This window comes from Vicia villosa, linkage group LG1 (genome assembly GCF_029867415.1).
Source record: "Vicia villosa cultivar HV-30 ecotype Madison, WI linkage group LG1, Vvil1.0, whole genome shotgun sequence".
NCBI classification, from domain to species: Eukaryota; Viridiplantae; Streptophyta; class Magnoliopsida; order Fabales; family Fabaceae; genus Vicia; species Vicia villosa.
In genome coordinates, this window is record NC_081180.1 from 142,553,315 (window position 1) to 142,625,403 (window position 72,089).

At 34.8% G+C, this 72,089-nt stretch overlaps 2 protein-coding genes across 2 annotated transcripts; one reads left to right on the forward strand and one right to left on the reverse strand.

Annotated features, from left to right (window-relative positions):
- The first annotated feature begins 27,566 nt into the window (after positions 1-27,566).
- Positions 27,567-41,169, forward strand: LOC131644352 (TNF receptor-associated factor homolog 1a-like). The gene is made up of 13 exons (XM_058914834.1): positions 27,567-27,710; positions 28,294-28,468; positions 30,037-30,148; positions 30,330-30,418; positions 30,537-30,605; positions 30,691-30,823; positions 30,953-31,111; positions 32,777-33,122; positions 33,842-33,954; positions 35,023-35,173; positions 37,773-38,248; positions 38,349-38,550; positions 39,394-41,169. Exons 2-13 carry the CDS (start codon positions 28,297-28,299, stop codon positions 40,789-40,791), a joined length of 3,420 nt encoding a protein of 1,139 aa, XP_058770817.1. The 5' UTR covers positions 27,567-27,710; positions 28,294-28,296; the 3' UTR covers positions 40,792-41,169.
- A 795-nt stretch (positions 41,170-41,964) lies between these two features.
- Positions 41,965-42,492, reverse strand: LOC131656046 (uncharacterized). Its single transcript, XM_058925832.1, has one exon. It carries the CDS (start codon positions 42,490-42,492, stop codon positions 41,965-41,967), a length of 528 nt encoding a protein of 175 aa, XP_058781815.1.
- Positions 42,493-72,089: the final 29,597 nt, after the last annotated feature.

Here is a 72,089-nt window from a genome sequence, read left to right on the forward strand (position 1 = left end):
TTTCCTCCATTAAACCCCACAAAAATTTTCCTAACGTTTATTACATCTCTTGGAAGACTTCATCGAGTACTTTGTAGCAGCTCATGATGTAATTCAGAATTGCCTAGGCCACCGCTTTGATAAGGACCTCCTTGCCCACTCTAGACAAGAAATTCTCTTTCCAACCTCTTATCTTCTCCCACACTCGGTCAATGACAAGCGAAAAAACCACCTTCTCGGATCTTGCAACACCATCAGTAAACCTAGGTATTTGGAGTGGGTGTCCACAGTCTTTGCCTCCATCCTGTTACAGATTATTTCTTTTTATTCTTCACGCTTATTTCGACTGAAAGATACCTCTAATTTGTCCATATTGACCAATTGGCCCGAAGCTCTCTAGTAAAAAGAGAGAACGTTAAGAATAGAGTCAACTTCTTCCAAATTTGCTCTAGCAAAGAGCAGACTATCGTCCGGAAAAACAAATGGGAAATTTGGGAGCCTTTCTAGCTACTTTGATGCCATGGGAGCCTTTCACCTTGACGAATCCCTCTTTCAGGAGCAAAGGGCATGTTAGGTTATCCATTGATGAGAATCTGATAAAACACAGAAGAGATACATCTGAGAATAGGGTCCATAAGGTTTTGAGGAAATCCCATAGACTAGAGAGTTGCTCTAATGAATAGCCACTCCAATCTGTCGCAGGCCTTAGACATGTCAAGCTCTAGAGCTATCACACAGTTTTACCTTTCTTTTTGGTTTTAAGCCAATGGAATAATTCCATAGCTATAAGTGCATTATTGGTAATGAGTCTACATTTGACAAAAGTAGGTTGCTCTTCATCCATAATATCATGCATACTCATTTTGATCTTGTTTGGTATTATATTGGTAGTTATCTTCATGATCATATTGTAGAGAGTGGCGGGCCTGAAATCTTTTGGGGATGACGAGTTTTTTACCTCAGGGAAGAGAAGAATGAATTTTATTGATTTGCTTTATGGGGGACTTCATGGTTCAGAATGTCAGAGACAAATCTTTGCACATTTTCACCAACCACATGCCAATACTTTTTAAAGAACAGAGCCGGTAAGCCGTCTGGCCCAGGGGACTTAAGAGGATTGATAAGTGCCAAATTGTAGTTATTTTGTGTATGTAAAGAGTGGCACTTATCAATACTTTTTGTAATAGCGTTTGAATAATTCCCCGTTTTTGTGTATATTTGTATCGTTTGTGTTTTGATACGTTTTCGTGTAAATATATACCGTTTGATAGTTTTGTTGTCTTTTTGAAGGTATTTATGCATGTTCGAAGCTTTGAGGAATAAAGTGTCGAAGACACGGCAGCGAACGCGTTTTTGAAGAAATAAAAGTTATTGTTTTGTTGAGCCCGCTTAGCACGCTTTTTGGCGCTAAGCGCGATCGGAGAAAATTTGAGACCAAGTATGGCAGAGATCAGGGCGCTTAGCGCGGGTTTTTGGTGCTAAGCATGCTCAGGCAGTTTAAGAAAAATAAAGGACAGCGCGGTAGACGTGCTTAGCGCGGTCTGCGATTTTTCAGTTTTGCATATATGTTGTAAAATCAGATTTTTTAGCTTTTTTATCACCTCTTTCCCCCATGGAAGAGCTCTTATCCATTTTTGATAGTTTAGAGGCTTAGGAAACACCGATGGGTGCTACATCATGTGGATTGGCTATGGATTTGTCTCGATTGCCTTGTGTTGCACCCCAAAATTTGCCCATCCTAATTTACTTCTATCTGGCTTAGGCTTCGCATTTCATCTGCATATCTCTCCCCTAAGTCATCTAACACATCATGCATTCATTCATCAAGAATAATATTGGTTCATCAAGTCAGTGGTGATGGATTGAGGGCTTCAATTTGATCAAGGTTTGTTTCCATATTCATTTAACCAAGAAAAATTTTCTTATGAAGTTTGGATACAATTATGTGATGCATTGCTTGAATTATGTTATGATGCAATACTTGGTGAATTCATTTGGTTATTGACGCATATTAGTGAGAGAAAGCCTTGAGAAGCTATTTGCAAAGACTTTGACTTTTGGTCAAAGTCAACAGTGAGGTTGAGTTTTGAATCATTCCAATTGGGTTCCTTATTATTAAATCACCATAAAAAAGAATTGAAAATGTTCGTATCAGTCGACTTTTGGTCAAGGAATCAACTTTGGGAGGTTAACTTTTAGTCGACCAACTATCATTACGTTTGTCATTTTTCGATGATTGACTTATCATACAATTCTCATTCAAAAGGAAAAGAAAGGGATACTTTGAAGCTCAAATTTCATCAAAAGTCAACATTTCATTATTCAAAGGTCACATTACATTTCCAAGAGTCCATTGCAAAATTCAATTACACCGAGGAAGATATAAAAAGGCTACATCTTTTACTTTATGGTCAAATATTGATCTTTGACACCATATTTGACTTCAACTCTAATTTGGCCCGAAGACCCATCCTACATACTAGTCTTCATCTTTTCTAATCTTCATGTTGTCTTCAAGTTGTAGCACCATGTCGTGATTACTGTCTCCATCCATGTACCCTAACCTATGTGCAACCCCAAAGTTCATGGACAAGCCCGCTCCACAACATGTTACCTGCATATGGAACCCATCATCCATTACATATTTTTCATAACAGATCCAAGTGAAATAAGAGAAAAAACTCCATATTCCATACTTACTGTTCTTGACATCGCAAAATGCTTAGAAAATTACACAACAAAATTGCCCTTTTTCCTAAACTACAATACTTGAAAAGGCCAACACAGAATTCAAGTCCTTACCTTGGTCTAAACTTCCTGCATAATTTATGAGCCAGGAAGAGCAAAGAATTGCTTTCATTTAAACCGCCCTGCATCATTTCGATCATACCGAGCCCGTTTTCCAGAATCCTACAGCAATGATAAATAGTTCCAGTCATAAAACCCATACAAAACCATTTACAAAAACCAGCATACAAACATACATCTCAGTTATAAACAATTTCACTAACCTATAACAGGATTCAAACCACCATAACTACCATAACAGAACCAACCAGCATATTCTAACCAACCTAACTAACTGTCATAACAGTTTGTAACTAACTTCCAGCTCATCAAAAACAGAAATAACAGAATTTCCCAACTGATTCTAACTTCCACAACTGTCCAATCCTCATCCTTAATCTCATAACTAACTCCCTCTAATCCAATGGCTCAGAATCTCAAAATCCTACCTAACTAACTATTTCTCCCTCTCAATCTCTATATATTCAAACCTCATCACCTTCATTCAAGGTTCACCACTTTCTTCATGCTCTATTCACAAATCTCACCTCATCTTCATCTTTCACCTCCATACAGAACCTCACCTTCATCTTTCACCTCCATACAGAACCTCACCTTCATCTCCATTCTCACTCTCACTCAGAATCCATCAACCCTCACTAAAGCTCATCGCCATTATTGATGGAGTTTCAACCTCTGAAACTCCTCCAATAGAGCTAGACTCCAACACTGCGCTTCATCTAAACCTCTCTCAATTCATATTCTAATCTCCATTTCCTCGTCTCTCACGATCTCAGAATCAACCAACAAAACGCAACAAAAAATTTGCAAAAAGAAAAAAAGAAGAAGAAGAAGGAACAGTCAATACGATAAATGAACAGATAAGTTCAAGACTCACTTGAAGAAGTTCATCGCTCTTCTGCGCATTCAGAAGCTCGGAAGCTCTCCTCTGGATTTCCCTTCGCTTCGCTTTAGGTCTTCATTTCAGGTAAGTTTCTGATTCTCTTCCATCTTGTGTGTCCTCCATGCTTCATTAGCGTATGATTTCCCTTCGTATCTACTTCAATCCCTTAGAACAATGGCTGGATTCGCGATTTTCCGTCTTAGGTTTAATTTAGGGCTTCACAATTCGAGTCCCTTACACTGGTTTTTGGTTGTTTCGAATCCAAGATTTGAGCATAAGAGGTAGAGAGGACCAGGATGATGTATTTATTTTAGGTTTCGGTCAAGCTCCGCCGTCTCCGGCACGGCGGAGCGATTTTTGGCGTTGGTTTGTGAAACGAGAGACGAAGAGTTGAGTCTGAGAGGAGAAGTTGAAGAGTCATAAAATGAACCCTAATGCCCCTTTCTATTTTGTTTTAATTAAAATATTATTAATTGAGATTAACGGTGTTAATTAAGATCATTAAGCAACAATCAGATAGATTAGCAAAATCTAATTAACTAAAATCTGATTAAACAAAACATAATTTCTGCTGGATAATCAATTGGGCCACACAAATTGCTTACGCACACCCCCATAGGCCCACGACATTCTTTTTAGCAATAATGTAACAAAAAAAATCCCTGGGCCTCAATCTGAATGGGCCTACGCCCTAATTGCTCCTCACCATCATAAAATCAACATACACCCCCTGACTCTATTTAAAATTGCTAGAATTTTAGGTCTTTTTACTTAGATTTTTCCCACTTTCTTTTAGGCAATAAAATGACTATTTTTCCCTTATTTTTTAGATTTTTGTACAATTTTTGACATAGAAAAAATAGAATAAAAAATATTAGTTTTAGGCTAACTGTTCTAGTCTTTTTACTTGATTTGTAATCCAATTCCTCTCATAAAAATCAATATAAAAATAGTAGTATTTTTAATTCATTCTTGTACTATATTTTTTGACTTGTTACTTCATGCTTGTGTGTAATGTTATACCATTGTGTCATTCTCAAATCTTTGCTTATAGTTGTGACTTTATTTTCCATGTTTCTTTAATTCCTAATCTTAGGTAGAAACCATGATAACATTAGGATCTAGAAATTCCCATGATAACATTAGGCTAATTTTCATTTAAGCTAGTTTCTTTTCCTTTTCAACTTTAAAACACCTAACAAATGCTTGACTTTAATTCCCTTAAACAAGAGGGAATGGAAACTCCCGTCCCTCTTGTTTAAGGGGATCACTTGAGTGGAAGTTCCCAATCTTAAAAAATACCAACAAGAGTAGATCAAACCTCACTTGTTTAAGGGAGGTATTTGAAACGCTCGACAAATTTCTCTCTTCTCTCCTGCCTTCAGGGCATTCTTTCTCCTAATCGGACACATTATTTCCGCTTCATTCCCAGCTTAAGACTTCAGAGGTCGAGCAGCGGAGTGCGAATGTAACTGTTCAACTAAAAAACACAAAAACAAACTAAAACATGTGAGCCAAACTACGGCGCTCTGATTCCTGAAAAGGATACGTAGGCATTAGGTCGCAGGGCCTAAGCGAGCACAACTATTTATAAACCTTTTTCCCTCGTATTTTCTTTCCTTTCCTTTGCATGCATTCCCCTTAGCATTAAGCTTTAGATTTATAGCACACACCCTTTAGATAGCAACAAACATAGGTGGATACCATCGAGTACGATGGGCGTGAGGGGTGCTAGCACCTTCCCCCTGCGTAACCGACTCCCGTACCCTATCTCTGGTCGAAAGACCTCGTTCTTATTCGTTTTAGGTTTGCTGGCGTTCCTTTACTTTTAGGATATATATGTTAGTGGTGACTATGTTGTTCATATTTTCGCGAGCGTGCGACAGCTGGCGACTCTGCTGGGGACGTCAGACCTATTGCGGGTCCGTACTTAGCGAGTCGATCCTAGCCTTTGTTTGTTTATTTGTTTATTGGGTGTGCTTATATATTGCTTATGCTTCGCTTCATTTATTTTATGCTTGCATATCATGTCTATTTACTGCTTGCATATCATGTTTATTTTCTCGCATTCTAGACTATATTATGGGCCCCCGTGGGGGCCACATATTTTTCTGCTTTGTTTTGCAGGTGGGGGGTTTTTGTGAGGTAAAAGGTCCGCTACCCAGGCCAGTGACACATAGGATTAGTGTGGATACCCATGTCAACTCCCGTAGCGTTTGATACGATCGAGCTTGACATGGGGTACCACAACCAGACGAGGTTCTTTCATGGAACATTGTATCTGGCACGTTTGTTGCCTCAAACACATTGTACCCCATGGGAATCGTTAACCCTGGTGACCATTAGGAACCACTTGTCCGTGTCTAGACTACATACCCTGTGAGATTGGGATGGGACAGGAAACCTGACCTTCATCATACCCGGATTTCTGCTATTTAATAAATGGCGTTGAACCTTTGATCCTAGGACATTTGACTTATACAGAAGTTCTACATCAGTTATCTATCAGAATCAACATGGAACCTATGAATCTGGAGGATTCAACCTTATTTGACTTATGCACAGATTATCTATCAGAATCAACGTCGAACCTCTGAATCTGGAGGATTCGACCTCATTTGACTTATACAGAAGTTCTACATCAGTTATATATCAGAACCAACATCGAACCTCTGAATCTAGAGGATTCGACCTTATTTGACTTATGCGCAAGCTATTTATCAAGAGAGCAACGTCGAACCTCTGAATCTGGAGGATTCGACCATATCTTATTGACCATGAGAAGTTGTTATCCAAGAGGCCTTGATCCTTGATCCTGATTTATGATATATTTGCATCTTCATTAACATTTTTGCATTCATGCATGTGCATCCATGGTTACCAAGACTCTTATATTCTTCCTCTCCATCAGATCAGTCAAGACGATTCCTCCATACCGATATCTGACAAGAGCTCACAGAAGAAGAATCATGGGGAATTACAAACAAGATCAAGCTACTATTTAAGAACCTCATGCCTCCTCATAATGGAGCTTCCACCAGTGGACCATGAAGAATTTGTGTTTGTCAGAGAACATTTCATTTGCATTAGAATAAGGCCAAGCTTGCCATTGTATAGATTTCTCTAGTATTTTCAATTGTACTATTTTCGTTGTTATCAAGTACTTTTCATTGTAAGAAACTCATTATGTTTGAATAAATAAAAATAATGCAATATACATGTTTTTCTCAAATCATTTCATTTTTGTCATTATGTTCATTGATATTCAACTCATCTGTCTTAAGCAACTAAAAAGGAGAATGATGAAAATTAAAACACATGAACTATTAACTGTATGCTTTTAGAACAAAGATCCTGCTGACGATGTACAGGCATTGTTTCGAATTCCCAAACACTGGAGTTATAAGGGAGTGAAACCCTCGTCAACCCCTTTGAGCCTAAGGAGTAGGAGTTTCTTTTTCAAAAATACAAAACCCTCAATCTTAACCAGGGGCAGGGTAGTATTCAGTTAGTGCGATCGAGCGCTCAACTTTCAGGTGTTCCATCAGATGATCAATCATATTCCATCTCTCACAACAAAAGAAGAAGAGTACAATCCACAATGGATGTCTCTCGCTTACTTAGAATAAGGCAGTCACAACCTTTTCATCAAGTCAATCACAAAAGTCATACAACTTATTCCCGAACGAGACAAAAAAAATGATGAGAAAGTTATGAATCATGATAAAAAAAAGAGAAAGAAACAATAGCCCGCTAAGTCAAAAAGAAAGGAAAAGCTTTGAAGCAAATGACTTAGGCAAAAGTTAGGGCATACCCCGCTGGACAACGAAAACCAAAATCAAAAGAAACTTTTTGTCCAGGCAAAAATTAGGAAAGAAAAAAGCAAAGCAAAAGAAAAAACCTCCAAGGGACAAGTTGTGGTGACCATCAACGAAAGCACCAAAGGGTGGCTGCCACCTCCATCAAAGCCATAATGGATCCTCATCCATCACAATCCTTCCTGAAAGGTGAACACTCGTGTCAAACTAACTGAACGTAGGACTGGAGAACATTACGAAGAAGGGGTGGGTTAAGTAGAACTTGAGCCTTTATCCTTTGTTTCTCAAACCGTGAACCCGACCACATTACAACCCTCAAAAGTCCTAATTGAAGCAGGGTTCGTTCTAAAAGCATACAAACTATGAAATCAAGTCAAAACTGACTCCTAAAATTGCTTGTCATTTGTGTTAGTATCGGTACAACATTATAGACAAATAAAAACTTTTCCTTTGAGATTAATATGTGCATTGCATTCTCATCATCTCTTTCAAAACAGAATTGTCTCTAATCTGAAAGTAAGTACTTGATACCAAGGAAAGTTCAACATTGAAATTCCATCGAGTAGTCTTACAAAGGCAAAGTTTGGCCATCCATTGTGCAAATATCTGAAAAATCCATTAGGTGGAAAAGTTCCTTTCAATCTGAGGCATTCATTCCATGATCAGCACTGGGGCAGACCATTGTAATCTCCATGATTCAAGCATATCAGAATTCTATCTCAAAAGATCCTACAAGCTGGGGCAGGCTAGTAATAATTCATTTATTCATCTTCAATCAAGTGTCAGACGTCAAGACAGGTGTTGAGGAATCAAGCCAAACACTTTCACAAATACCTTCACAAGCAATAACCCTTCCATAAGGACATCCTCCATCTGTTCCTTGTATCTTGGAAACAATCATTTCATCCATATTCGTACACGCATCATGCATACCATCGCATTCTCATAAAACTAAAACCCAATCCATTATTGGTAATCTCTATGCTCTAGAGCCTAATCCATTATCATTGCTCCCACAATAACTCAATCATCAATAAAGCAGGGGCATTCACCTTACCTTGATTCACAAACAGAGTTTCAGAACTCCATCCTATTTATTCCCCACATAAAGCAGAAACCCTGACCATCCAATCAGTACACTGCATATAGAATTCATTGCATTGCATCTCCTAAAGTGCATAAAATAAATTGAACATTGCATGTGAAGCATAAGCCAAGTTATTCATCAAATGAGTTCCCTACAAGCATTCAATTGATATTCCACTGGATCACTCAGAGTTACCTTTGTGGTGTCATTTTCCAAAGTCAATCATGTTCATCTTTCTCCAAACCCATGTTAGACTGGTATCCCATGTTTTCCCACCTAGCTCAGACTAGCATCTCTCTTTCAACCCAGAGTTGATGTCTTTGTGTTCAACCCAGAGTTGATTTTCCTTTCATTTTTTAACCCCGAGTTAATTATCTTTTCCCTCTCACCCAGAGTTGACGGACACCTTTTATTCAATCTAGTTTATTTCTATTTCCCTCTCAACCCAAAGTTGACGGTTATCTCTTATCTTTTCCCACTCAACCCAGAGTTGACGGTCATCCTTTCTCTTTCCCACTCAACCCAGAGTTGACGGTCATCCTTTCTCTTTCCAACTCAACCCAAAGTTGACGATTATCTTTTCTCTTTCCCACTCAACCTAGAGTTGACGATCATCTTTTCTCTTTCTCACTCAACCCAGAGTTGACGGTTATCTTTTCTCTTTCCCACTCAACCCAGAGTTGGCGGTCATCTTTTCTCTTTCCCACTCAACCCAGAGTTGACGGTTATCTTTTCTCTTTCCCACTCAACCCAAAGTTGACGGTTATCTTTTGTCCTTTCTCCTTCGCAGCCCAGAGTTAATGAATACCTTTTGTTCGATCCATAATTGATTTCTCTTCCCCTTTCAACCCTGAGTTGATTTTCCTTTTCTCCTAATCCAGAGTTGATGTTTACCTCTTATTCAACCCCAAGTTGACTTCCCTTTATTCTTCAACCCAGAGTTGACCTACTTTATTCTTCGACCCAGAGTTGATGATCATTTCATTTCTAACCCAGAGTTAATTTGTTCAATCCAGAGTTGATACAATCTTCCTCAGTGGAGTTGACATCATTTTGTTCCCCCAGTGGATCCTACCTCTCATCAGGCAAATTTTTAGGTTCTTTTGGTATTTAATCTTCTTCTACCTCGAATGTTCGAAAGGCTAGCGCCAATCTCACTTTCGGGTTTAAGATGATTAAATAGGGGCAGCTGTTGCACCCCAAAATTTGCCCATCCTAATTTACTTTTATCTGGCTTAGGCTTCGCATTTCATCTGCATATCTCTCCCTTAAGTCATCTAACACATCATGCATTCATTCATCAAGAATAATATTGGTTCATCAAATCAGTGGTGATGGATTGAGGGCATCAATTTGATCAGGGTTTGTTTCCATATTCATTTAACCAAGAAAAATTTTCTTATGAAGTTTGGATACAATTATGTGATGCACTGCTTGAATTATGTTATAATGCAATACTTGGTGAATTCATTTGGTTATTGACGCATATTAGTGAGAGAAAGCCTTGGGAAGCTATTTGCAAAGACTTTGACTTTTGGTCAAAGTCAACAGTGAGGTTGAGTTTTGAATCATTCAAATTGGGTTCCTTATTCTTAAATCACCATAAAAAAGAATTGAAAATGTTCGTATCAGTCGACTTTTGGTCAAGGAATCAACTTTGGAGGTTAACTTTTAGTCGACCAATTATCATTGCGTTTGTCATTTTTCGGTGATTGACTTATCATACAGTTCTCATTCAAAAGGAAAAGAAAGGGATACTTTGAAGCTCAAATTTCATCAAAAGTCAACATTTCATTATTCAAAGGTCACATTACATTTCCAAGAGTCCATTGCAAAATTCAATTACACCGAGGAAGATATAAAAAGGCTACATCTTTGACTTTATGGTCAACTATTGATCTTTGACACCATATTTGACTTCAACTCTAATCTGGCCCGAAGACCCATCCTACATACTAGTCTTCATCTTTTCTAATCTTCATGTTGTCTTCAAGTTGTAGCACCATGTCGTGATTACTGTCTCCATCCATGTACCCTAACCTATGTGCAACCCCAAAGTTCATGGACAAGCCCGCTCCACAACATGTTACCTGCATATGTAACCCATCATTCATTACTTATTTTTCATAACAGATCCAAGTGAAATAAGAGAAAAAACTCCATATTCCATACTTACTGTTCTTGACATTGCAAAATGCTTAGAAAATTACACAAAAAATTGCCCTTTTTCCTAAACTACAATACTTTAAAAGGCCAGCACAGAATTCAAGTCCTTACCTTGGTCTAAACTTCCTGCATAATTTGTGAGCCAGTAAGAGCAAAGAATTGCTTTCATTTAAACCGCCCTGCATCATTTCGATCATACCGAGCCCGTTTTCCAGAATCCTACAGCAATGATAAATAGTTCCAGTCATAAAACCCATACAAAACCATTTACAAAAACCAGCATACATACATACATTTCAGTTATAAACAATTTCACTAACCTATAACAGGATTCAAACCACCATAACTACCATAATAGAACCAACCAGCATATTCTAACCAACCTAACTAACTGTCATAACAGTTTGTAACTAACTTCCAGCTCATCCAAAACAGAAATAACAGAATTTTCCAACTGATTCTAACTTCCACAACTGTCCAATCCCCACCCTTAATCTCATAACTAACTCCCTCTAATCCAATGGCTCAGAATCTCAAACTCCTCCCTAACTAACTCTTTCTCCCTCTCAATTTCTATATATTCAAACCTCATCACCTTCATTCAAAGCTCACCACTTTCTTCATGCTCTATTCATCAATCTCACCTCATCTTCATCTTTCACCTCCATACAGAACCTCACCTTCATCTTTCACCTCCATACAGAACCTCACCTTCATCTCCATTCTCACTCTCACTCAGAATCCATCAACCCTCACTAAAGCTCATCGCCATTATTGATGGAGTTTCAACCTCTAAAACTCCTCCAATAGAGCTAGACTCCAACACTGCGCTTCATCTGAACCTCTCTCATTTCATATTCTAATCTCCATCTCCTCGTCTCTCACGATCTCAGAATCAACCAACAAAACGCAAAAAAAAAATTTGCAAAAAGAAAAAAAAGAAGAAGAAGAAGGAACAGTCAATACGAAAATGAACAGAGAAGTTCAAGACTCACCTGAAGAAGTTCATCGCTCTTCTGCGCATTCAGAAGCTCGGAAGCTCTCCTCTGGATTTCCCTTCGCTTTGCTTTAGGTCTTCATTTCAGGTAAGTTTCTGATTCTCTTCCATCTTGTGTGTCCTCCATGCTTCATTAGCGTATGATTTCCCTTCGTATCTACTTCAATCCCTTAGAACAATGGCTGGATTCGCGATTTTCCGTCTTAGGTTTAATTTAGGGCTTCACAATTCGAGTCCCTTACACTGGTTTTTGGTTGTTTTGAATCCAAGATTTGAGCATAAGAGGTAGAGAGGACCAGGATGATGTATTTATTTTAGGTTTCGGTCAAGCTCCGCCGCCTCCGGCGCGTCAGAGCGATTTCCGGCGTTGGTTTGTGAAACGAGAGACGAAGAGTTGAGTCTGAGAGGAGAAGTTGAAGAGTCATAAAATGAACCCTAATGCCCTTTTCTATTTTGTTTTAATTAAAATATTATTAATTGAGATTAACGGTATTAATTAAGATCATTAAGCAACAATCAGATAGATTAGCAAAATCTAATTAACTAAAATCTGATTAAACCAAACATAATTTCTGTTGGATAATCAATTGAGCCATACAAATTGCTTACGCACACCCCCATAGGCCCACGACATTCTTTTTAGCAATAATGTAACAAAAACAATCCCTGGGTCTCAATCTGAATGGGCCTGCGCCCTAATTGCTCCTCACCATCATAAAATCAACTTACACCCCCTGACTCTATTTAAAATTGCTAGAATTTTAGGTCTTTTTACTTAGATTTTTCCCACTTTCTTTTAGGAAATAAAATGACTATTTTCCCTTATTTTTTAGACTTTTAGTATAATTTTTGACATAGAAAAAATAGAATAAAAAATATTAGTTTTAGGCTAATTGTTCTAGTCTTTTTACTTGATTTGTAATCCAATTCCTCTCATAAAAATCAATATAAAAATAGTGGTATTTTTAATTCATTCTTGTACTACATTTTTTGACTTGTTACTTCATGCTTGTGTGCAATGTTGTACCATTGTGTCATTCTCAAATCTTTGCTTATAATTGTGACTTTATTTTCCATGTTTCTTTAATTCCTAACCTTAGGTAGAAACCATGATAATATTAGGATCTAGAAATTCCCATGATAACATTAGGCTAGTTTTCATTTAGGCTAGTTTCTTTTCCTTTTCAACTTTAAAACACCTAACAAATGCTTGACTTTAATTCCCTTAAAAAATACCAAGAAAACACCTAAAAAATGCTTAATAAAGGTCAGACTAATAAAAAGGGAATGGAAACTCTCGTCCCTCTTTTTTAAGGGGATCACTTGAGTGGAAGTTCGCAATCTTAAAAAATACCAACAAGAGTAGATCAAACCTCACTTGTTTAAGGGAGGTATTTGAAACGCTCGACAAATTTCTCTCTTCTCTCCTGCCTTCAGGGCATTCTTTCTCTCTCCTAATCAGACACGCTATTTCCGCTCCATTCCCAGCTTAAGACTCCAGAGGTCGAGCAGCGGAGTGTGAATGTAACTGTTCAACTAAAAAACACAAAAACAAACTAAAACATGTGAGCCGAACTACGGCGCTCTGATTCCTAAAAAGGATACGTAGGCATTAGGTCGCGGGGCCTTAGCGAGCACAACTATTTATAAACCTTTTTTTCCCCGTATTTTCTTTCCTTTCCTTTTCATGCATTCCCCTTAGCATTAAGCTTTAGATTTATAGCACACACCCTTTAGATAGCAACAAACATAGGTGGATACCATCGAGTACGATGGGCGTGAGGGGTGCTAGCACCATCCCCTCGCGTAACCGACTCCCGTACCCTATCTCTTGTCGAAAGACCTCGTTCTTATTCGTTTTAGGTTTGCTGGCATTCCTTTCCTTTTAGGATAGATATGTTAGTGGCGACTCTATTGTTCATATTTTTGCGAGCGTGCGACACCTTGACACGGTGAGAGTTTCCGGTTCATCTTTTTTCTTCCCTATGTTTCATTCTAATGGTGGGCTTTGTATTTATATTTCTACTCTTATTGTATGTACATTTTGTTGATCTTGGGATCGTTTATATATTCACTTTACAAATCATCATTGTTGTTGTTCTTGATCTTTTTGCTTAAATGCTCTAGATTTGTGTTGTTGTAGAAATAGACATCATAGATCTTGATTAGGAATGATAACTGTTAGTTTCTAGATTTCAGACATAGATTTAGGGCTAACAATCATAATGGGTATCGAGTTTAATGCCTCCGTGTTGTTTGCGTCGGTTGGGAAATCGCTGATGTGAATAGTACGGTTGAGCTTTCGTCGATGTTTCAGACATGGACATTGATGTGGCATCTTGAATGATGTCCGATGATTTTGATGCGTATTGTGAGTGTGTTGCGATAGGATCTTCAGATTTAATTATTCGACGGGTAGAACGAAATGCAATTCCATAACTATTTCTCTTAGACTATTAAGATTGTTTATTTGCTTTTATTTATTTTTCCCCCATTTGCTTTCTGCATCCAATCATGAAACTTAGAACACGAGATAGTTGAACGGCAGTTTTTCTCTACCAATCTCTATGGACTATGATACGATATAACCTATATCACCCGATAATAAATAATACCTATTACTTTTTGCTTGCTGCTTTACCGCTCCAACAAAATGGCGTCGTTGCCGGGGAATGGTTTTGAGAATAATGGTATTGCGATGGTTTCACGTTTTAAGTTTCGTAAATATGTGTATACCATATATTTTGTGCATAGACGCATACTTGTATAGTTATACTTGTTTCGTTTTGTTTGGTGAACTTACTAAACAAGTTGAACTCGGATTAGCTCTTAAATTACGTATCTTTACTTTTCAACTTGTTCAGTCAATTTCACCATTCCGTTGTAAATTTCTGTTTTAACACATACTTGTATATACTTTTGCTTTTGATTCGCTTATTAAGTGTTTCGGCAGGACGTTTTCTTTAGGTGGCGTTTGAGGCGAAAGTATTGGCGTACCGCAAGGAAGTTTATTACCATTCGCGAAACAATAAAGGCGTCGAGCTAACGACGTAAAACAAGCGCTTGTTGGCAGGCACCCCAACGGTTTTATTTTTCTATTTTTCTGTAAATGAGATGTATTGGTGTTAAGTGGAGGCACACTAGAATTTCTGTTTTGTTGCACTGGTTTTTGTCTTTCTGGTGTAGCGCGCTTAGCGCGGTCTGTAGCTTTTGGCCAATGAATTCTTTTAAATGATTCATTTGGATCACTTTTTCCCACTTACACCAAGGCCTTATAGTGTAGTAATTATTAGTAATATGTTTTAATTCTTTTGTTGTTGTTTAGACTCAAATTTTGTCCCGATCGCTTGGAGTCGCATTTGGTAATTCTCCAATTTTGATAGATTCAACATGCCAATTGTGTGGTAATGATTGTTCGAATTTGTACATAGTAAGGTACTCGTTTATCGCTTTCTATAGCAAAACATGTTTTTGGATACTTTTCATTTGTACAAATTTCATATTATTCATTCTTTTTGCATAACTTGCTCATGACTTGAATCACATTAGTTTTCCCTTTTTACCATAAATGTGAGGTGGCTTTCCATTGTATACATATGCGAGTGACCGACATTTCTTGTTCTAACTGGATTTTATTATGCTTAATCTTTTGTTTGTGTTGATTATATGATTCATGAAAGTGATCAAGGCATTTTTGTTCCATTTTGAGCACAACTACCTTGGCCAAATATTAATTCACCTTGTGAGTGTGTGAGCATTAGTAACCCCTTTGAGCCTTTTTGTCAATATCCATCTTGTTTTTGCTTAATGTTTGTCTATGAGCGTTTGGTTTTCAATTGTGTCTGGATGTTGATTCTTTGTTTTCTTGAACCCTCAACTATGATTTATAGTTTGAATTTTTACCTTGCCTTAGAAAGTAGGGAGTATTCAATGTATATTGTGGTTGGATTCAAGTTGGGGAGAGGATGTTTGCCTCTTTATGATGTGGTTGATATATGGTTATGAAAAGATAAGAAAAAGAAAGGAAAAAAAAGTTTGAAAAAGAAAATAACAAAAAGAGTTTGGAATAAGATTTGTCTTAATAAGTATTGTGTTTGGTGTGAAACATGTGATGAAGGAGAAAGTTTGATTGGAATTCCTTTGTTTGAAACTTTGTGGAAGTAATTACTCTCTTTGGTTTAGGCAGGTTTTTGTTTCGATTAGCTTTAGGACTTATCACTTATTTGTTAACCGAGCCGCATTACAACCTTGAAAGCCCTTGTGATTCGTGCCATTTCATTTTCAATACTATTTTTGGATGAATGCATAATTTTGTCTATTGTTTGCAAGATTGTTGGGTGTGTGTCAAAGTCCTCACCTTTCGGTGTTTTTCATCTACCGATGAATTTTCGCTAGGCGTGATTTAAGATTGAGCTTGTTTTGTTTTAGAATGTTTTGTGTGATTTTTGTACTTAGGGTCTGTTTCGTTTTCATATTGTCGTTGTAGTATAGTGGTAAGTATTTACTTTGTTCGTACGTTTTTGTTTGAACCGTACAACTGTTTCGTTTTTCCAAATCTTGTTGATTCTTGATTCTTTGATTTTTACTTTTGCGATTTGAGTGTTTGGCATTATTTGAGGACAAACAAATTCAAGTTGGGGAGAGTTTGATAAGTGCCAAATTGTAGTTATTTTGTGTATGTAAATAGTGACACTTATCGATACTTTTTGTAATACCGTTTGAATAATTCTCCGTTTTTGTGTATATTTATATCGTTTGTGTTTTGATACATTTTCGTGTAAATATATACCGTTTTATAGTTTTGTTGTCTTTTTGAAGGTATTTATGCGTGTTCGAAGCTCTGAGGAATAAAGTGTCGAAGACACGACGACGAACGCGTTTTTTAAGAAATAAAAGTTGTTGTTTTGTTGAGCCCGCTTAGTGCGCTTTTTTGGCGTTAAGCGCGGTCGGAGAAAATTTGAGACCAAGTCTGGCAGAGATCAAGGCGCTTAGCACGGGTTTTTGGCGCTAAGCACGCTCAGGAGGTTTAAGAAAAATAAAAGACAGCATGCTAAGCGCGGTAGGCGTGCTTAGCGCGGTCTGCGATTTTCAGTTTTGCATATATGTTGTAAAATCATATTTTTTAGCTTTTTTATCACCTTTTTCCCCCATGGGGGAAGAGCTCTGATCCATTTTTGATATTTTAGAGGCTTAGGAAACACCATTGGGTGCTACATCATGTGGATTGGCTATGGATTTGTCTCGATTGCCTTGACACGGTGAGAGTTTCCGGTTCATATTCTTTCTTCCCTATGTTTCATTCCAATGGTGGGCTTTGTATTTATATTTCTATTCTTATTGTATGTACATTTTGTTGATCTTGGGATCGTTTATATATTCACTTTACAAATCATCATTGTTGTTGTTCTTGATCTTTTTGCTTAAATGCTCTGGATTTGTGTTGTTGTAGAAATAGACATCATAGATCTTGATTAGGAATGATAACTGTTAATTTCTAGATTTCAGACATGGATTTAGGGCTAACAATCATAATGGGTATCGATTTTAATGCCTCCGTGTTGTTTGTGTCGGTTGGGAAATCGCTGATGTGAATAGTACGATTGAGCTTTCGTCGGTGTTTCAGACATGAACATTGATGTGGCATCTCGAATGATGCCCGATGATTTTGATGCGTATTGTGAGTGTGTTGCGATAAGATCTTCAGATTTAATTATTCGACGGGTAGAATGAAATAACTATTTCTCTTAGACTATTAAGATTTTTTATTTGCTTTTATTTATTTTTCCCGCATTTACTTTCTGCATCCAATCATGAAACTTAGAACGCGAGATAGTTGAACGGCAGTTTTTCTCTACCAATCTCTGTGGACTACGATACGATATAACCTATATCACCCGGTAATAAATAATACCTATTAATTTTTGCTTGCCGCTTTACCGCTCCAACAAGGATGCATTTGAAAAATATCATCATGGATTTACTCTTTGGAAAAAGGTTAGTTGCAAAAATGTATATGCTTCGGTGTCAACTTATCTTTAACCATATCACAAACCTTATTAACCTCTACCACCTCGCTAGCATAGAATAAATCAGAGAAATACTCAATCATGATTCTTTCGATGTTCTCCTCACCTCTCAATCTCTCCTTTCCATATCCCTTATTTTCTTGATCGCATTCACCTTCTTTCATTGGGATGCCTTCCCATGGAAGAACTTAGTGTTTTTTTCTCCATCCTTCAACCAAACGGCCTGATTTCTTTGTCGCCAAATAGTTTCTTCCAAGAGAAGTAGCTCTGCATGTCTCTTCTCAAGCTCTCTGCATCTATCAGTCTCATCCTTCTTAGAATTCAAGGTCTTACTCTCCTTAAGATTTTCTTCCACCCTCACAATCACATTCCTAATATTTTTTATTTGATGGTCTTAAAAGACACCATCAATAGCATGGATGGCTTTAACTCTCTCATACCAGGATCCTCTATTACCTCTCCAAGACCTAGCAACCAGCTCATCACACCGGGAATCCTTAATCCAATTTTCCTCAAGGGATTTTTCCTCTTCTTAGAAGCGTACTCTTGAGCCTCAAGTAGTATCATAATAGGCATATGGTTTGATCGGTATTTATGAAGGTGAACCACTTTTGTTGGGGAGAACTTATTTACGGACACATCGATCCCTAAGGCTCTATCTAGTATGCATTTAATGTTCTTGTCTCTTACACGACCATTGGACCAAGTAAAAGGGTAACCCTCAGATACCATATCTTATATTTTTCATTAGTTAAAGATTGTATGTAGTTTATTTGTCTTGTACGTATATGTATTGATCATGGCATTGTATCAAATCTCTTTTACAAATCTTTATTGGTGTTTATCCTAGTTTTTCTGTATTGCTGGGATATTAGTTGTTATAAACATATACTTCTATGATCTTGTTCTTGAATGGATATCTGTTAGGTATAAATTCTAATAGATTTAGGCTTAATATTCATCGTGAGTGTTGACTCTTAATGCTTTGTGTTGTTTAGTTGTGTGAGACATCCACAAGGAAACAATATATTTGATATCTCAACTCTGTGTTAGACATAACCTCTTTTGTGAGCGATACGTGATGATATTGATGAGTAACTTAGGATGAGTACAACTTATCAGTAGGTTTAAGTATTTGACAGGTAGATGAAATTCAATCCCGGAGTTCTTTTCTCTCCGAAGAATGTATTTATTTTCCTGTTAATACCTTTTACTTTTAGTTCATTTAAACCCAAGCTCAAACACGCAAAAAATGTTTAATGGAATTCTTTCCCACACATTATTCTCTGTGGACACGTTAAATCCCGAAATACTTCCAATATTTTGCTTTATGCTTTACCGCTTCAACAAAACCCTACCTTACGATCATCTGCGATGCATGTGATTTTTGGCATGTTAGTTTGAACTTTGTATGTAATTTGTATCAAGAACATATATAGGTGGTGAAAATATATTAGGTTTGAGTGAGATTGGAGATTTGAGAAATTTTGATATTATAAGACTATGTCAAGAATTTGGATGTATTATGGGCCTATTATGACTGTAATACATATTATTAAAAAATATGTTACACATTATTAAAAAATGAACACGCCATTCAAATGAGAAGAGGACTAAAGAAATATTTACGGACCTTAAAAGATCAAAAATATAATTTACACATCATTAAAAATAGATGTGTCATCCATTTTAATTGAAAAAATCTACGAGATAAACTAAATTCATTTTAATTTAAAATGATTTTGTGAATGAGGTAAAATAAGGGAGTCAACATTTGAATTAAGTCTAAATTTGATATCGATAAATATTTAAGATATTTAAAATTTATTAATTAAAATTTATTATTATTATTATTATTATTATTATTATTATTATTATTATTATTATTATTATTATTATTATTATTATTATTATTATTATTATTATTATTATTATTATTATATTAGACAAAAGTAAACATAACATAACTCCATTATATATTACTATATGTATATTGTTATATAAATTGAATATATGTATATACTAAAATTTATAAAATTTTGATTTTGTATGCCAACATTTAATACATTTTTATTTTATTTAAAATTACATAAAATTATAAACGTTAAACTTTTAGTTAAAATGATTAGAGTAAAAAAGAAAAAAACCTTAAGTTATAGTATAAACTCTATTTAAAATAGAGTTTAAAAAAATCGATAATCTAATATATAAAAATTTGATTTTTTATGCCAACATTTAAAACATTTTTATTTTATTTAAAATTATAAAAAATTATAAACGTTAAACTTTTAGTTAAAATGATAAGAGTAAAAAAAACCATAATCTAATAAAAAAGTTATAATCTTCTTTCGGTGAAAATAACTTTTATCTATTGACCTATAAAGTTTATAGGTGATAAGTTAATTGAGGGATATGGTAAGTTGAAAGCTTAGTTACTGTGAGATATTGGATCGAACTATAGTATGGTCGAATGGTAGCTTCTTGGTTCGACAGGATTAAGCATGAAGTCGAAGGTTGTTCACATGTTTGTGTCGAAAATGCTAGGGTTGTTAGCATGTTAAATTAGGTTTTAGTGTTTAAACCCTAATTTGTTAAGATAGCTTGTTTATTAAGTTGGCTTGTGTAATGGGCATTGTGGAAAAAGCCCATTAGTTAGTATGTTAGGTTTTATTATAAATAGCATACTAGTCTCTCATCATTGCTAAGCTGCAAATCCTAATTTAGGGTGAGAGAGGTTATTTGTTATTCTTGTAAACTTGTAATCTTGTTTTCTAAGAGAAAGTAAAAGAATAGCAGTTATAATCAATTCGTGTGTTCTTCTTCTTCCTTGTTCTATATTCTTCCCTTGCATTATACTTTGTTCTTGGCATCGAATTCACAACAGTTACCATGTAAATATAAAATAACATAAAAATCTTAATTAATACTATCTTTGATATGGATGACAAAAAAATCTATATACGGATAAAATTTGCCATTGGTACGGGATACGTAACTTAATAGATATTCACAAACAAAATAAATGAATATTAAAATACTCGTTTTTAGTGGATATGGATTTAACGATATCTGTATCCGTTAACTAATTATAAAAATTATTTAAATATCATTAGTTAATATACTTTGTTTGTTCATCTTTAAAAAAATTATTCTTTGCATTTATTTTTTTAATATTTTCTTTTAAGAAAACCTTTTACATTCCTTACCAATCTTATTGGTCATTTCATATTTAAACTTCTTATATACTCCAGACCTTACATTAACAATTTCATTGTTCAACCAACTTGTACCGTCATTCCTTCGTTCAACCAATAACTCCCTTTCCATTCCTCTATTCTTTGTTTTTCTACCATAAGATACAATCACAATATCTTTAATTTTTCTATTAAAAATAAAATATATGAATATTATATTTGAATGTTAGTGTGTTTTGGTGAAAAATAAGTAAATTAATATGAAATTTTGTTGTTAGAATAAGAGAAAAATATGAAAGTTTTGTGATAATAATAATAATATTTTTGAATAAACTAAAATATATTAATCACAAACAACCCTTCAAGCACAAGAAGTACTAAAAGAGTTGCTCCAATAAAAGATACATCAACACAAGTCACACAAAGACAAGCAAAACCCAGCCTCCAGTGCCTAGAATGCACTGAGACGGCTTACTCCTCCAAACCTGATACTCAACCCTAAAAAAGATGACTTGTAAGCCTTTATCCACCAAAAAGTTTAAAGTTTAACCCTTTCAAAAATTACTCATCAAAGGTAGAGTTTTATTCTGAAAAATCTGGTGGTTCCTCAATTTCCAAATTACCCAAACAATAGCTACCCAAATAATATGAAATACATGTATATGCTTCTTTACCCGACCATCCAACGACATAAATTGATTCTTACAAGTCCCCTGAAAAACCGATGCAATACCTAACCACCCAGACAATAACAACCAGAGTTTACTATAATATTCACAACGAAAAAACATGTGATCCCGAGTCTCATTTAAACTACATAACGATGGACAACTTTCTCCCCTGCACTAATGATATGTCTTGTAACCAAATTGTCTTTCGATGACAACCGATTACAAAATAACCGCTAAACAAATAGATTAACCTTCAATAATTTTATCTTTAAAAGAAATTGAAAGTAACTTTTTTTAAATAATTTTTAAAAAAATGTTATTTGGTTTTTATATAGTCCAAATATATTTGTTTACATCTCTAATCTCCAATCTTTTTTAGAAGAGACAAATTAATTTTTAGATTCATTAAATACTTAATGTATATGGTTTTATATAGTCCAAATATATTTGTTTTTTGATAAATCTAAAAAATATCAGACATAAAGTTTATGATCGGTTAAAAAAAGTTTATGATAATTAATATTCAAGATACTTAGAATTTATTAGTTTTTATGTATCTTTTATACATTATTATTAAATTATTTTTTATTTTATCAAAATTAAATATAATAATAAACAAATACATAGTATATAGAATACATAGTAAATTTAAACACCTTATTACTCTCACATCTTTTCTTTTATAAAATATAACCAACTATACGAGTTTGAAAGATATAAACAAATGAGAATACACCTTTTGAAACTCTTAGCTAATTTGGGAAATTCTATTTATACCTTCTGTTTTCGGAAACACACTTCAGAAATCATATTTTTTTGACAAAATTTGTTTTTTTCAGGGTGTATCTACGGAAGCATTTTAAACTAGTGAACATTGGGAAAACTTCAAATAAATTTAGTTCAATGATTCTTTCCTAGGTACATCTACGGAATGACTTAGCGCCAAAATTTTTCGTAGATGTACCTACGAAACTATCTGATAAAGTTTGAACCAACATGATCACTCCCCCATTGTTGGTTTTCTCCTTCAACACTCACCTCCATAACCTAAAAACCCTACATCATCAATATCATTTTTCACTCCAAAACTCCAACTTTTTTGGTGCAACATATCAAAGAGAGCAAAAAAAAGATAGAATTTCAAGTAAACATTCATCTTTATCCATTGCATTGATCATATTATGCATCAAATTTTTGTAAAAAAAATAACATTCCTTCCATAGGTACATCTACGGAATGTGTTAAAGACGAACAGGTTCCAGAGGTACGTCTACGGAACATGTCTGTGTTGTTTTTTCAGCAACCATGTGATTTTGTGTTATTTGCGTTATTGTTTACAAATAGGTATGGTGCACCCCGATAATATCTCAAAATAATTAGTTTCTTTAGTGGATGTTTCTCTGAATGTTGAAGGGGTTGTTGTAAAGGTGGTAGATGTTGGCGGTGACTTTGTTAACAAGCAAGAGTTTGATGATCGCGATAGCATGCTCACATGGATTCGTATGAGTACAACTAACCTTGATTTTGGTGTAGTAATAGGAAGATCAGATAATGGTTTGGAAAGAAGAAACGCTTTTGTAACAATGTTGTGCGAAAGAAGCGAGAAATACCATACTCCTCTAAGGAAGTTTAAAAGAAACGACACGAGTAGTAGAAAATGCGAGTGTCCATTTAAAATTCGTGGTTATATGTTGGCTAGCAAGAAGTGAAAATTTAGTGTTATTTGTGGTTTGCATAACTATGATTTGTGCTCAAAGTTACAAGGTCATCCTAGTGTATGTCAACTAAAATCGAAAGATAAGACATGTATTAATGACATGTCCTTGAATGTTGTCCAACCGAAAAATATACTTGTCACATTGAAACGAAAGGAACCCGACAACATATCAAATACAAGGCAAGTGTATAACATCCGGTACTGCAATAATAAGGCGATTAGGGGAGATAGAAGTGAGATGCAACAATTGTTGAAATTGTTGGATGATGACAAATACGTGTCACGATACAGAACTTACGACAACGGTGTTAAGATCCGAGATGTCAACATCCGTTGGTATGTCGCAAGTGTCTCATACTCCGATGGCAGAACACCCGAGCGGACGTTCAAACTCAACGATCACACATCACTTGACGACATCATTGACGAAATCCGCTATCGCCTACCTTACGGAGACAAACAAAATGTTTTGAAGCTCAAGTATCATTCACCTTCAGTTGACAACGAAGGGATCGTCGTTTACAATAACTTTGAGCTCAACTCAAGAACCGAGAGGATGTTTTCGAGATGTGGCAAACGTATTATGACTTCGAAGAGAAAATTTCACTCGAGTTCGCAACAACGGTGCAAAGAACGGTCGAACAAATCTTAGAGATGTGCAAGCGTCCTTGGGCTATTGAAACGTAATATTTAATTTACAGTTGAAATCATCAATGTAATGTCGGATTTAATTTATAAATGTCGTTTTTTATCGTTGTAAATGTTGTTTTCTGGTTTTCAGTATCTGGTTAATTCCGTAGATATACATACGGACATATTTCGTAGATGCACCTACAGAACGTTTTCACGCTAAGTAAAAAAAATACTTTCGGAAATACACCTCCCAAAATAGATGAACAATTTTGAAAGCACACATGATGCCTAAAATCTCCGAGAGATATAATAAGAAATTCTCTAAACTAATTTATTGTTCTTGTGAAAAAGACACGTAAGCCTATAGTGAAATAAGATTAGTAGACATGATTTTTTTTATTGATGCAAGTTTAAAAATTATATGATAGAAATTGTGGACTAGTTTATTGATGAATATTCTTTTTATGATATTTTATGTTGGCAAGAGTGTAAATATAACTTAAAATTAATTATTAATAATTTGTTATTAAAAAATAGTCATAAATGATCATTAATAAGTCGTCAATTACAAAGAATTTTCTTATAAAAAAGAACTCAACCAAGTTACAATTTGCCCACATGTATTTCATTATTCTCTTATTATAATATTTTATATTCTTTTAATTATGATAATATTATTTTATAAAATATAGTCAAATATATACACAAAAAATGTAAAAAAAAATCAGTCAAATGTTCTTTTGTGAATATAATAAATTATATATCTCATATAGAATAAAAAAAAATCAAGTATTTGTTTTTTATAATTCAAGAGGTTAATAATGCTTAAAATTTTGCTAATTTTCTTTATTAGCCTGCATTCTCATTAATCAAATATTAATAAATTTGTTTGAAAATTTTGTCTCAACTCACAAAAATTGATATTGGTAGGTATTATAATTGGGTGGATCAAAGACAGTTTTTTATTTTTTATATTTAAATTTGAATTTTTAAACAATTTCCATTCTCGACCTCGATTTCTGACGGGAATGAAGACTTAAATTTCAAAACTGTTCTAAATAGATTCAAGCGGGATTCGAGTATCCCCGTCCCACCACCATTCATGTATTATAGTCAATTTTTTAAATATAAATGCATCATACTACTATATTACAAATAGTAAAATAATCAATTTTTTTATATATACATTTTAAATATTTCAAATAAAAAGTACAAATCAAAACATTAATCATATATTTAATATTTTAAATTATCAAAACTAAATAATAAAGAACATGAATAAGACACATTTAGGATGAGTACCGGTGTCCCATTATTTCAACCGTCTTTATATTTTGGAATAAAAAAATGTTAAACTCAAATCAAACACAATTAAAACAGGTTTATCCCGTAGAACTTGAACGAGTTCAGATGAATCTTGTTAGATTGAACATATAAAAAATTTAAAACACAAACCTCACAATAACAACCTTTAGAAGACATTTGTTTTAGTTTTTTTTAATGATTTTCATAATATTATATACTTTTGTTGAATAATGTGATTTTTTTTTCTTTTTCGCACCCTAGGATAGTTCCTAGGAGAATGGAGCCATAGTAATTTAGAGTTCCTGCCAAGAGGTTATGACACTGGCCAATTATTATTCATACAGAAATCGAACTCGTAGGGAATTGGACCCTAGTAATTCAGAGCTCGTGCCAAGAGGTCGTGTCACTGGCCAATTATTGTTCCTACAGGAATCAAACTCGTAAGGTTGGTATTCCCCAAACCTTCGTTCCTTAATAGAAGCTCGTTTACCACTCGAGCCCAAATCTTTGGTTTAAATAATATGAAATTTGATTAAGATGAATACTATGAATGATATTTTTGTCCCAAATTATAAGTCATTTTATAATAAATTTTTGTCCCAAATTCATCTTACAATTTCAATGCGGTATTAATGATATTTTTTTAATATACTCACTATCATTTATTATTATTTCTTCTTTAAATTTTTTAAGTTTTTATTTCATGTGTGATAAATGAAGAACAATTTCATATAAACAATTAATGTCGTTTCATAATTCGTGTGAAAAGGCTAAGAGACGAAGTTAGTATATACAATGTTTTAAAAATCGGACTGAATTGGCTAGTCGAAGCGGAAATCAAAGAGATCATCAACATGATTTGATTGTTGAATCAGATAAACTATTGAACCAATGGAAATCGGAAAGAATCGACCAATCTAGTAAAAACTGACGAATTGACGATTTTAAAAAACTGGTGGGTGAAATATTTTCCTTTTTTTCCAAGACAAAACGACATCGATTTGATGATTTAAAAAAATAAAAGTAAATATAAATAGACTTTGTTCAAAACTTATTTGAAAAAAAATTCTCTCATTGAAACTAAATTTATTTGACACTTTATTTTTGTTGCAATTAGACTTTGTTCTAAATTCATTTAGATTTGTATTTTGTATTATTTTATCGTGTGATGAATATGTTTAGAATTTAGATTTAAAGAATAAGCTTGTAAAATTATGATATTTTTAAATTTTATAGATGTAATTTTTTATAGAGACATAGTCATCCGGTGATCCGATTTAATAACTATATAGTTTCTGTTATAAAATCGATTTATTCAACCTAGTTATCTGATTTAATTCGATTTAGTCATGGATTTAAGTAGTGATCCAGTGATTTGACCAACAAATAAGCAATTAAGCAGTGTTTTAAAAACTAGACCGGACCGGCCAGATAACCGGTCTGGTTCAATTGCTAAATCAGATATTTCGTTGAATTGGCGTGAACCTGTCAAAACCGCTAAAGCCGGCAGTTTAATTGTTTTTTTAAAATTTTTTTATTTAAAAAAATTAAAACAACATCGTTTTTTTGATTATTTTAATAAAAATTTAAAATTTAAAATAAAAGAAATGAAATAAAAAATAAAAATAAAAATGTTGCAGATGTGATTGATTTTGTTGCAGATGATTTTGATATTAAAGAAGGAGATCCCAATATTGAAACAAATTTTTCTTCTTTGAAATTAAATTTAATAGACAATGTAGTTATTTTGTTATAAATTATTATTCAATTAGATTATGTTGCGATTAAACTTTGTTTGCATTTATATTTTGTAATTTTGTACTATTTTATTATGTGTGACATTGAATTTAAATTATGAACTTATAAATTTATTTATGATATGATATTTTCAAAAATTTAAGTGTTAGATATATTTTGTAGAGATTGAATCATCCGATTCGACATGTTTCATATCTATATAATTTTGTTATAACGTCCGATCTATTTAACCCAATTATTCAATTTAATTCGATTTAATCATTCTGTTCGACCAATAATTAATAATTCGACCAATAAATCATTAATTGAGTGCCTCACCCACACTAATCAAGTGTGATTTACATTGAGTATAGGAGTATATATAGTTTTTATGATTAAATATATAAGTATAAGTATATCTATATATATTAACTGCATATCATCTACACGTTTTTGTTATTTTTCGGGGAATATAATTGATTGAAATAAAATAAAATAAAATCCAAAAAGGAAACTTTGTCTATTAATACAAAAAAAATCGTAAAATAATATTTTCGTTTCGGGTTATGCCTCTGCTCTGTGTTGCTGCTCAACCCTTCTCTCTTTCTCTCCCTCACTTCCTCTTTCTCTCTCTAAAATCTCAGGGCTTGGATTCTACCCTTTTCACAACCGCTACTCTTTGATTCCAGGTTCGATCCACTTTCATCATCTCCTCCATTCCCCTAACCACTCCTCTTCAATACTCTTCAATCTCGACAGCCATTTATTCGATTTCAATCATCTCTTTTCGCTGTTTCTCGTAATCCTTGCCAAGGATCTTCTTGTTTACGGCGTTGATTTCTGTTGTTGTTATTGTTGCTGTGAATTTTTTAGGTTTTTTTATTTTTCGTAATTTGGCTTCATTGAGTTTGTTCTGCAATCTTGTTGTGCTTTGGTTTATCTAGTTTGTAATTCGGTTTTGTTTCAATTTATTTTGATTTGATTATCCGTTTTTTAGTTTTAGGGTTTTATTTTTATTTATGACTTGTTTTCGTGTTTGTGTTTTCTGAAATTCTCAATGGAATGGATAAAGCTTAGAATAGTTGTTATTTTATTTTATTATAACAATGCGTCTTTCTTTCTGTTATTTGAAATTGATATGCCAAGAATGAATGCTTTATTTAATTATTATTTATAGAATGATTTACTGTCTTTTTATACAATGTGGGGTTTAAGGGATGATGTAAGTGATTACTATACTGCGGGAGTGTTACTGAAATATTTCTTGATCAGGAAATGGCTGGGGTGTTAAGTGAGGAGTCTGGAGTGGGTAAGTCTGTGGAGGGGATTTCACGTGGGCAGACTTGTACCGGGGAAGCATTGGCGGAATGGAGATCTTCTGAGCAGGTGGAGAATGGAATCGCATCGACTTCTCCCCCTTACTGGGACACTGACGAAGACGATGGTGGTAAGTTCGTTTTCCTTTATTTAATTCTACTTGAATTAGATGTTTTGTTGTGTGTGACAATATTTGATACCTTTTTTCTTTATTAAACTTAACATATGTTTGTATACGCGTTCGCAATCATTGGTGGACGTTTAAATTGAAATTTAACACGAAAAGAAGAAGCGACAAATTGTAGCTTTTTGCATTAGCCCACGTGAAATCCCGTTCACTATCATAGATGCACGTTTAAATTAAAATTTAACGCGAAAAGAAGAAGCGACAAATTGTAGCTTTTGCATTGACGTGTTTTTTTGTCGTATGTTTGCTTAATGTGAAGCCATACTAAACATATACTTAGTGGTTTAGTGTGTCACTGATTTGCACGGATAAAAACAGATAGATAATTAATCGCCGCCTACTAATTAATTGTCAACTCATCTTAATGTATATATATCCTGTTTTTATTACCTGGATATATACTTTTATTTGTTTCAGTTGCCTCTGAGTAAGACTTCTAGTGAGGTTAAGGTTGTCAAGATCGAGATCTTACATAAGATCGGGAGAGAATGACAAGATCGTAAAATATAAAATCGTAGCGAAGATCGAAAGATCCTACCCAATTATTTTCGTAAGATCGAGAGGGGGTTAAAAGATCATAAAACATAAGATCACATATTATTACTACCATATGGAACATTTTTTACACATTAGGAACATATTTGGTCAATTATTAGGATTATCATAATTCAATTAGTTAAAACAAACCCTAAAAGTGAGATGTTTATCCTTTAAACCCTAAATCTAAAACTTCATCATTTCAAAAGGCACGCAGTCATCCCCGCCGAATTGTAATTATTGTACCTATGCATTTTGTCATCCTTCTCACCTTTTAACGGCGGTGGCCGGAAAACGGCCAATCATGGACGAAACTGGAAAAGATCACACATAATCAATGATTTTATGATTTTTTTCACAATTTGGCTACAACATGCGATTCTACTTAAGATCGGATCGTCGGGGGTGAGTGAGATCGTAAAATCTTAAGATTTTAAGATCTAGATCGCGATCTTGTCTTGACAACCATTGAATAGATCATCAAATTTCTCAGACTATTAGTTTATGGTGCCCAGTAAGCGTGCCAACGAATGGATGTAATTATGTTTCAACTTTTGTATGAAGGCAAGGCATAATAATAAGATAGGTAATTCTTTTGTGCTGATTTCCATAAAGGGCAACCTGGTGCTTTAAAGCTCCCGTCACAGAGGACAACTTTTTTAAGGAATCTGATTCTACAAATTCGAACCCACAATGTCTTAGTCACGTTACTCACTTGGCAACAACTTCAACTGTTGCATTAAAGGTTACCTTCTTCTGCCAACTTTTTTAAAAGCACCTTTTCTAGGCTGGAGTGGGGGAGTTCAACAGGAACTTGTGTCTTGTTCATGGACAATTGGATTATATTCTTTTCTAAATGATGCTTTTTAAATTTAGCTTGTGCTGATTCTTAATCCTTTGATGATGGGTCATGGTTGATTGTAAATTTTTTTCTCCATAAAAAATGTTAAAATTCTCACTTCTTCTCCTTGTAGGACCAAAACCTTCCGAGTTATATGGGAAATATACCTGGAAGATAGAAAAGTTTTCCCAGATTACCAAAAGGGAACTTCGCAGTAATGCATTTGAGGTTGGAGGCTACAAATGGTATGAGGGTCTAGATAAACTTATGGAAATGTGTTGCTTCACTTTGATTGACAGTCTTAGTCTTATAGAACAATTTGTACTCATGAATGTGTTGTGGTCCTGTAGCACTAATTCTACCAAAACATCCCAGACCAAATTATGTTTTGATTTGTCAACCTAATCATTTTCTGGTTATTGGCAGGTATATTTTAATTTATCCACAAGGTTGTGATGTATGCAATCATCTCTCGCTGTTTCTGTGTGTAGCTAATCATGACAAACTTCTTCCAGGTAAAATTAATAATTTGTTTCTCAGTTTACATTAATAATTGTTAGTTTAACTTTTACGTACTAAAGCCTGCTCCATATTATTTGACTTATTTTCCCTTTTCTCATTGGGGTGATACAGGATGGAGTCATTTTGCACAATTTACAATAGCTGTGGTCAATAAAGACCCAAAGAAATCAAAATATTCTGGTTTGTTAGCTAATAATTGGCTTAATTGACGAGATGGCAGTTTTTTGTATCATCATTACTCATTAGATGTTCTTGAGTTTTTCAGATACATTGCACCGATTTTGGAAGAAGGAGCATGACTGGGGATGGAAAAAGTTTATGGAGCTGTCAAAGGTGTATGACGGGTTTGTTGACGCTTCTGACAATTTGATAATAAAAGCTCAAGTTCAAGTCATCAGGTATTCCATTCTCAAATTCATGTTATTTAATTGCCCCAGAGATTGACATGCCAATCTTGATTGCACTTTAACTTAGAGCTTCTAATTCAGACTCGTGAAATTTGTATTTTTTATTGGTTGTTGATGCAGGGAGAAATCAGACAGGCCTTTCCGTTGCCTAGATTGTCATTATAGGAGGGAACTTGTTAGGGTATATTTGACAAATGTAGAACAAATTTGTCGGCGTTTTGTGGAGGAAAGACGGAGCAAGCTTGGGAAGTTGATTGAGGATAAAGCTAGGTGGTCGAGGTACTTTGTGCCCTCCTTTAAAACTGTCTTGCTTCTGACATACCATGCATAATCTATTTTGTCACATGATGTATGCTGTAATTGTTATCTTGCTCCAAAGCGTCGTCTAATAAAAGTAAGGATCCTTACATTTTTCTGTGATACCCCCTATTAATAATAGCACTCCATACATCTACATGAAAACATGAAAAATATATTTCTGGGTTGACTTATTTCCTTTTCAATCAAGAAAGGTGAAAAAGCTTGGACAATTTGGGAAGAAAAGTTACAGAAGTGGTTGAGTTCCTTTGTTAAATCAAATGGTTGACCATGGTTTGATCCGCCTGTTTTTGCCCAGTTTTGTGCATATGTATTCTGAAATTACACCCTTTTAGAAATTAAATCTGATTTTATATTATTACCATTTCAAATTTTTTGCAATGACACTGTTTCCTAATTTAAATAATGAATGTGTTAGTAACCATTGCTGCTTGTGTCAGACCCATAGTTCCATAATGACACTGTTGCGGTACTTTTGCAAACCAATATACCAATGAATCTCTTAATACGGCCGAAATATTTAATCTAATACGGCCGAAATATTTAATCTAATTTAATGCTATTTAAGCGTGAGTAACATAAATCCATTAATATCTGCACTTATAAATGGCTAGTTATGAGTGGTCCCATGTAGAGGAAAGAAGCGTGCTGCCTGCGTTGTTTAAAATTAGTTTTGCATTCCTCTATTTATAAACAACTTCTGCTCTCAATACTGTCTATATATGCGATGTGGGACTTTGCCCATCTATATATGTCTATTGATACCCATGTTAATTTATCTATAAAGTTCAATGTGGAACTTAAAGGGATTTTTATTTTTCATCATTTCTTTCATTTATCTTTAATAATTCTTTTAATTATAATAAAATATATGGATTATTACCTTTGAATGTACCCCGAATTCAAATGTACCACAAATCCAAATAACGTACCAACTATGCACACCCCCATGTACCAAATTCTTTGAGTTGCGTACCGCCTACCCGAATTCGTACCACGAACCAAAGCGAATTGCGAACCGTGTGACTATGGTCAGACCTATAAGTTGTGGGCAAGATTGCTAAAATCACAAGTTAGCTTGTGCAGTCAATTTGTCATACGATTCCATGAATCTAGGTATCAAGTTTGAGTTGACTCGGCTGTAAACTCGAATTTTACTCTGAAATGAAACCTAGTTTATTGGAATGATGGACTTGTAATGAACTCGGGTAACCAAGTTTGAGTTGACTCAGCTGTAAACTTGAATATTAGTAAACTCTGCAACGAAACCGAGTTCATTTGGATGATGAACTTGTAGTGAACTCGGGTAAAATCACAGTAGATGTTTGAACAATTATTTTTTAATCTTTTTCTTCATCTCAGTCTTCACATTTGGCTCCTTTTCTTTTTTGTTAGTTGAATTTTGGTCATATCAGTGTTTACTTTATAATTGAGTTGAAGTTTTGAATTATTTATGCACTTATTGTATGATATAAATATATCTGTCATTTATATGTTATATTAATGAGTTAAACTAGTATTACTTGATTTCACATAAACAAGTTTGCTTTAACTCTTGATTTTGACAACCTTGGTTGTTGTGTGTCTGATTTTATAAGTTGATTAAACAGTAATTTTAATATGCAGTTTCTTTGCTTTCTGGAGGGACATTGACCAAACATCTAGGCGCCGGATGTCTAGGGAGAAGACAGATGTAATTTTAAAAGTTGTAGTGAAACACTTTTTTATTGAGAAAGAAGTCACTTCTACTTTGGTAATGGATTCCTTGTATAGTGGATTGAAGGCTCTTGAGGGCCAGACTAGCAAGAAAGGTTTGGTAAAATTGTTGGATTCTGAAGAAATAACAGCACCTATTGTCCGTGTTGAAAAAGACATGTTTGTACTGGTGGATGATGTTTTACCGCTTCTTGAAAGGGCTGCTATAGAACCACTCCCTCCAAAAGATGAAAAGGGTCCTCAAAATCGTACAAAGGTAAGATGTAGATAGATTAATGTTTATTAAAGTAGCTAAGGATTTATATGTTTACACCTAATAGACGGTGATATAGATCAGCATTGGCCCAGTTGAGATGTAATGGTATTAATGGAACCTTGGCAAGGAATTTTCAGAGGGATGAGTTTTGAATAAAAGAGTAGATCAAAGTCATGCCAATTTGTTGAAATCTGTAAAAAAAATTATACTGAACTTGGATACTGTATTCTCATTTCTGAATTGAGTATGTCTAAATTGAGGTTTTTCAATACTTCTCAGCTGGCCATCTAATTTTTCATCCCTATAGTATATACTAATAATGAGTTTAAATATGGATTAGTTAGTTATTCTAAAATTGCATATGCTTGATAGCTTTGATAGTGTATTTTTAACTATATGCTCACCACTAACTGAACTATTTCCTTTCCAACATGAATTCAATTTAGGCTTTGTTGCCTTTTTTTAAAACCAAATCTCGTGGATGTTATATTTCTGATGTTAATTAACGGTAGTGTACATTTTTACCTATATAACTTTAAAAAGAAGCAAATCTAACCTACTGGTAGTTGAGGCATATATTAGACATTTGGGATGGTATCTTTAGTAGCCCGGGTTATTATTGTAAGTACCAAAAGGGCTAGGTATATATGACACCTTTTGGCTTTTTTAGTTATGGAATCCTTTTGATTGCTAAGAACCCGTTTCCCTTGTTTTTACAGGATGGAAATTCTGGGGAGGATTTCAATAAAGATTCTATGGAGCGTGATGAAAGGCGTCTCACAGAATTAGGCCGCAGGACTTTGGAAATATTTGTCCTTGCTCATATATTCAGGTAACTTAAACAATACTTTTGTAATTAGTTTCATTCTGTTTCTCAACTTAATGGCAAGCTTATACACTACCGAATTTTATCTGTCTGGGTACTGTTTATTTGCTAATATAGTGGGGAAGTAAGTAGACTCCACTAATTTAATCAGTAATATGTAAGAAATGGTTAATGCATGGATAGCTCCTTTGCGATTTCAAGGTATTGCCATGGTTTGGCCGTTTCTTTAGATTCCTATGTACTTCCATGGTATGGCTGTTTCTTTTGGATTGTTTCTTTTGGATTCCCATGTACGTTTGGAATTGTAAAATTTTATCTGTTCATATCTTGATCTGGTACATGACTTTCATAGATAATAACATTCTTGTTTGCACTAAATGACTCGACACCCTAAGCTTCAATATGAATCCTTGGTTACTTGCTATAGCAGTAGCTTGAAGCCAATTGTTTTACATAGTGTTGTAATTATAAATTTGGGTTCCCTGGTGATTTATCCTCAAGAAAATTTAGTGCATATAATTACTTTATTAATAAAAAGTAAATGTATTTTTATAAATTCTCTCCTCTGACATGTCCTCCATGTTGCTTTCTATGAGTTGTTGACTTAATAACATGCAATCTGGGATTGACGTAGAGAAGGGATACTTGTAGAAAGTTAAGATGCAGATCCTAGTTTGTCAAGATTAGGTGTTAACCAGTGTTTGATACGGGGAACTTAAGGATCTACTAAGGATCAAATTAATCACCTCTCATGTAAAATAAAATATATGCTTACATACGTTTTCAATGTATGATATACTTGGTGGAGAATTGATTTCCTCCATTGTGCGTCACATCTTCAATGGTTATGCATGAATATGAAGTAATCTTGTTACAAAGTATGTGGAATTTCATTTTTACTAGAAAACTGATCATTTGGGATGTATGAAAAATTTAGAAGTTCTTAATAGTGTGTGTATCTGGGAATTAAAGAAGGCATACTTTTTGTTTCACAATGACTGCACCGCCTTATTTCTACATGTATTGAATACAATTAGTTAGAAATCCTCCTAACTCCTAATGTCATGGGTACAGCAACAAAATTGAGGTTGCTTATCAGGAAGCTGTTGCTCTAAAGAGACAAGAAGAACTCATTCGTGAAGAAGAGGCATCATGGCAAGCTGAAAATGATCAGAAAACAAAACGTGGAGTCAATGAGAGGGAAAAGAAGTCAAAGAAAAAACAGGTTACATATTGAAATTGCATTATTAAGGAATCTTTAAATATCTAAATATTGATTTCATATATACTAATTTATCATCTTGTTCTTTTGTAAAAATTATGATTTTGACTATTTGTCACAGACTGAAATTCAATTGTCTGACATTTTAATATTATGATTTTAGAAGTCAATAGAGGCAAGATTAAATGATCTCATAAGTTCCAGTACCGAAGATTATTAGAGGAAAAAGTGTTATAGGTAGGTGACAATTATATTAGATTTGTTGAAATCCTACACCTATTAGAGTTGTGGCTGGATTATCCTTAGGAGGCTTGAACATCTTCACCTCTTAAACTAGGTTTTGGAGTTGACTTAGATCTAAGTCAACTCCAAAAGTGTGTTAAAGATTTATATTATTGGACCAACCACGGTAATCCATGCTTCAGATATCATATTGTGATTGTGAGGAGATGTGTTTAGACGCCATGTCGACTTGAGATATGGTTAAGTTAGTCCTTAGACGGCTTGGAAAATCCTCGCCTCTTGATCTCGTTCTGAGGGTTGAGTAGGCCTTACTCAAATTCGGTAAGATCACAAACAAATAATTGAGTAGATAGGCTTGGTAAATGTGGCCAATGTATAACTCTTTTCTGACATGGTATTGATGTAGTCATCTAATTTCTGATGTGGTAGCTGTCATGGCTGGGAAGTTTGCATATTGAACCTTGTGCAATGGAATTTTACATTATTGGTTTATTGGTTTATAAGGAATACCAATTTTTCTGGGCTGATTAGATGGAGGACAATCTAATAGTTAGTAATAGAAAGAGACTAAGGAAAATTATACCCATATCAATAAGAATTTTTAATGGATTTATTTCATGGCTAAACATTACGGTGTAACTTTATGACCAATTCCACCTAGTGGGAAAAGACTACCATGTTTGAATTTGCTTATATTCTTGGGAACTTTTTGCTTAAAAGCTTTCTCATGAGCATTTTGATTGTTATCCTTTTTGAATGCCAAAAGTTAATAGAAAGCACACATCAGTGAGGTCTTGTTTGTTTAGATTTATGATTTGCGAATATTCATGTTCGAGTTGCTTGTTTAAGATGTGTTGCATCTTTACCTTCCTTGCTTGTTTAAGATGTGTTGCATATTTGCTTTTTCTGTGAATAAAGTGTGCCAGTTCATGTCTCACCCCCTTGAGACTCATTGGGTTGCAGTCAAGAGAATTCTCCCTTATCTCAAGGGCACACAGTCTCATGGCCTTCATCTGTCTCCTCTGTCCTCCAGCCATCTACCTCCTGTCAGGGTGTTTTGTGATGCTGACTGGGCATCTGATCCTGATGACAGAAGGAGTACATCTGGTGCTGCTATCTACTTTGGTGCTAACTTGATCTCTTGGTGGTCCAAGAAACAGCCTGTAGTGGCAAGGTCCAGCACAGAAGCAGAGTATAGGAGTTTAGCTCAGGCCACTGCAGACCTACTCTGGCTTCAAACATTGTTCACTGAGCTTGGCATTGCTATTCAACAGCCTCTTGTACTTTGTGACAATCAGTCTGCTGTTCTGCTTGCTCACAATCCTATTCTGCATTCTCGTACCAAGCATATGGAGATTGACCTCTTCTTTGTTAGAGAGAAAGTCATTGCCAAGACCATTGCTGTTGCTCACATTCCTGGTGTTGATCAAGTGGCTGATGCTCTCACCAAACCTCTTCCTTCCACAAGATTTCTGGAATTCAGACACAAACTCAGGGTTGCCAGCTCCCCATGAGTTTGGGGGGGGTATTAGAGTATTAGCTTAAGCATTAGAGCCAGTCAGTATGTTACTGACAGCTGGCAGTTAGTTTCTGTAGTTACAGGCTACTACAGGTCACAACTTGTAGTATATAAACAAGTTGTGATACCTTGATGTAACTAACTTTTCACAAATGAAAATCAGTTACAACTGAATGAAAGTTCAACTATTCTCTATTTCTATTAATGCAACATAAGAAATAGTAAAAGCAGAGCAGTGATGTACTACGAAGAAAAGTATGCAGCATTGTGGGAAACAAGTTAAGGAAGGTAGGATATTAAATTGGAACATCGAAACATGGTTCTAGAACCCCAGAGAAAGCTTTAGATAAGAAGTTTTGTTGACTTATACTGATTACAATATCTCCCTAGGATTTTAAGGTATTAGCTTCATAACCCTGGCATCTCAAGCATTAAATAAGTTTTTCACACAGAGCCTTCCAAGTCCATTAACGTCAGATGAGGGCCATATGACTTAATAAATAGATTTTGAAAAACAATGATAGTAGAACATCAATGATGCACAGCATAAGTAATAAACTAAGGACATAATGTTAAATAATTGAAATTTCAGTTTGTATGTTTGTAAGCTGAGAAGCCTTATCCATATTTTTTTGTTTGATTTGTGAACTTTCGGATAAAATATTTAGGATCAATTACTCAAATTTGTTCTTAATCAATAACCACTTTCCAATCCAATTGTTACTCCCAAGATTTTCTGTTGACATCTCATTTTCCTCTGCCATGCCATGTACAAGGGGTTAAGGGAGTTGTTGGTGGATTTTCATTTTAATTGCTAACATGTATTCCTTTTCACTACAGGCCAAACAAAAGCGGAATAATAGGAAAGTAAAGGATAAAGTGAGGGAGGAGAGACTTATTATGACTGTGCATGAGACGAGCCAGGAAGATAATGCTGTTGACGAGAAAATGGATTCTAATGAGGAAGCTCAAACTCTATCTGAAAAGCCTGATGCTGTGGAAGATATTTCTGACGTGTCTGACTCTGTGGATGGAGTTGCTGAAGTGCTACAGCCGGATTCAGAAGACAGAGATACTAGTCCTGTTAATTGGGATACTGATGCATCAGAAGTTCATCCTCCAACTGAGGCCAGTAACAATGGCATAGGTGGTGTTTCATCCAAACAAAATGGAACGTCTGCTAAAAGGTGCAACTCGGCAATAGATGATAGTTCTTCAAAGTGTTCTTCCGATTCTTTGCCCCCATCAGTAGTCATGATTGACCCCTACAAGGGGAGCACCTTTTCAAATTGTAAAGCCCAGAAATCACCTAGCAGGCAAGTATTTAGCTTAATGTTCTCCTGTTGTTGGTGACTTGGTGTAGACAGGCATTTATGATATGTCAGTGTTAATTTGTTTTGGCATTTTTTATTGTAGAGGTAAAAGCAAAGGCAAAGCATCATGTGACACTGGTGGTTGGACGAATCAAGTAAAAAGTCAGTCATCTGTTGCTGCAGCACATGCTGGGGTTATTAACAAAGAGTCTGGAAATGGCAAGGTTGGAAAAATTGAGTCTGAGGGTGCTGTTGTCACCTTGAAGGACCGGTTAAAGTGGGCTGAGAAGCATGTTGTCAAAAAGGTTGTCTCATTTCTAACTCTTGTTGGAAATACTTGTCAAAGTGTTTAAAAAAGTTCTTCTCCAGGCTTATCTGTTCATATCTAACTGATTATAAATGTCTTTCATTTCTGTCTGTTTTATCTCTCCTTTCTTCAATGTTGTATGGCCGTCTCATCTTAGAGAGCTAGAGTCCCTAACAGTTTTTTTTTTCCTTTTCTTTTTCACCATTGAGGAGGTGCAGAGTAGTTTGCTCTTTGAGCAAAATTTCGAAAGATACATAAATAAAGGTCTTAAAAATTGAGGGATGACTGAACAGCTTGTTTTCCCTTATTTACTATTCATCTTCATGAAAGATGTGTCTTAAAAATTGAGGGATGACTGAACAGCTTGTTTTCCCTTATTTACTATTCATCTTCATGAAAGATGTGTGTTTTCCGTCATGTTTCCACCACCTGGGACTAATCAACAGTGATTTTGTTTTTAATTTGTACCACTCTTTTGTTATTCAGAGTGCCTAGACTGATGTACAATGTTTTTCATGTGTTAATATCAAACCATTCTCCCATATTGTGATGTTTAGACCCCCACCACCACCCCAAAAAAGTCTTGAGTTGTTTATGATCTATGAATCTTTATTTTCTGATTATTTATTTGCTATTTGTAATAAGCTTAAGGGGATGTTGGAATATTAAGGTTTTTGGCCTTATTGTTAGGGGGAGGCTCATAAATTTTTTTTGAAGAATTTTTAGCAATCTAATTTATGAAGCTAACTAAATGTCTTCAAATGTGCATTTTATGTACCATCTCTACAAATTTCATATACTCAATCTTATACTAAAGCACTGTATTTTTTCTAATTGATAGGACGAAGATGTTCTTTCACTTCAAATGAAACCCAACATCCAAGACAAAGTTGTTGAGATAGAGAGACTTACTGACAACGGATGTCTACAGAAAGCTGTACCTTCTCCACCTATCAGTCCTCCTAGAAACTCGTCTGTTCAAATGAAGTTAGAAAACAAGACAAGTGCTACATTAGATCCTTTTCAGGTCACTAAAACAGCTTTAAGTGGCTCCCAACAGACGGATAAAGTGCCATCCTCCCCTCTTACCTCTGCATCGCAAGCTACAACTACGTCCAAAACTGAGACCCAGAAGACTTCAATTGCAAGATTAACTGAAAAATCTGTAGCACGAGTGCCTACTGTCTCAAGACCTTCAAGTACTCCTTTGGTTTCTGGTTCCAGGCCAGCTGCTCCTGCGGTCTCAATAGTTCAAACATCTCCCCCACTAGCACGCTCAGTGAGTGCAGCTGGTCGGTTGGGTCCTGATCCCTCACCTGCCACTCATAGTTATGTTCCTCAATCATACAGGAATGCTATTATAGGGAACACCGCGACATCAACTGCTGCCAGTTTGACCCATTCAAGCTCCTCATGTTCAGGAGTAAACCCATCCTCTAGCTATTCTCAACCATCTTCCTTGGTGTCATCATCAATCTTTTTATCCCAGAGCTCTGATAGAATGGACGCTAATGTTATCCAGTCTGGTGTTCCCTTTGGCATGAGAACTCATGATGTTTTACAGAATGGTCACCATTGGATTGAAAGTTCTCCAAGAGAATCAACCAGAAGCATGCAGTATGATCCACCCTCTGGTCTTAATGGTGATCAAAACCATGACTTGTTCAGGCCACTACACAGCAGATCTATGGGCAACATGTTAACTGAGTTACCAGCCTGCACATCTGGGCGTCAGAATCAAGCATTATTGGTGGATGAGTTTCCGCATCTTGATATCATAAATGACCTGCTTGATGATGAACATAGCATTGGGATGACGTCCAGGACAAGCTTGGGATACGATTCTTTGGGTAATGGGTCACAGTCGCTAAATCGACAATTCAGCTTTCCTGGAGACTTGGATGTAAATGATGACCGTGGATCCTCAACCAGTTCTTGCAGGCTCGAGCGATCACAAAGTTACCATCATGATCATGGATTCCGAGGAGGCTATAGCTCATCTCATGGGCATTTTGATTCACTGAGGGATTTCATCCCACAAGTTAGAAGCATGCCTTATGTCAACGGACATGTTGACGGATTGATTCCAAACCAATGGCAGGTGGCAGGTTCTGATCTATTGTATGCAGGCATGAGAAACACAGAGAATGATGGCTACCCATACTACCCAGATTACTCAAATATGGCAAGTGGTGTCAATGGTTATAATACTGTATTCAGGCCTTCAAATGGTCCATAGAGGGGAAGTCATGCTCACAAATTAATGGCCGCCAAAAATGTAATGTATTTGGGGAAATGTTGGACTTCTTTAGATTGGAGTGAGGCTGTAATCTCTTCTTCATAAGCAAATATATTTTGTAAAGAGTATTTTGAGTTATTTGCTGCCAGCTCTTTTTTTGTGCAAGTTTGGCATTCTAAGATTATGGTTGAATCATGATAATGAGGTTTTACGCCTTTTGTCATCATAACTCAAGTTTACTATGCATCCTCTCATTTCAGATGCAAGCTCTAGAATTTGTACCCAAGGCTGTAACCCTTGTCAGCTATGGATATTAATAAAACATTTGCTAATACTCAGTAGTGGTTTCTCTTCAAATTTATTTATAAGGGTTCAATATATTAAGTGCCTCTTTTAAGCACCATTTAATTTATTCAGGGGACGAAAAGGCATCATTATGTCACGTGTTCTTATGTAGATATTCAAATTTAGTTTCCTTGATTATAAACAAGGGTTCATGCAAGAAAGACAACCACAACCAAAAGAGATCAGACAACTTAGATCTTTGACTCTAGTCCAATGCTAGCTGGGGCGTTCACAAATTTTAGCAAGAATAATAACATTCTAATTGATTCAACTTGAAATTTACCATATAACTCTCAATTCTTTAAAAAGAAAACTATCAAATATTTCACAAGTCAAACAAATATTATTTCTTTTTTAAATAAAATGGAGGTGTTCACTTAAAAGTATAAAATATTCTTTATCTTCTCGATTGTATTAATGTATGATATTGAATAACAATAGATGTTTCTTTTTTAGAAAAACAATTATTATTTTCTAATTATCAAAGGTATTAGTGAAAATATACTAAATAACAATTCAATCAAAAAATTAATATAAAACATCTAATAAAAAATAATACCCATTTATGAAATCTTAATAATATAAAAGTCACATAATAATGTCAATTTAAAAAAATTCAAAATATATAAGCAACAACTTGACATAGGGTGAAGATCTCTGAAAAAATTGTTATGATGAAAATGTTATATTAAATCGAAGATGTGGAAAGATAATAGTAATATATTTTTTTTGGAGCAATATAAACTTTTATTAATCCAAAAATCATGAATTACAATCCGATCCTCTAGGATCCAGGAATCAAGCAACAATCCAGCTACTCAAAGAAAACTATTCAATACATAAATTTTCTCTATTAATGTGATTAGCAATCTTCTTATATCCTATACATCTCAAAACTACATTTTCCTTTATCGTATTCGTAATTGTATCATCCATTGTGTGTTGGTTGAAGATTAATTCATTGCGCATTCTCCAAACAGCATAAACTGTCTCTGCAATGGCAACTTTGAGGATGTCTCGTCTCCATCCTTTCTTCCTCGTTTTAGTGATGAGCCATGTGCTCTCATTAGTCCAAGTGGAAGGGATCCTGTTATATCCAACCCAAGTCAGAATGTTACGCCATACTTCATTTGTTTTGCTGCACTCAAACAATAGATGATCCATTGTTTCCTCCGCTGAGCAAAAAACACAATTAGCATCAACATTAATACCATACCGTATCAGTCTGTCCTTTGTTTGAAGTCTCCCCCTAGCAGTAAGCCAAAGGATAAACACTGCTCTTGGTCTTGCATAGTTGGAGAAGAACATTTTCTTCCATTCCATGTGTTCTACCTCTTCTCTCAGTTCTTGGTACATTTTTGCGGTAATAAAATTGCCCCTCTGCACAACAGCTTCCTAATATGTCGTGTGTCGCACTTGATCCCTCACTTTCAGGATCCTCTTCAGCATCCACGAGCAGTTTTGAGGATGCTGCCATTGCATCACATTTTGATCCCCAAGGTAGTATGCATTCAACCATCGCACCCATAACTTGTCAGCTTTCAATTGAATATTCCACAACAGCTTAACAAGTGTAGCAACATTCCATTGAATTAAATATGTGATATTAAGGCCACCAGAGTTCCTTGGTTTACATATGATGTCCCACGTTACAGGGGCTTTGTAGCTTCTTTCTCCTTTGCCACTCCATAAGAAATTCCTGCACAACCGTTCAATGTGGTGAATGACCTTCTTGGGGAGATGGAACACCTGCATCCAATAGGCAGAGAAGAGGGCACTCTTGATGAGTTGACATCTACCTGCATAACTCAAGAGATTTGAAGTCCAGTTCTGGATTCTTTTTACAATTTTCTCTATAAGGGGTTGGCACTGCATGATAGTGAGTCTTCTACTTGAGAGAGGCACTCCTAAGTTTCTGAAAGGAAGCATTCCCACATCAAAACCAGTAGCAGCAATGATTTGTTGTTGCTCATGTTCCATGGTCCCTCCAAAATAGAGCTTACATTTTTGAGGGTTTACTCTGAGCCCTGTTGCAGCAGAAAAATTATGAAACTTTTTCATAATGGCCTGTACAGAGCTAGCATCTCCTCTGCTATACAGAATTAAGTCATCCGCAAATGTGATATCAATGATCTTCAGCTTTGCACATTTGGGATGAAAACTGAATCTTGGATGCCTATGTATTTTCTTCAAGCTTCTGTGTAAGTACTCCATGATAAGGACAAGCAAGAGAGGTGAGATTGGGTCCTTGCCTAATCCCTCTCTTGGCTCTCACAATAGAACTTCTCTGCCCCTGCACAACATATTGATAGGAAACAATGGAAATACAAGTCATGATCCAGTCTATAAATCTAGGTGGAAAACTCATCTCTCTCATAATGCCTTCAAGAGCCCCCCATTCAACTGTATCATAGGCCTTCTGGAGGTCCATCTGAATAGCACAACTTGGAGAAATATGCTTACAGTTGTATCCCCTCAACAGCTCATGTGCTATAATGATGTTATCATGTATCACCCTTCAGGAACGAACGCAACTTGAGTATCATCTACTATGTCAGCAATGACTCTGCTAAGTCTTGTTGTTAACTTTTTTAGACGAGTTTATAGATGGTGGTGCAACAGGCTATTGGCCCGAGGTCCTTCATTGTTTAAGCATTAGATGACTTGGGGATCAAGGTCACTAGAGTGCAATTCACAACTGCATACATCCTTTTGTTGTCAAAGAAGTCCAAGACAGCCTTCACAACATCTTGTTTAATAACAGTCCAATTAGCTTTGAAGAATTTGGCATTAAAACCATCCACCCCAGGAGCTTTATTGTTCCCAATACCCTTCAAAGCATCTTCTATCTCTTTCTCTGTGACTTGCTGAGTGAGCATGTCTTGTTGAGTTCTACTAAGCTGCTTGCCATCTCTAAGAACTTCCACATCAACATGTCTGAGATTCTGAGTTAACTCTCTCACTAAGCCTAGGTAAAATTTGATAATCTCCTCCTCAATATCTTTGGTATCCATAAGTACTTTTCCATGTTGATCCTCCAGTTTATAAATCCCAGTTTGCTTGTTTTTCCTTCTGACTATAGCATGAAAGTAGGCATTATTAGAATCTCCAAGTGGAAGCCAATCAACCTTAGCCTTTTGAATGATAATTTTTTCCTCCAGCTCTGTGTTCTGAATGACTTCATCAGTCCAGTATTTGACTTGTTTTATCAGGTCCTGATTGAATCTATCCCCTTCTAACATATGTTGACCTTTCTCAAGGTTGTTTATGCTGTCTTGAATTTTCCTAGCTCCAACTGTAACACTCTTAGTGTATTTCCTCAAGATGGCTTGAAGTCTACCAAGCTTTCTCCAAAGGATATACATAGGTCTACCCTTTTCAGGTTGCTTCCAACTATTATGAATTACCTGCAAATAATCCTTTCTTTCAGTGATACAATTCAAGAATTTAAATCCAACATGAGTCATATGAACTGGTCCTGAGTTATCAATCTGGATCTTCAAAGGTGCATGATCAGAGATATGAGGATGCAACACTTCAATGTCACAGTGTGGAAAGTGTTGATACCAGTCTGTGTTGCAAACAACCCTGTCAATTCTGGAATATATCATAAGTTGTAAAATATTTCAATTGAATTCCAACAAATTTCATTATCCAAAATAAAATCATGATTATTTTAATTGAATGCTATAAGATTTATTTGAATTTTATAATTTTTTTTATGGAATACTACAATTTTTTTTAATAATAGAAAAGTCTTTTAAAATTCTTAAAAGTCTTTTCATAAAGTTTTGATTGAATACTATAATTTTTTAATTAAAAAATTATTTGTAATGTTAAATATTTTTTAAATTATTGTAATTATTATAATTAAATATTAATTAAATATTCAAGTATTAAAAAAAAACTATTTATTAATAAAAAACACGAGTTCCACTCAATTATTTTCTGGGTCTGGCTTGTCCCTGTTTTTTAGAAAGATAATTACATAATAGTATGATATAGTATGATGATGGTAACTTTCAATGATAGATCATGTTTGGAGTTTTAATTGGACTTTTATTTTTTTAATATATATATATATATATATATATATAATTGTATTTTAAAATATATCTTCATAATAAAGTTGTACAAAAATAGAAGGCAAACAGGAAACAAGCTCCGCTGCTACTCCTTTTTAGATGACAAAGCCAATCCTCTTAAAAATTATATTCATAGACCTAAGAGATACAACATTGCTATTTATAAGCCTTTGAATTCTTTGTAAAAGATCAACTGCTTCTGGTGTTAGAAAACCAAAAATGTCAAAGACAAATGGTATAAAAACATGTTGATTGTCAGAATATGCTTTCTCATGTTTGACCACTTTGTTTGAAGCAGCTTTGAGAGCTGTCTGTCCCACAGTAAAACCACCCGCTCTCAATCCCACTAGTGGAGAAACTCTAGTCAAGTCCACACAAGCATATTTCCCTCCTACCAACCCATACACCAGAACATCTATTGGCCTAAGTGTCGATCTCCCATCGCGTGGGTTAGTCAAAAAATTCAGAGACGCCTCTTTCTTAAATGATACTCTGGCACGTCGAACTATATCAAACAAGACATCCCTAACAAGGTCATGTCAGTATTTGAAGCCAAGAAGCTCCTTACAATGAACCACATATTTCCCAAAGAAGTCACCCTCCATTGAATTTTCCCAAAGAAAAGATCTCCACTGACCACGATGTCTTCAACCGCCCTTTACAACTCTTTATCAAACCAAATATCAGCTTCCTCCATATTATTAGGTTGACACGTTCTTAGGCCATTTTTTTTCCAATACCCATGCAGGATCGAAGTAGAATAAGCTCACTTTAAGGATCCCTCAGTTGTGGTAGAAGGTGCATTAGTTCAATAGCCCTGAATGCTCTCTTCATGGACAACCCCTTAATAAAGCTTTCATCTCAACCAACAACCCCTCCAAGAAACTTAATCCCCAACATCGGCCTCCCAATATCCTACAGGAACAAATCCTCACGAAGTTTACTACCATCGCTTGAAGGTCAAAAGATCCCAGTCTTACAAATATTCAATTTGAGATATAATCCTGGACCTGTCTCCCGAGTGATGCCAAGGGCTTTAGACACCTCCTGTGAATCTCCTATAATACCAGACATAAATAAAAACCTTACAATTTTCTCTAACTTGATGAATGAGTGTGTCTAACACAAGAGCAAAAAAGAATGACCCTAACGAGTCACCTTATTGCACTCCAGTGGCTGACATAATATGTATATTATTATCACAAGGTACAACCTTGCTGCTTGGTCATAAAGAAACTCCATCAACAACGAAATAGATGGACATCTCACCTTCACCTCGCGCAATAAGGAACCGTGTTGAAAGCATTCGAAAAATCTATAGTGAGCATAGCCAAGGAACCATCTCCGTGTTGCTTGCTTAACATCCTGTTGGCACTGTGCAAAATGGTCTTAACACCACTCGATATCCCAACCCCAAACTGAAAGCCAGTGAGACAATGTGCCGCATCTTTACTGACCCATTTTATAGCAACCTTGGATGCCAACCGAATCCAAATAAAACCCACAATAATTAGTCGTATCCCACCACCAGGATTTAATAAAGACATCATGGGAGCAAAGGCAATAAACACCACTAAACTCATGAGACATCTTCTTCCTAGCCATAAGTTAATAGCTAGAGTGATTTCGTATAAAAGATCTCTTGCCACATCATAACCATCTCCGCCCAGTGCGTCTAATATATGGTGAGCACGCAAACCATCCCTACCACACGAAGTCCCCTTAGAAAAAGATTTAGTGCACCTGAAGATAGTATCTGCATCAACCACTAGAGGAGCTTCCGAGAACAAGGTAGTCGACATGGAGGGAGGTGGTCTTTAAGAATGCTTAGCCTCCAAAACCTTCATTGTATGTCCATTATAGGAGGCCACTTTGAATGATCTTAAAACTTTTACAACCGTTGTGAGATGACCATCTGCAACCTTGCGAAGACATTGCTTGACATCAAAGATTATCTTTTTATTTTTCCAAAATTGTATGAGTTATTTAAATCTCCTAAAATATATAACATAGTTATCATTTTAATATATACCTATTTATATTTTTTTAGTGAAAATACAAATATACCCTTGAAAAATATGTCATAAAATTAAAAGATGAATTTATGAATATTGTACTATTTTTGGTAGCAATTTGTTATCCAAAGTTTATATAGACACATTGTTTTTGAAGAGAAACATACCAAAAAAATATTATTGGTGTTTTGGATGGAACATCCTCAATTTTATTTTATTGATATTTAGTATATAAGAAGGAATATTCTTTCTCCAAAAGTAAGTTATTACTGTATAACTTACTCCACATCTTAATTATTAATTTTTTTCAATCTAATAATAAAAATAATAAAATATTAAATATGAGAGTAAATTATTATATATATATATATATATATATATATATATATATATATATATATATATATATAGTTTTGGATGGTTAAATTATGTATTTTCTCCTTTGTTTTTTAGATCTATTTTTGTAATATGTATTGTTAGATAAGAGGTAGATTTAGAACAATTTTTTTTTTTTGTGGATTTGTGTCTTTTCTCTCATTTTTATTTTCTTATAAACTTATGAACATTTCCATTTTATATATAATAACAGTTTCAAAATATGTAAAAAATTGAAAATATGAAAAAACTATAAAAATACAACTTTATTTAAGATTCATTTTTATTTTGTCTTTTATTATTTTTAAGTTATGAATTATGTCTTCAATTATAATTTTGAATGTGCAAAAGGTTATGAGTTACGAGAAGTCGAATTTAAGGGATCAAAGTTCACCATTTGCATATATATTATTTTGAGTAAGTGGCGGAGGAACATGAGGCGGGAGGGTGCCGCAACACTCCTCAAAAGTTGCAAACTCTTTAAGCATGCTATGACTGGTTTACGAGACCTCTCATGATATTTTAAGGGAATTTCTTGTTTCACTTCATATTTTTCTAACGCACCATGTGGAATTATAAAAATGTCCCTGAAAATAAAAAGTATATTTCCGATTCGCACCCCCACACACATAATTTATTTGTTTTTGAGATTCACCCTATTTTAGTTAAAATTTATTTCGAAAATACACGTCCGTTAAAAACCAGAAGTGTATTTCCAATTTCTAATCATTTTCAATTTTATACCGAAAGTGCATTTCTGGTATCACGTAAATGCAACTTAAAAAGGTGGGGATCAAAAATATATTTCCGATTTTAGAGGCACAAAAACGAAATTGCATAGGGTGTTTCTTAGGACTGAGGTATATTAAGAATTTCCCTATTTTAATCTATTATATTAACTTTGCTTTAGCTTTATTAAGTTACTTATCTTTTATATAAAATTAATTAGTCTTAATTGTAACTTTAATCCCCCTATTTTGTCTTTTTGTTGATTTTGATTCCTCTATTTTAAAAACCAATATTTTAGTCTCCCTTTTAAGTTTTATGTGCTATTTTCGCCCCTCTATTTTGTTTTTTTCTACAAAATTAATAGGGATGACAACGGGTCTGGTCGGATGCGGGTTTCACACTACCCAAACTCGCACCCAAACCCGAACCCAAAGGCTATTCGGGTGACAAAATAATACCCACGTTCACACCCGTTGGGTTCGAGTTTTTTCACCCAAACCCGAACCCGCAGCAAAATACATAAAATACATTTTTCCTACAATTTTCTTACAACTTTCCAATATATATATATATATATATATATATATATATATATATATATATATATATATATATATATATATATATATATATATATATATATATATATATATATATATATATATATATATATATATATATATAAGCGGGTGTGATTTCGGGTTTCGGGCGCGGGTTTCACACTACCCAAACCCGCAACCGAAAAATCAGAAATGAAAGTTTTATAAAATACGACCGATAAAACTTAGTTTGTGGTGGAGACTCCTTCTATTGATACTACAAGTAGTAATGAGAGAAAATTTGTAGAGGCCTTTGATTATCATTTGAATCATGATAAGAAGAGAGATTGTACCATCTAAAAAGTTTGATTATGATGACATTGGATGTTATGCTTTAAATGTGGTTGGAGGATTACAAAACTAAAAAACAAGGACTTTCAAGGACCTCTATTTTATCATGCACAACATCATTCATTGTTCTCAATCGTTTCAAACATCTGTTTTACCTCAGAAACAATGAGTATTGTGTTGTTGTGAAGGTGTTGAGGCAAATTTTGTGCGTGAAAATTTTCATGTTGACTCTAAAAATAGATAAATTCATGGTTTATTTATATTCTTCAATGTTAGAAGTGTTTGCATATTATTACTTTAAGATTCATTACTTTACAAATCTTACTTCCTTACTAGTTAAATACATCAATTTTCTAATGTTAGTCAAGAGCTTTGGAGCTGCACCTTGGGTTGTTCGTGGTATAGTTCGTGCGAAAAACTGAACCAAACTAAACCATAGTAAAAATTCACTCGAATTGAACCGTTTCAATTAACTAAGATCTGAACTGACCCAAAATTATTAGTTTGGTATACAGTTTTGAATTTTTGAACAGCACCGAACCGTTAGAAGACAAATTTTCCGAAACCGAACGGTTTATCAAAGAGCCGAATTGTTAAGCTATTTTTCATTTTTTTTAAAATTAAGTTGTTTTAAGTATTTTTCATTTTCAATTATGGTTCGGTTCAGGTTTAGTTTCAGTTACGTTTGGTTTTAGTTTCAATTAGATTCTAGAACCGTTTGTACATTATTGTTTGGTTCGCTAACCAAACATAATAGTTCAGTTATTTTTACTTCAGTTCGGTTCAGTTCAACGGTTCGGTTCAGTTCTTGGATTTTTTTTGAACAACCTTAGCTGCACCATTGATTTAAAATCTTTTATTGTGAAACCTAGAATTAGGGTCTGAAACCAAAAAAAGAAAAGATTTAGGGACTAAAACCAAAAACACGCCAAATTACTGAGAATAAAAGACTATTTAAGCCATAATTATGGATTTCAGTTCATATCTTCATCCACAACCTTTATGCAAATCCAAAATTTTTTTAAACCCAAAATTGATGTTGAAATTGATACTGCAACACTAAAGACTCGATTGCAGCTTGAAGAAATAATATGAAAATTAATAACACAAATAAAAATACAAAAAAAAAGAAAGAATGTACAAATAACTGATGTGTTACTTCCTCATCCAAATATATTTGTTTGCATAAAGAGAAAAAAGTAAAGTGGTTTCAAAACCAAAACTACCATGTAAAGTTAGAAGTGAAAATCTAATATACCAAATTTTAAAGAATGAGTAATTTAGGAGATTTGAGTTCCGGATCTTGAAAATGAGGGTCAATGATTAGAAAATTTTAATTAGGGTTGAAAAATTGAGGAGATTTGAGTTTTGTGTCACAAGGAAGGTCAAGATTTAAAACATGGAGAAGAGGGCTATAAAATTTGGGGTTTAGGGTTCTGTATATTAGTTTTTTTTTAAGGGAATCAAAAGAAGCCGATGAAGCTCTAATGAAAGGTGATGGTGAAAATTGTGAGAGAAAGAGTGAATAATAAAGCAATATAATCAAGCTACTAAAGATGCTTACACTACTACAAATAATACATTTTATGTCAAATCTTTCATCTCAACCATTAAAAATCCGAGGTCAAATTTCCTGGAACGCACCATTATTTATTATTTTTTTAAAAAAGATATCTAATACGAGTACCTTGTTTTGGCCAAAACCGACATAAAATATTTCTCAGTATTCTCTGCTCCTGCAATTTTAAGTTTTATTTAGAACAAAAAAGGCGTCTATATTTGACAAATTATCTTATTCCTTCGTTTTTTAAAAAATTCACGCCACCTAGCTAATGCAATTTATCTTTTTATTTGTAAATCAAATCATCTAATCCTCCAATTTCTCAAATAACCGAGGGAATATATAATCAAATTTTACTATAAAAGAACTCGTTAATAAATTTCTACCATAACCCAAACTTATATGTTGTCGCTCCGCTCCAAACTCGTACTCATCAATCTTTTGATGGATTGCTAGACAGAAGAAATCTTGAATGTTCTTCCATCTTTCTTGGACAAAACATGTTTTCCTCCCTTGCATTCTATCCCACATGTTGATGTTGTTGTTTTGGAATCACCTTCATATGTTGTTAATCAAAATGTGCTCAAGATATTTCAAACACTATATATCTTGTTCTCTTTCTTGTGAAAACATTTGCTCTAGAAATGCTCAAGAATTTGGGGACCAAATATCGGGGATGGATTGCAAATGCAGAAAAAAATTCTCATATTTCAAACAGACAAATTATCATAATTGTCAAAACTTGGTTTTGTTGTAAACAATGTATTTTAATATTCTGTATAAACAATATAATATTTTGGGTAAAGAATGAATTTATTAATATTATGTAGTTTGTAACGAGTTTTTTTTATTTTATAAAAATAAATAAATTTATTTACCCCCTCAGTTTTATGCTTAAACCGAGAGGTATGACACATTAGTTTTGAAAATTATAAAAGTGTAGATGCTGGGATTCGAACTCATACGCAGATAACTTTATCCCTCAATTTTTTAATGGGTAAAGTAACATCTTTTTATGACGCCCTTCGTTACCTCGCTTCTGTAGTCGATGTTAGATGTATTTCACGTCCGAGGTGAAATGTGTTTTTCGTAGTAGTGTTATGGTTTAAAATAGTGGAGCACTAAATAAGCATACATAAATACCTCATAAACAAAAACATATATTTTCATCAATGTGAAAGTATTCTAGACTTGTATGAAAGTTGGAGATGAAGATATAAACACAAAACTCAAAATTAGGGAATAAAACAAACAAAAATGTTACAAGGACTAAAACCAAAAGTGCATCAACTTATAGGGACGAAAAGACTATTTAATCTAGAATTTTATATTTGTGTTCATATATTTATCCCCAACCTTCATACAAGCCCATAATTTTTTCAAACCGATTTTTTTTTTCATATCTTCATCAGTTAGCAGAACATAATATAAAAGCGAAGGTGAAGAAATGAAGGTTGGAGAGAGAATTTGAAGATGAGAAAAAATAGAGGTTAGAGATAGATCGAAGAAAAAGATATTTTATAAAATTATTTTTTTTTAATTTCGTCCTCACATCATCGGTCACTAGTACCACGTTGCTGAACGTTTGTCACATATATTTTTGTTTCACCAATAAAAAAATCAACAATTAAAAAATTAAAAAAAATTAGGAACTAAAATAAAAAAGACGTTATTACCTAGAAAAAAACACTATTTAAGCTTAATTAGAAAAGATTTTCCTCTCTATTGCCTCTCTTCCTTCCGTTCAAAACTCCTCACCTATGTTTAATTGGCAGCTTTCCACTATAGCCACGCTAATAGATTAAGACGAATATATTACTTGGAGATCAAATTAAATTCTTCACATGCCACCTACCCCACTTTTAATTAACTCTTATCCAATTGCTATGTACTACAAAATACACGATTTATTTGACCAACTATTTATTTATATATTTTCATGGAAAAGTTTCTTAATTACTTGGACAATGTATATATACCATAATTAGTTTATTATCATAACTCATGCAATATAAATGCATGTACTTGCGTGTGTGCTTTAGTTTACGTGACAAAGGCTTTAGGCGTGTAAAATAATCGGTAATATTTCCACTATGTAAAGTTCATTTTGATGAAATTATTTATGCATATCGTTGTATATATAATTAATAATTAAGTTGTAACACACAAAAATCTCGAAATAACTTTTCATATTAAAATTCAATTAGTACCAAGAAATTTAGCTAGCAAGTTCAGCCATCTGCTTCTTTTCCAGTCAAAACGTAGACTCAATCAAACAAGAGCAAAGTACTAAAACTTTATTCTTTGCGTTTAATTAATTTATAACTATCATAATTAGTCAAAATCCTTTTCAATATCTCTATTAAATTAGATTACGTGGTCAGAATTAAGAAATGGAAAATAAAAACTAAAAACCATGCATTCAAGTCAAAAACTCACATAGCATATGAGTTATATGACCAATTCAAAACAAATTTGATATACTTTTTTCTTTCAAACATATTATAATAAAACTATTAATTAATATTACTTTCATAATAGTGATGTAATCCCATATGTTTATTTTGGACTCAAAAAAATTCTTAAGTATACAAATTATTATAAATAGCACCATCCCTCATGAGATTCTTAGTGCAAAATTTATCTTGCTTATAAAATCTTCAATTTATTTTCACACCATGAAAATTCTCAATGTTATTTTGGCCTTGGTTTTTGTTCTTACTATAGCTTATGTTGAACCAAATATAGCTAGTAGGGTTTTGAATACAAGAAACACGTTACAATTGCAGTCTCTTGATAAGGGTCCTGTTACTCCCTCAGGGCCTTCTGGCTGCACTTTTATCCCCGGAAGTGGTGGCACTAAATGCCCTGTGGAGGAAATGAACTTCGCCGGAGACGGTCATCGGCGTCGAGATTATCCTCGACTTTTTGCTCCATTTGGTGTTGCAATCAATCAATAAGTAATTCATCTTATTGATTTGTGGTTTATTGTTTAAGGTGTAATTGAAAGGCTATTGAAGCTCTTTTCAACATGATATATGGAAGGCTCATGGGGTGAGAGCACACTTTGATGGAAGGGTGAATGTTTAGTTTTAAAGATTATGTGTAAAAAAATTGGATTAATTGGTTTATTTATTATTGTTTGTTCTTTGGGATGTAATAAGGCAATTGTATTTATAGACTTGTCATTGTTTTATGAAAACCAACTTGTGGGTGTAAGAATATTGGTGTATGCATAGCACTCCTCTTTCACATAGAGGAATGATATTGCAGATCAAATACAAATATTTTTAGTGTACTAAGCTCGTGGATTGGACATCCTTACATTTTGGATATCCTCTAAAAACTAGTATACATTTAGTAGTTTTTTTATCGCTCAATGCACATTTAGTGTTTTTTTTTTAAAACAAATAAAATAAAGAACTAAAGCTGAACAAAAGCGTATAATCTACCACAGTGAATATCCCCAACCACCATCCCACAAGCAAAATCAAACAAATTGATATTGAGGCAAATTCAATTTATTGTGAAAGAAGTTTGTTCTAATGAAATGAGGAAGCTCATCCCACAAAATAATATCCAAATAACTCATAATTCACAATCTTGTTTTAATAAGAATCGAGGGATATGTTACACAACTACAACAACAAATCTCTATCCTACATTCTTAAAGGAACATAATTCAAGATATTACCAAGACATTAATTACAACATACTATCTACACCCACCACTATATATTTTTCTTGTGAAAGTATTTGTCTTAAAAACATTTGCTTAAGATAATGAAATTTTGAAACTTAAAGAAACTTGAAAAAAGTTCCCTATGGTGGATATTACAACATAAAATGTATCCAACAAGATCTGGATTACAACAAAGGTGTATTGTTCTCCAAGAATAAATGCTACTGTGTAACAATGTAATGTTAAAAAAAAAGCCTTATACACCTTTTACCTCGATTTTTGTTAGAAATTGAGGGTAAAATTTTGGCGTGATAATTGAGGATATTGATCACCGTCCTTAAAAAAATTGCGCCTTCTATTTCATGAGTATCAACGCTCAAGACACTTCCACTAGTGATATGCGTGAAACCTAACAGACATCCTTTATAAAAGCATTTTGAATATCAATAATTGTTAATGAAACATACAACATGAAAACTTTGAAGCGTAAAAAACTTGGTAAAGTTATCTACGATGGATTGCAAGAGCAGAAAATAAATTGTGTTTAAAGTTTGTGTTCTTGAATAATCATTTTTTACGAGATTCTTCAATAATCATGTATTCATTTATTTAACTAACTCTTTTCTTGTTTTACATCAGAAGCAAATAAATGCAAAAGGAATCTGGAACATATTGCATCCAACATTTTATCTTCTCAGACATTTCAATGAAATGAGGATCCAACAGCTGATCTTCACCAACCGTGATGACGATGAATCAAATTAAAAAAATGATATATATATATACACACACACACACACACACACACACAGAAACATTATGTTGAAACAATGTAATATTATGGGTAAGCAATTAATTTATTAATATTTTGTAGTTTTTAAAGAGTTAAAAAATATCAATCTTACACCTCGGTGTTATTGATAAACTGGGAGGTATGATGTGCTAATTTTGAAAATATTAAATGTGAGGAAGCTGGGTTTCGAACTCGTGTGCATAAACATTTTTCCCTCAGTGTTTTAAGAACCGAGGGGTAAAGTTGATACTTTCGCATTCGAGGTGAAACATGTTATTTATAGTAGTGTGAAAACGACTTTCAATTCTCACGTAATTCCACGATCAGATCCTTCTAATTACAAAACCACGAATTGGCTACCGCGATCTTGATTGGAAGAATATGATACTTTTTTATCCAACTGTTAGAATCACCCTCTTACCTCCATATTTATTTATCGACAGTGGACCATCTAGAAAAGGGGAAGTAAGTAAAAAAAATTACGACACAAGGCTCTTCAAGATTGTCGACAGAGACTAGGAAACAAGAAGAATAAATGCCTATCCTAGAGTTCTAAAACAACGAAAAGGTGGACGAGATTTCTAGCGCGACACTTCCAGTAGGTATAACTACAGCAATACCTAAGCACGTCACCTTAAGGATTTTTATTGATGACACAAGCTCTTATGATGTCATGTACGCAATCATCTTTATGAGATTGAGGGGCTATGCTATAAGGACCTTACATCATATGAAGGTAGGAGTATCTAGGAGTTAAACACTTTTGCCACTTGCCCCTGCGGAATCATAGAATTACTGGTTTTTTCGATGAAAGGAAGGGTGAGAGGACCATCCATGTGTGTTTCTTAGTGGTCCCTTGTGAAAACGTCTAAAATTTCATTTTAGGAAGGTCTTCGCCCGCGATGATAATGCGGAGGCTTCTACTGTCCACCCGAAGATGAAGTACTACAACAACTTTAGCAAATAAGTCGTCATTCCAACAAATTTACATAAAGTCCTCCTGATTTATGAAACAATACTCAGGAATCCTTGAACAACTACCCTCATTGCCAAGAATAAAGTGAAGAAAACTCATATGTTTTTTGTAAACACGGTTGACCTCAACGTACTTGAAGATGAGGTTGTGTTGGTTGAGGATCTTGATTCACCACTAAAGCCCAAAAGTGAAGACCATTAGACCGGTCCTTGATGGAAGCTTCAAAGTGATATAACTTGATGATAATATGTCAAAATCACTTTGTATAAAAGTTGATTTTCCAACCTCAATGAAGAAATGGCTCATTAAAGTCCCAAAAGCTAATGTCGATCTCATCAAACAAGACGCCTGACATCAATCCTAGCTTGGGCTGCCACCAATTGAATATTGACCCTCCGTCTGGTATGTAGCTCAACAAAAGGAGACGAAAATACCATGAAAAAGTTGATGCCACCATTAAACATGGTTCAAGGCTTATTCGACGCAAATTTTATTTTCCAGGTGAGATATAATGAATGACTATCTATTGTTGTCTTAGTCAAGAAGGCATCAGAGAAAAGAAAAATATATGTTAACTACACTAACCTAAATAGATCTTGCTCGATGGATTCATATCTACTTCAGGACATCAACAAGCTGGTGGGAAACTTCGCTAGCTGAAGAAGTGGAAAAAGTTGAGGTTTGGAAATCCAAGTTAACAGTCATCTAATATTGAGAGACTTCAATCGATGTCGGGATGAAGGAGGAAGATGACTATGGGAAAGGTTCTCATCCTACGCTCAATTGAACACGTCAAGAAAAAATATTTTGCAGGAGTGCGCTAACACCAAATTCAAAGAAAGTGGATAAGAAATTCGTACCCATTAAAGGAATCAACTAAAAGTGATAAGACAAGATTATATAGTTTCTGTAAAAGTATAGGGTCGGCGCCCCAAAATCTAAATTAGTGAATGCAAGTGACCACAAACAAAAGATAATCCAAAAACAATTAGAGAACAATACCGACGCAAAATAGGGCCCGTGGTAACAAGCCAACCCAAGTCCACCTAGACGAATAAAGCAGTGACTAGTTAATTTTGCTTAAGTACTTTTAGTGATACATGCGATATCCACACTATAAGGTAATCATTTCTTACAACAATAAATAAATATTTTACCAAATTCTCTTCTTTATTGTCATGCAAAGATAGGAAGGAAGTTACAATGAATAAATCATGCAAATAAAATGTTAGATCTTGTGTTGAGGGTTTGTTGCAAAACATGGACAATAAAAAGATGAAAATGATATGAGGAAAGTTTCACAAAATAAATTCCAAAGCGTGTGTTTATACTAAGCTTTAGGTTCGATTCGCCCCCACCAATTTATCTAAATTGGATCCAAATGGGTTAACCGGAGAATCCCCTTCAGGATACTTTGGAAACCTTAGCATGAATCACACATTCACATTAAGCATATCGACCAACGATATTTTACCGAATAAAATTTCCTCATTTATTCTCGTACACTAGAAAAATAAAAAAATGACTTAGATATGATATTTGACTCTTGAAATACGTTATTTTTGTGTCCTTTTAGGTTTGGAATTATCTCTATTTATAGATAAATTCATGCCTTCGAAAGAGTTTGTTCATGAATAATGGTTACATTGCTTCAATTGTAAATAATTACACCTTTTCTCTTAAAGGTCTTTCTTAACCATTTCTACTTTCCAAATATATTTTGAAAATTCTCCAACAATTCCTCACCATTTTCAAAATATATCTAAATTCATTATTTGGGAAATTTCATGGTTTCAGATAAAGGTATCTTACGATTTGAACCATTACTTAGTAAGTTAAGTTTTCACTCATCCCCAAATAGTTTGGTAGACAAGCTTTGAACCAATTATTCATTAGAACAAGTGTGCATAACTCACACATGAAATCTCGGTACCATTGATTGAATTATCAATATGACACATTTAATAAGGCCTTGTATCTCATATCATTTTCACGAGAATATATCAAAAATGCACCTATAATCATGCATTCCAACTAACATGTGCTATACGTCTATTAAGAGGAAAACCTTATCCTACCACATTTATTCTTATGGTTTAAGTACTTTTACCTCTTGGGATGTTATCTATCGTCAAGTACTTCAATCATTCTAATAATTTACTTTCATCATTGAACTCAAGACTTAATGTTAATCAAGTGTGAGTTGAGTTTTCACTATTGATGATTAATTATATATGAGCTTGTTCCACATCCCTAAACAATGTCTTCCTTGTATTTAGTTATATCCGAAAACATCATATCCTTGTCAATCCTTTCGTCAAAGAATCACAAGATTTTTCGGACTTTAATAAATTTTGAATATTCAATTTTTTAAATAGTCACGTCTATGATTACTTTATGTACTCTTGATAGTATTTATCAAGTGTCATCAAACCATGACACCTTTGTCATATTAGTACATTTATCATATATAACATATATTATATATTCTTTATAATTTTGGCAAACTATCACCATGTGTTATACCCCAAAATTTGCCCGCATCTTTTTTCAGAAAGTAGGCAACAGACTTCTGTCTAAAAATTGAGAGTTTCATATAATCTTGGATTTTATTTCATAAATATCCTGATTTTATGAATACTCGGTTTTCAGAATTTTTCTTATACGGTATTTTGGTTCGCTGTTGAATTTATTCTTACGCAAACGCCAATTACTGTTTATCATTTCACACACGCTGTTTATTTGAGATTTATTTGCATATAAATAGTACTGACGCAATTGGTACAGAATTAAATCTTTTTGCAGGCGCAGAGTCCGGGGATTCAGACTGTACTGGTAACAAGTAAATTATTATTAGTTTTTGTTTCCCACTAATTTTTGTACTATATTCTATTATTTTCAAAAAAATATTTTCCTTTCTTTTCAAATCTCTTTCTTTCAAAATCAAATCCTAACTTTATTCTATATATCTCTTCTTTCAAATCCTACTACCACTCAAATTTTTCTTTTTTGTACGAAATCACTTCATTCCCCAACGTCTCTATCCTTCTTTTCACTCTATAAATACCTCTCATTTTGTCCATAAATCTCACATCAAATTCTAACTCATCTCTCAAATTTCTACTTCATATTCATTCTCTCTTCTTCCCCGGCAAAAATGGCGAAGCGGATGGAAACGTGTTTTCTTATGGTCATCACCGTCGTGGTGGTAATCATGTCCTTCTTCTGTCTGCATAATCCTGAAAAATGTGGACCTGGGTTGTTTACACTCCCAATCATCTATATGTTATTATTTGTAGCATGGGTTATTAATCGTCATTCTTAAAGTTTGTCGTATCTTTTATTTTTTAATGTACTGTTTATTTGTCGTACTGTTCATTAAATTATGTAATATTCGTACTGTCACTATTAAATGCCATACTATTTGTCGTACTGTTGTTTAATTATTAAGATAATATTTTGTGTGTTTTCTGCCAGTTAAATATTTATTTTTCTGTGCATTAAATGTTTTTCAGGGTTATTATCGGTAATTTTGCTCGCATACAGTATATATTATTTATTTATTATGTCTGTGTTTTTCTAACAACTCATGTAAATAAATTTCCACCATTAACACAATCAAAAAAACAAAAAGAAAAATTCACTTTAACTGTTACATTAATACCTGAACAGTCAGTTGACAGTCAGACCCGCTGACAGTGCAATTCTCCGTGTTTTGTACCATCAATCAAGTTCAACTTTTGCATTTCAAAATTCCAAGATTTTTGTTCTAGAAGTCTTCTGAATATCACATGATTAGCAGAGACTCAGCACTGCACAAAAATCAGGTACGCTTAACTGTCTCCTATACAAACAGTCCCTAACTAGGGTTTCTTGTTTTTTTTCAGGAGAACAAGTTTTTGAGACCTCAAATGGATTTCATGGACCTCCATATATCTCAAAGTACCACCATACAAATTTTCAAACTTCAATTCGCTCAGACGCACAGTCAGCAGCTCAAACAGTCAACAGACGACCCGTTTGACCAAAAAAGTCAACAGACAGTCAAAAATTAAATTTTTTGTCAACATCCACATTTTGTCAAAAGATTCATCATTTGATCATTGGTTGATCATAATTCATCAAGGAAAGATCAAAAATCAACAAAACCCTAAGTTTCAAAATTAGGGTTTTCTCCTAAAAAGTCAACTGAACTTTGACTGGTCATAACTCTCTCATCCTTCATCCAAAAAATTCAAACCAAAGCTCATTTTGAAGGAAATTCAATTATCTTTCAAATAAAATTGGTCCCATGGTCGTTAGATTCACCATTTGAAAAATATGAACCAAGACATTACAGGTCATTTTCAATGTCAACAAAAAGTGGTTTTTTGTCAAAGGCCATAACATCAAGATAACTTCTCCAAATGAAAAAAGTTTCCAAAGTGGCTTGTAGAGGACATCTTGAGGTTTCCAAAAAGTACAAGAACTCCTTCATATGATAAAAATTGAGGGATTTGTGCCTTGTTGAAGTTGGCCTTTTTTTGGGAAAATGCATGAAATCAACATTGATCAAAAATGTTTTTTTTTCCAAAAGAGACCAAATTTCCATGATCCAAACATGTTTCTAACAATGCTAAGGGCCTCCCATGATCAACCAAAGGCGCATAACATTTTATTTCTTTTTTTGGTTTAATTTTATTACATTTAAGATTAAATTGAAAAAGAAATGGAAGGATAATGTTATGTGGCTTGGATATTAAGCTAAGGTCATCAAGAAACATTCAAATCTGCCACAAGAAGCTGGTACAGCAGAAGAGAGTGGAAAAATCAAGCCATGGTTGCTTGAATTCAAAGCTACATATATTATAATATTCAAGAATTCAACAAAGACATCAATGCTTCCTAGCTTAGTTCTTAAGCACTTTCTCTGCCTATAAATGAAGGATAACACTTCATCAATGAAGGAGACGAAATCAGAGCAAAACCTATGCTTGTAACACACTTGTAACACATTCAAAATTTTCAAAGAAACTTGAAATTCGAATTTTCAGTTTAAGCCATTTTTAATCCAAACTAAACACTCAAACATCATCTCTGAGCATCATTGAACCTGTTCCAATCAGTTTCAAGCTTTGAAACACAAATAATCGAGCACCATAGCTCACGGATTGTGCAAACAAAAACTTAACAAAATCTCATCATACACTCACATCTAGCACGATGTAATCATATATTTGAATTTAGTTCATTGTTCTGATCGTTTCTGGATGGTTAATTGAAGTTTGAACATGTATCCATGAAGATACCATTTTAGGGTTCTTGAACTCTATTTTAGGGTTTTTCTTAAAAGGCAAAATTAGACAAAATTAAGGGCATGGTTGAATTCTGTGAATCATGACGAATCAAATGGATATGTCGCGAAAAATTTCTATGCTTGTTTACCCCTATTCGCTATTTTGCAGGGATGAGTTTCATCTATTACAGCGCTTTTTGGCAAAAATCGCTATTAAAAGTATTGGCTGGAGGTTGAAGACGAAGGCGTGGCGCCATCTGAATGGCCATTTTGAAAAAGCGCGCGTTTTGTCTTATTCTCGGATCTGATGCTTCGCTGACTAGACTATTGCCATGCGCCACACGTCCTTGTCCATTAGATCATTTTAATTCTCTCATCTAACGCTCCTTGTCTTGCAGGTTCACCATAGACCCTAGGGGTTTGCCACACATGATTATTGTTTTATATATTTTCTATTTTATTTTATTTTCTTTACAAAATTAATTTAAAATAGTTTAAAAAATCAAAAAAATATAATAAAAATATCTTTAGGTTTCTAAAATAATCTATTAATTTTTGACATAAAAAATATTTTATTTTTCTTAATAATTAAAATATTTTGCTTAATTAATTAGTATATATTTATATATTTTCTTCTTAATTATTTCAACCAATCAAAAAATCAGAAAAAATTATTCTTTATATTAAATTTAGTTTATATATTATAGACTAATTTTGCACATATTTAGTATAATTTTCTCTTTAAGTTTTAATTATTTGTATAATTATTTGTATAATTATATATTATTTAACTTAATAGTTTTCAAATCAATTTCAAAAACTCCAAAAAAACTAGTTTTGTTTTAAAACTAATTGACAAGTATTTTGAACATATTTTAAACTTAATTTTTAGGTTTAAATTTTATTTCTACCTTTTTCTCATTCTAATTAAATTAATCATGCATTAATTCTAATTAAAATCAATCAACAAAAAATCCAAAAATATTTCTTTTATCTTATTGCAATTTAAATTCCTAGATAAAGTGAATAGGTTGTCAAATTCATGTAAATAGCGTAGTTTACATTTCCCGCACAATCGATGTAATAGCGTAGATTTACTTTCCGCATTTTACATTCCGCATTTTAATTCCAGCACATAAAACTGCGTGTATGTCAAGAATAGAAACTGAAGCGTTAGATCACTAACTTCAAAGATAAAATATCTGAATCAAAACACAATCACATTTGCACCTCTTAGGGTAATCCCTCTTTTACTCTTTTCAAAATCAAAATCAAATTCTACTGTTTCAAATGCAAAAAATCGAACTTTCGTTTACATCCGGTGAAAGGAGAATTTTCTAAAGGAGATAGGAAAAGACCTTATAACTTAGGGTAGACCTCCTAATTTGCTTGCTCAAATCAAAACAAACAAATGTCTCATATATCGTTGTTTTTCAAAATAAAACTTTCAAAAAAGACCATACTTGGTATATATCCAAACAAGGATCATTACGAAGTTAACGTTCTTTCTTTCAAAACATCTTTCAAAAGATAAAACATTTTGTATACATCCGCACAAGGATCATTACAAAATCAATTTACAAAGGTATTTTTGAAACCATATACAAGCATTTCAAGGCAAGAGAAAAATGATTCAAAATAAGTGAGCTAAGCAATCTAAGAGCCCATGGATAACCATGGATATAAAGGGTGCTAACACCTTCCCTTTGTATAACCAACCCCCTTACCCAGAATTTCTTAAAGGTCTTTTTCTGTTTCTTTTATAAACCTTTCCTTAATTGGATAAAATAAAAGTCGGTGGCGACTCTCTGATTTTTCAAAAACACAAAAGCAAAGAGAAGAGTGTCAGTTCGTATATCTCTCCACGAGAGGTACGGTAAAAAACCGAGGGCGACAGAACTGACGACTCTGCTAGGGAAGATTACTTTCTAAAAACAAAATGTTTTCAAAAGGGGTTACCTTAGAGTTTAGATCACTTCGATGTTTTCAATTGCTTGATTTGATTGCTATATTTTTCAAAGGTTTGTTTGGGTACTTGCTTGTGTGAAAGATTCTAACCCGAATCTCGAGATACCTTAAGTATGTGACAATAGACCAAGGAAACTGTACGGCATGTACCGATACGGTTGATCTGGTAGTCACCATTAGTGCGACACTTTGGTCTGTACTGATAACCCTTGAAAACGATCAAGGAGTATGTTAGGCTTCCGAAATTTCATTAAACACTAATTTGTCTTAGAACCTTTTAGTTGAACTTGACCTGTGGCCTATTAAGTGACTAGCTTTGAAATTGATCGAAGTTAGTTATCCTCGAGGAATATTTTGATCGGCCGTCCGAGCGCCGTATTGAGATGTTACCTCCAAGGATCATAGAACCCGAATACTATTCTAGGACAGGTTTTAACCAACTCAACTTCAGTGGGGAGGGTATCACCTATGAACTTCATGCAAGCCTTTAAACCTAAGGCTATTGTTTGATTTGTTTGTGTGTGCCACATGTTTGACATCATGACATCATAAGCATCATAAGCATATATTTCTCACTAATCATTTCAAGGATCGAAGAGTTTACCTTTGTTCTATTATTGCAGGTAATGGCTCCCGCTACCAGAGATTACATCCGAATCAACATTTCAACAGTACCATCTGAACTTAAGGACTTAATATCCGAATTTCCCAGGAATGCTGAATTCACCGAAAAGCACGGTCACCTACTCCATTTGGTTACCTCGAAGTTTGAAGAAGACATGATACGGGTCCTATTCCAGTTCTTTGATCCCGAACATCATTGTTTTACATTTCCTGATTACCAGTTAGTACCCACCTTGGAAGAGTTTTCTGAACTAATTGGATTACCTGTTCGAGATCAATTACCTTTCACTGGTTTAGAAAAGATTCCAAAACCTGAAATCATTGCTGCTGCCTTACATTTGCGAAAGTCAGAAATTGAGTCCAATTGGGAAACAAAGAGTGGAATCGAGGGTTTGCTTGCTAAGTTCTTAATGGAAAAGGCTCGATTACTACTAAAAAACAAAAGTTACCTAGATTTTGAGGAAGTTGTGGCTCTTTTGATCTATGGGTTGGTTTTATTCCCTAATCCCGACCAGTTCATAAGTGTGCACATCATCAACATTTTCTTAACCCGTAACCCGGTACCTACCTTGCTGGGAGACATTCTACATTCTCTACACACTCGTACCATGAAGAAACGAGGAACTCTTTTGTGCTGTGTACCACTACTGGCTAGATGGTTTACATTACACCTTCCCCGATCAGTGTTGAGAAATGAACAAAGGATGCAATGGTCTCGCAGGATTATGTCTTTGTCTCATTCAGATATCCGGTGGAACAACTTCTTTCAGAGAGACATTACTATTATTGACCATTGTGGAGAGTACCCTAATGTGCCACTCCTTGGCATCAAGGGAGGCATCACTTACAATCCCTCTTTAGCTCTATGCCAATTCGGATATGCATGAAGAAACGGTCCTCATGACATGATTATCCGTGGTATTGTGTTTGACTACGAAGATGATTCCCACAGACATCGACGAAGGTTTATACATGCGTGGGGCAGTGTCTATAGAGTAGAAAGCAAAACTTTAGGGCAATGGAATTCTATTCCTATGGAGCCTTACCTCAGATGGGTGCGTGCTCAGAAGTTCATCATGCCATATCCCGCTATTCTACCTGTGACTATTGAGCCAGAAGTCAAAGGAGACGAACCTCGAGTTATTCTACATCCGGACATGCCAACTGACCTGGAAGAGCTGCAAAAATCTTGGGTTCAACTAAAAGAAGAAAGAGACACCTTCAAAGCACACTGTCAAGACTATGAGAGGAAAGTGTTGGAGCTCACCGGACAACTCCAAGAAGAACAGTAGATCAACACATTCCTGGGTGCAAAGAGAAAGCGTCCATGGGAGACCTGAGGGATCCTTCATTTTCTGTTTTGTAAGCCCAAAAGAGGGAAAAAAGAAAAAAAAGAAAAAAATTGTTTAACTAATAAATGTTTGTTTCTCCTTTGTTTTAAACAAATCTAAATTCCAAGATCCTTGAAAACATTGCATATGCATTTCATTCATAAACATTGCATAACAGGTTCACATGATGGGTTTCTCATCTCCTCGCTGTTTATTTCAGTTAGAAGAGATGGAATCCGAAACAAGCATCAAGAATCTCGAAGCACAGAACGCCCAAGTTCAGGTAGCAATTCTTGAGCTAGCAAAGGGGCAACAAGAACTGAAAGCCCTGATAACCAAGAAGAAAAAGAAGCCCAAAGGATCTGTAGGCTTGAGTCACCTGAAAAGGAAGATCAAAATCCCAGTCAAAAGGTCCAAAAAGCCACCGATCCCTGAAATAGTCGGTGATGGTGAACAAGGAGACAATCACAGCAACCAGGATTCTGCCAAACCCTCTCTCTCTTCTAATGAAGAAGATTATCATTCTGGAGACGAACAGGATGATGACAAATCCCAGCAGTTGGAAGAACGCATGAAAGCTATGGAGATACAAAAAATACCTGGTTTAGATTTCGATGATCTGGGACTCGTCTCAGATATTGTTATCCCTCCAAAGTTCAAAGTTCCTGTCTTTGCAAAGTATGATGGAGTTTCTTGCCCAAAACTACATTTGAGATCCTATGTAAGGAAGATACTGCCCCATACAACAGATAACAAATTATGGATTCACTTCTTCCAAGAAAGTTTGTCGGGTACACAACTCGAGTGGTACTACCAACTGGAAAGTACAAAAGTTCATACTTGGGAAGAGTTAGCTGCTGCTTTTTACAAACAGTATCAATACAATGCTGACCTTGCACCAACCCGTACTCAACTGCGGGGCATGTCTATGGCACCAAAAGAAAGTTTCAAAGGGTATGCACAAAAATGGAGAGATCTGGCTGGAAGGGTTCAGCCACCCTTATCTGATCGCGAGCTGGTTGACATGTTCATGGGCACTTTAACTGGCCCTTTCTACAGTCATTTGCTGGGAAGCTCATCATCAGGTTTCACCGACCTGGTATTAACTGGAGAGCGTGTCGAAAGCGGTATTCAAAATGGAAAAATTCAAATAGGCTCCTCCTCTGGTACTACAAAGAGGCCCATTAGTGGGAGAAACGAAGTCAATACAATGCATAGTCAGAAAGGTCGAAAAAGTGAGCATCACCAATCTGTAGGGGCAGTTCTGATCTCTGCATCTGCACCTCAGAAAGATCAGCCGCCGAAGTATACGCGTCGACCAGATGCACCAAGAAGAAATTTCACCAGAATCAATATGCCAATCTCCCAAGCATTGCAGCACTTGTTAAAAGCAGATCTGATCACATTAAAAGATCCTCCGAAGAATGTCAACAATTCCTCTCCAAGTTATCGCCCCGATGCAACATGTGCGTATCACTCTAACTGTCCCCGATGCAACATGTGCGTATCACTCTAACTCTCCAAGTTGTGACCCTGATTGCTTTTATTGCGCACACCTACCCAATGGTTGTGAAAATCTGAGAATGGGAATTCAAAAGTGGATGGATCGCCGTATCATTATGTTTGAGAGGCTCCCTTCTATGGATGATTTATGCGAAGTCTTTTCAAATGGGATGAGAATAGAGGACGTCTCAGTGGTTTCCAACATACCATTGAAAATCCCTATCAAAGCTCCTTTCAAAATTTCTGCTGCACCCAAAGTGGCATCTGTCATCATTACCAGTCCGACTCCATTTCCATATTCCTCGGACAAAGCTGTCCCGTGGAGTTATGACACTAATGTTTATATCCATGGAGTTAAGCAAGATACCTTGACTGAAGAGGCCATGAATTTTACTACTCCAACTGTTGATAATATTGTGGGTACTAGTAAGATTACGAGAAGTGGAAGGATCTTTTCACCAGAAATTTCTCCAAATGTTGCTACTAATCCAGTCCAGCTCCGAGTTCCTAATCAAGATATCAACGCTCGAGGCAAAGAGCCACTAGTCGAACCAGTTCAAGTACCGGTGGAAGTCACTGTTGAAGATCCATCAAAGCAAGAAATGGAGGAAATACTGAAAATCATCTGCAAAAGTGATTATAATATTGTCGAACAGTTGGGGCACACTGCTTCAAAAATCTCAATGCTGTCTCTGCTAAAATATTCCGAGGCTCATGCCAAGGCCCTGATGAAGTTCCTGAAAGCTGCACATGTGCCACAAGAGATTTCAGTCGATTAATTTGAAAATTGTGTTGCCAATCTAACAATGAATAATGGTCTCGGTTTCTCCGATGTTGGTCTAACCCCTGCTGGAAAAAATCACAATAAAGCCCTACATATCTCTATTGAATGTAATGGCACCACTCTATCTCATGTGCTGGTAGATAATGGTTCCTCTTTGAACGTGTTACCAAAAGCAGCACTGGAAAAGCTTGACTTCGAAGGAATTGTGTTACAACCAAGTGATGTTGTGGTAAGAGCCTTCGACGGGTCAACAAGAACAGTGTACGGAAAGGTGAAGCTCCCAATCCGAGTGGGCTCTCAGATCTTTGATTCTACCTTTTACGTAATGGAAATTCACCCAGCATATTCCTGTTTACTAGGACGCCCTTGGATACATGGGGCAAATGCTGTAACGTCTACCCTACATCAGAAGTTGAAGTATCCAGTAAAAGGCAAGGTTGTCACAGTTTATGGCGAAGAAGAATATGTGGTTAGCCACCTGAGCAACTCCAAGTATGTTGAGTTTGATGACGAATTCATCGAAACTCCCTGCCAATCTTTTGAGGTGGTCTCTCCAGATGTCTCTACTACCAAACATATTTTTGCCACTCCTGCTACAAAAATAACTCCAACTATGGCTTCCCTCAAAGATGCCAAAGCTGTGATCGAAAAAGGTGGTTGCACAGTATGGGGACAGCTCCTCGATGTGCCTTACAAGTCCGATAAGCTAGGCCTGGGCTATGCTAATGGAAATCAGAAGAACAATCAAAGTCCTCATTCTGGAGGATTAATGTCACATTTCATCAGCCAAGGAGTAAATGCTATTGAAGACGATGGAGTGTTCTTGAACCATATCATTCAGCCATATCCAAATGAAGCTCCACCCATTTCCATGGAAGTTTGGGATACTTTGGGAGAACCAAGCGGCGGGTATGATTTTCTAGTAAAGTATACCGCACCTCAGAGTTCTTTTATTGCTATGGAAGACATTACCCCAACTGGATGGGGTGATCAGTTTGAAGATAGCAAAAGTTTCACAAGTTCCATCACTGAGAAATACCAAGGTCCACCTAGTCCAAAAGAAGTTTGGGATACACTAGGAGAACCAAGTGGCAAGTATGACTTTATGGTGAAGTATTCTGCTCCCCTGGGCTCGCAGATTGCCATTGAAGACATAACCCCAACTGGATGGGACAACCATTTTGAAGAACATATGACATTCACAAACCCTGACGCTCTTGAAGAAGTTGGGGAGACACCAAATAATGAGAATGATTTCCTGACACAATACACTGCTCCCCAGAATGCACAAGTCTCCCTTGAAGACATCATTCCAACTGGATGGGACAATCTTATCGGGTATCTCGCTCAACCAACAGAGGTATCTCAGCCTGGGCTCTCGTATCCAGCAGAGTATATTACTTATCCCGAAAGATCACCGACTCATTTCCCCACCAAAGAAATCAATGCTGTGGAAGATGAAGAAGACAACTGTGTCATACCCCAATTTTTGACCCTGAGATCATACATCATTTGCATATCAATCATCAATCAAGAGTTTCATCTTAAAGCTCTGCTCTCGGTGTTATGCTCACTTCATCTGTAAGGAGAATCATCAAGCACCAATGTTTTTTGTATATGTTGTTTTACTAACCAAAATACCAAAAATATTGCCTTGTGCTTTTGTATGTTTGTGTTTTGTAGGTACCAAGTCAAAGTATCCTTCAAGAAGGGCATTTTTCAACAATTTCACTGTGCAAATCGATTTGCATAAGGTGTAAATCGATTTACACAACTGATTTTGCCCAGATTCTGCTTCTGCCATCAGTGCAAATCGATTTGCATAATGTGCAAATCGATTTACATAACTGTTTTTGCCCCAGATTTTGCCTTTTTCAGCAATGTAAATAGATTTGCATAAAGTGTAAATCGATTGCACCAGTGCGAATTTGGAAAAATGAAGGCAAATTTCAGATTTTGAAAGTGTTGACATCATTTGCAAGCATGGGAAGCATGACTTAGCTCTTGTATTTGATTACCTACATCATTTTATCATAAACCCTCATGTGATTGCATCAAGACCATTGGATCTCATTTTTGGCTCCAAATCCTTTTCCCAAGCCTAATTCTATTTTCCAATCCTAACTCCAAACCACAAAAATTCCCAAGCCTAGCTCCTATAAATTGAGCCATTCCCCTCTTCATTTTTCAAGCTTTGATAGCCAAGAAAACTCTTGCTCTTTCTCTCCTCACCTCTTCCAAACCCCTCACTCAAAGCTCTTGTTTCTTCCATAAAAATTAGTGAGTTACACCTTGAACCTCACTAATGTAGAGCTAAACCTCAACCTAAACACTACTTTCTTCATCAATTGTGAGAGATCAAGGCTTGTGGTTGTGTGTTCTTGAAGGAGATTCAAAGTTTGTGGAAGATTTGGTAAAATTCTAGATCCTTTCCATAATTCAAGATGTGTTCCATTGTTGTTTATGTTTGATGCACCTTTGGTGCTACATTGATGAGTTTTGCTTGCTTACTTGATACATTTTCGTGCACAAATTGATCCAAGATCACAAGGTGTTTGGTTTTATGTTTAAACAAGTTTTCTTCTCTTGATTTGCTGTTTTTTTGAAAAACTGTGTTGTGCAAATCGATTTGCATCTGGTGCAAATCGATTTACATAACTGAAAAACTGCGCAGATTTGAAAACAGAGCTATGCAAATCGATTTACACTCTGTGCAAATCGATTTACATCTGAGCAGAATGTGTTTTTTGCCTTTTTTGACTTGTTTTTGGTTCTAACTCATCTTCTACTCCATTCTTTTGATATTTTCTTTGAATCACAAGTTAGAGGCCTAATTTCTCTCTAATTTCAATGGACTTAGGGCGTCGATAGGATGAGAATCCAAATCCGCAAAATTAAGTGATTGAAATTATGGATGAAAGGAGCTTTTAATGTGGTTCCATCTTTTGTTTCTCTTTATTTTGATCGATGAAAGTCTTAATACCTTGAGAATTCTTATGGATTCTTGGTAAAGACTAGATCACTCACCATTTTTCTTTTCGTGCGGTATTGCTTTCGGAGAGTGATCTACATATCGCTTCTCTCGCATGCATTAGCACATAAAGTTTTGACCGGCCTCGTTGTAGGGTGATTTCTACATAAATCACTTGGCGATCTGCTTAACATAGCGCAATATTTCGTGTCCCGAATTAAAAAAAGGATCAAATATGGAAGAGAATTGTATGCGGTTGATTTAAGACTTGTGGAGGTTTTTATCGTGTAGTCGCTATGATTTTATCAAGCTTCTGATAAACCCCATTGAATTTAAATCCGAGAACATCATTCACTCACCATCGATCTTTATTACTAACTTTGATAACATACTTGACAAGTTTCAAGATGGTTATCTTTAACATCTAACAATTGACTTTAATTTCCGCAATTTACTATACCGCTCTTTATATTTCTCGCTTTATCGCTTTATTTTATCATTTCATCATATTTACATTCCGCCATTTTCCTTTTGTCCATTTGGACATATGTTTATGCTTCCGCTATTTTTCTTTTGTCCACTTGGACCATACTTTACTTTTATGCTAAAACACTAATAAATAACAAAATCTAAAAAAACACCTAAGGCTCTCTTTTGGACTATTGGTTACTATCCCTAGCATTTTGGAGATTCGGACTTATGGACTTAGTACCTCTGGACCCTTATGATATTGTTACTCTGCTGTTATTCTGTCTGTCTGGCATTGGATTGTTGTCTGTTTATGTGTGCAGGTATTTCCTTGAAATCCCTTGATGGTTAATTCCAAGGCATTGATATAAGGATTTTACCCGAAAACAGCGGTTACTCTGCCCGATTTTCGTCAGAATTTTTAATGTGCTTAATGCAAAGTGGTGCTAAGATAATAAATTCATCTGGATCCCCAAATGATAATGTTGGTTTAGTATTGATAGTCCAAAGGATGGGAAATCTACCTTGACTCATAATGTCAAGTGTTGGCTTCTTATTTCGGTTAGACCGTTTCTTTCCTTAGCTTTTATTTTACGCAATAGGATAGCCTCTTCATCTCCTCCCACTTCTTAAATTTTCAAAATCTTCTCCCTTTTTCAAAAACCCTCTTATGTTTGCAATCTTTTCAAAACCTTTTCTTTAAAAATATCTTTTTCCCTTAGTGGCTTTTTCTTCAAAGTTTAGACACTGTTAATTGTCGAAACGAGTGGTTATAGCCCACGATTTTGAAATTGATTGATATAATGAGATCTTTTCCGCGTGAGAGAGCTAGTGGCATACTCGTTGATTTTATCCGAGTTGGAGCCCTTCTTTCATTTGCGATGCAAAGAACTCGTTTGTTCTCATGCTCAAGATCAATGGCT

Bases quoted from the DNA above. Each gene is read 5' to 3' on its own strand.
- LOC131644352 (XM_058914834.1), top strand. From the start codon at position 28,297: ATGGCTGGGGTGTTAAGTGAGGAGTCTGGAGTGGGTAAGTCTGTGGAG. The intron at 31,112-32,776 runs GTACTTTGTGCC...TTTAATATGCAG, and splicing joins GATAAAGCTAGGTGGTCGAG to TTTCTTTGCTTTCTGGAGGG. The intron at 33,955-35,022 runs GTAACTTAAACA...TCATGGGTACAG, and splicing joins GTCCTTGCTCATATATTCAG to CAACAAAATTGAGGTTGCTT.
- LOC131656046 (XM_058925832.1), bottom strand. From the start codon at position 42,492: ATGTACCAAGAACTGAGAGAAGAGGTAGAACACATGGAATGGAAGAAA.